At 42.1% G+C, this 72089-nt stretch overlaps 3 protein-coding genes across 8 annotated transcripts in view; all 3 read left to right on the top strand.

The window, feature by feature from the left end:
• LOC138602910 (paralemmin-1-like) overlaps positions 1-14023 on the top strand; it is a 15589-nt gene extending 1566 nt beyond the window's left edge. Inside the window, exons 3-8 of one of the 5 annotated variants that reach the window (XM_069674537.1) lie at positions 4371-4519; positions 5177-5311; positions 7779-7922; positions 8049-8073; positions 9018-9098; positions 12353-14023. In XM_069674537.1, coding sequence (XP_069530638.1) covers positions 9053-9098; positions 12353-13206 — 900 coding nt within the window. In that variant the 5' untranslated portion in view covers positions 4371-4519; positions 5177-5311; positions 7779-7922; positions 8049-8073; positions 9018-9052 and the 3' untranslated portion in view covers positions 13207-14023. Of the gene's footprint in view, positions 1-4006; positions 4520-5176; positions 5312-7559; positions 7923-8048; positions 8074-9017; positions 9099-12352 lie in introns of those variants that run through there. The other 4 variants (XM_069674536.1, XM_069674533.1, XM_069674535.1 and 1 more) reach the window with 4 other exon arrangements.
• A 34601-nt stretch (positions 14024-48624) lies between these two features.
• nfil3-6 (nuclear factor, interleukin 3 regulated, member 6) lies at positions 48625-51982 on the top strand. Its single transcript, XM_069674858.1, has 2 exons — positions 48625-48857; positions 49920-51982. Exon 2 carries the CDS (start codon positions 50001-50003, stop codon positions 51231-51233), a length of 1233 nt encoding a protein of 410 aa, XP_069530959.1. The 5' UTR covers positions 48625-48857; positions 49920-50000; the 3' UTR covers positions 51234-51982.
• A 4961-nt stretch (positions 51983-56943) lies between these two features.
• LOC138602698 (uncharacterized) lies at positions 56944-67477 on the top strand. 2 transcript variants are annotated; one of them, XM_069674232.1, is made up of 2 exons: positions 56944-57283; positions 62979-67477. In XM_069674232.1, exon 2 carries the CDS (start codon positions 63224-63226, stop codon positions 65051-65053), a length of 1830 nt encoding a protein of 609 aa, XP_069530333.1. In that variant the 5' UTR covers positions 56944-57283; positions 62979-63223; the 3' UTR covers positions 65054-67477. The 2 variants fall into 2 exon arrangements, with proteins under 2 accessions (XP_069530333.1, XP_069530334.1); XM_069674233.1 differs by lacking the exon at positions 56944-57283 and adding an exon at positions 57812-58182.
• The last annotated feature ends 4612 nt before the right edge of the window (positions 67478-72089 follow it).

The raw sequence follows: 72089 nt of genomic DNA, 5'->3' as shown, positions 1-72089 counted from the left end.
GCCCCCCTTCAGTCTGTTTCATAACCAGCTTTTTAAACAGCTTAAAAGGAACAGATTGCAGGACAGAAGTGAGCTTTATAGGCTAGCCTTCCCCCAACGTATCCAGTCTTCCAGGCTGCTTGTGGTAGCTTCATATCAAGTACAGAAAGGTATTAATCCTCTCATCTAGGCTTCACAGCAATGCTCAAAGCCTCTGTGAAGAAGTTTGGTTCTCATTTTGTTTTCATTGTTTTTCCTCCTTACCAGCTGCTTTGTTTTAAAAATTCACCATTTGTGTGTCCCACCCTCATGTAACGTCATGTCTTACGGTTGTAGCCAAGCTCAGCTGCGCACAAGTCGATGCCTAGCTCGACTGTTCTGGGAGGGGTCGCTCAGACTTGTTATGGCTCTGATTCACTCCCAGCAACACATGCACCAGTCGTTTTAGATACATGAGCATGTTGCAGTTTATATGCAGAAATCTTGTTGTTTTACAGCTCTGGAACCTTGTTACTCTGTCAGCCTGGCCTACAGGAGGTAAAACATTTAATTAAAACACGCTGTTGTAGTGCTGAAAATAATAAGAGGATGCTAAGTGAGAGAAACAGCGAGGGGAAGGGGTGATGACAGAAGAGGAGAAAGGGGATGTTGAAATGGGTCGGGGATCCTTTATGCATCACATTAACTACTCCACTGTTCCCTGCAGGACCTGCTTTTTAAAAAAGCAACACACAACAACATACATTATCTATGTACCCCAGCTTCATGCATACTGTAACATCCTCCCACACAAACAGTGTGCAACACATTTCTGCTTTCTACAACCACCCATTGCCTCGGGATGGGTGCACTGCTCGCGGCAGGCACACATCATCACCGCTGCAGTTGAATAAGTTTAGCCTGCAGACACAACATGCCTCCTCTTTTCTGTGACAGCTAAATGTGAGGCAGAATTTGTCACTTTCAGCGACTCAAGCCCAAAGGACATGACGGTATTCTCAGCATCGCGGCTCCAGCTGCTATTTGTTTTTTGGTGGTCCCACCTGCCACGGATCTGTGTTGGTTAAATCTAGAGTTTGCAGCTTGAATGAAATAGTGATTGTCAGGTTTCAGGTTGTCACTCCTGCTTGGGACCGACACCTTTTCACTGTCACTCTCAGACAATAGCAGTCTGCTGGCCCACTCATCTTCAGCAAGATCTAAAATGGCAGCACCACAGGCCTCGTGTGGTCCGTGGAGATAACATATTGGCAGACGTTTGCTGCCTGGTGCTGTCTGTGTGTCTTGATCCCCTGAGTGACCTCCGTTCTGTATCAACACAGGCAACAGGCTTGGTTTGCAATATGTTTGTTTTGGGTTTGTATCAGGTCTCTGTTGTAAATATGGTGTAACAGAATTGATGCTAGAGCCAGGACCAATCACAGCTTACCAACCTTAAGTAGGCATAGCCCTGTACTTGGCTGTACTATGGGCCTGTACTCTGTATAAGGCCTGTACTATGAAGCAGAATTGTGAGCTAGCTTGAGGGTTAATTTCAGCTCTATGGGTGCCATACTTCTTACAGTACATCTCTATGGTGCGTTATGCTGCAAACCTTAGCCTGCTCCAGAGGAGGTTATGTTTGAGCTTTATAAAAGTACTGTCCACTAGCCAATCAGTTTTCTTTATCATAAAGCTGTGGTTTGTGAAAGTGAGAAGGGCAAGAGCATTCAGAGACCAACAAACACTTTGGCTTTCCGGATGGTTATTAACATAAGAGATATTCTCGACAAAGGGCCGAGGGCGGGACTTGAAGCCGGGGCCGCCGCATCGAGGACTGCAGCCTCTGTAAATGGCCGCCAATTTAACCGCTGAGCTAAACCAGTGCCCTTATTTTAATTTTTTCCCCGCATCTGATTGACACCATTACGCTTTCAGTAAAGAGAAGAGTAAAACTAACATACACGCACTAAAAATATATCTAAGCGACACAACACTTCACAGTAAAAAACAATATTTTTGTCAGAACTATTAATGCCCTTTTGATTTTGAAATTATAATCTTTAACTTAAACATTTGCACAGCCAATGATCTTTTACCAGATCTCCTTTGTGCTTTTGGCAGCTGCAGCTGTGTTTCTTTAGCCTGGATTATGTGTTTTACATACATTTGTCTTCAATTTAGAAACTTAGGGTTTGTAAAATATAGCCGCTTTCCAACTGGTCAAAAAACCTGCTAACACCTGCTCACACCGGCTTTTTTGCTTAATGGGAAAGGTTCAGTTTCATGAATACAGCAGTGGCAGCTTGCACAACTCCAAAAATAAGTTACAAAATATCGTTTCAGGTGCACGGTAGAAAATGAAATCTGGAAAAACAAAAATCTCCGGCATTCACAGGATCAAGTAAAACTGACTTTAAGGTGGGTCACGGATGACTGGTTTCGGCTCTTATGCTCCTTAGTATGCTGAAGACGGCAAAATAGCTGAAACGCGTTCATCCGTGACCCACAATAAAGTCAGTTTTACTTGATCCTGTGAGTGCCGGAGCTTTTTGTTTTCCAAAGGTTCAGGTTCATTCAGACCCAGGTAAAATGACTCTGCATTAGACCCGGGTAATTATCGCCTCCGCTCGACATGTCCTCTCCAGGTCAGCCTGCCCTGAGAGATCTGATTTCTGGGACATTAAACTCGTGACCTGGGACCTCCAGCAGGCATTGAGGCGGTTTGCAGCCGAAAGTGACACGGTTGGGATGAGAGTCAGCACCTCCAAATCTGAGGCCATGGTTCTTTGCTGGAAACGGTGGATTGCCCACTCCGGGTGGGGAGTGAGTCTTTGCCTCAAGCGAAGGAGTTCCAGTATCTCAGGGTCTTGTTCCCTTGAGTGAGGGTAAAATTTATCGTGAGATTGACAGGCGGATCAGTGCAGCATCAGCAGTAATGCAGGCGTTGTACTGGACCGTGGTGGTGAAGAGGAAGCTGAGCCTGAAGGCAAAGCTTTCGAATTACCAGTCGATCTACGTTCCAACCCTCACCTATGGTCACGAGCTTTGGGTAGTGACCGAAAGAATGAGATCGCGGATACAAGTGGCCGAAATGAGTTTCCTTCAGAGGGTGTCTGGGCTCAGCCTTAGAGATAGGGTAAGGAGCTCGGAGATCCGGGGAGAGCTCTGAGTAGAGCCGCCTCTCCTTCGCGTAGAAAGGAGCCAGTTGAAGTGGTTTGGGCATCTGGTTAGGATGCCTCCTGGGCACCCGCCTTTGGAGGTTTTCTGGGCACATCCAACTGGGAGGAGACCCTATCTTCAGATGCATCAGGTGGTGAATAATCTTTATCTGACTCATCTCCTGATGATTCAGGTGGTGAATAATCACTCAGAATGATCAGATTGCTGTTCTACAGTCACAAGGTCAAAATGTGGAATAACTTCATTCACAGCAGGATCATCCTCTTCGCCATCGGATTAGTCTCCGACCTCAGAGTTGTCTACAATTGCTCTTAGCAGTTGTTCTTCCCTGTAATGGTAAAATGATAAAATGAAGTCCAAATTCAAATCAAAATGTATATAGCGGCTGACATACGATGTAGTTATCTAGCTTGCTAGCTAGCTAGCTATTTAATAAGGTTGAACAAGAACTATTTACACTTGTAAAATGTTCTAAATCTTTCCAAGTTTATTTAACCACATACATAAGCAAATGTGCCACTTGAAAGAACTATTTCTAACTATAAATTCAATTAAATAATCACAAGTTTAGCTAACCACATGGCAAAATCAATACTGTTACATAATCCCAATGTCCTCAAACAAGTACATAACATTTATTGATGTTTTACTCTGCAGCTATTACTAAAATGTGTCATATTTTAATGCCATATCAAGCTAGTGATGTTATTGTACATAAATACAATTTGGATATAATTTTTACCTTTCTCTATTTTCCTTCGGGAGCTGCTGTAGAAGTCTTTTGCAGATATTCTCGCCATTTTATTTTCACTGCAATGGGTGTAATGTTGTGATATCACCACAAGATGGCGTGGGCAGTGTCCCTAAACATGGCTAATAGGTCAAAGTTTTAACCAATGAAGTATCATGGGTCTGAGAGGCAGAAATGTAATGTCCTCATATGAGTATGCAGGGTCTCAGGAGGTTAACCATTCTAACACCAAACACATTGTCAGAATGGACGAAACAGTGTGTTTATCTATGATGTATAAGTTGCTTTAGTTAGCATGTCTGATTAACTAGCTACCGACCTACATTAACAACATAGGATCTGGATGTACGGGCACAGATTATGTTAAAGTATCCCCATTCACATCCACAGTGTAGTATTTCCCACGGGAAGATAGACTGAATCCTATCACCTATTAGGCTAACACTAGCAGCTCTTTCCTGCTGTTCACTGGATTTAGGGGAATTTTCATTCAAGCCACCAGAACCAACATCAATCAAAAGAGGGGGACACAGTAGAGTCACGAGTAACACATCCACACAAGATGAAAGTGTTGAAGACGTACTGGCACAGAAACAGGGGAAGACAAAGACGAAATACACCGGGAAGGTAAGAGAATCAAGGCGGAGGTACAATTAAGCACAGGTTGGGGCACACAATCACACAACCGGGAAGACACACAAGACAGGAAGTACAGCAACATGTATGAGAGGGAAGAGTGAGGGAGCAGTGTCTCAGTAAAACAGCCTCAGCTCCTTTCCTTCCTTCCCTTGACGCCTTCAGATGACATCGACTGTAACAAAAAGAAAACAAGCACACACATGCAGGAGTCACATTTAAAAAGCTTCATTTAGATATAATCCCAATTTACAATGTTAAATGGTCTGATATATTCATGATGGGGTGTGCACTGAAACTTGTGGTTTTAAGGTACACTCTGCTGCTACTGATAAAAAAATATCTAAGGTTCACATGTGCGTTTCGAAAGATAAGAATATTTGCCATGAAGGAGGGAGTACAGTGTTTTTGTCACAGATACACTCTGAAACTGGCCGTGACGAGTTCAGGAAGAAGGCAGCCATGTGACAGTCGATGTGATGGATTGTAGCCAAGGACATGAACACACAGTGTCGCTTTTTCATGGACTACTGCTCTGATTCATTTTTAAGAGCTCGTATGTTCTTCTTCTTGTGTTGACACATATTTGTGTGTGTGTGTGTGTGTGTGTGTGTGGGGGGGGGGGGGGGGGGGGGGGGTGTTTGTCAGGGAACAACCGAAAAGTCAAAAGACGCCCAAGGACTAGACGAGGCGGCAGCTAATGCCAGAAAAAAGGAACAATCCTCCCAAGAAGAAAATTCTGTCAGCTGCACAGAGACACTCTGAAAAGACCACCACTAGCAGGTGAGATAGTTCCTGAGAACCGCAAACACACACACACACACACACACACACACACACACTGGAGTATATAGCCACTTCTAAGAGATTTCACAATATGCAGTTTAAAATTTATATTTTATAGTATTCAGGTTTTCTTGCAAAATGAGGTCTGAATGTTTCGAGACATAAATAAATAGCCCTGAGATATTTTATGATTTGAGATGTGATGAAGGCAGAAGGTGAGTGAACACATGTCACCCTTTAGCTAACCTTCTAAAGGCTGCATTTTGAAAGTCTTTGATAATTTGGTGGTGAATATGAAATAGGGTTCAGATTCAGTTTGGCCTCTTGCCACATCCCAGTGAAAATTAACATTTTACAGCAAACAGAAAATACTGTACTCGCCTGTACAACAGGGATATGAGAGCTTCTGAATTATGTATTATGAGTGAAAAATACAGAACAGTGCTGCCACATGGTGAGTTAGCACTGCATGAGTAAATCCCACCAAAACAGTGCCCTGAATTCACTGAATAATGAAGCAGATGTCCTGCTTGTTTACATGAAAATCAGAAACTTGTATATTTTAGTGTTTAGCAGTGTTCTTTTCACTTAAACCTGTGGCTGGATTTATCATTTAATAACAATTAAAAAGAGAATAAGGTCTTGAGTTTTGGAGTTGTCTGTCCCATTTCAGTGAGAGCAGTATCTCAGGAACACCTTGAGGAAATATCTTGGGCTAAAACATGCACTTGAACTGATTCGACTTTGGTGGTCAAAGGTTAAGGTCATGGTGACCTCTCATAAAACGTTTTGGGCCTAAACTCAAGAATGAATCACCTAAAAGATTAATTTGGTGTGCATACTTACCATCTCAAAATCGAAAATCTAAATCTAAAATCCAACAGGAAGTCATCCATTTTTGTTTGATTTTCAAAATAAGGCCTATTTTTGGCAAATTACAGGGTTATACTTGAATGAACTCCTACAGACTTCATCCAATTCTCTTCAAATTTGGTCAGCGAACTGAAGATTGAACATTAAGGGTGCTTTCACACGTAAAGTCTGTTTGTTTAATCCGAATGAGAGACCAAATTGTTACAATGTTGCATTTTGTTGCAAGTTTGGTTTGTGTTCACAGGGAAGCTTTTACCAGCGAACCAAAAGTTTTGATGCGCGAGGAAACTGCTTTCTGATTGGTCATAATGTCCACGTGGGAAAAGCACACACTCCTCAATCACACTCAACACGATTGCGGACTAGTTTTGTTTTGCTCGATCATTTCTATTCTCCTTAAGTTTTTCACTGAACAGTTTGAATACCTCTGTATTCTTGTGCGTATCGACAAGCATTTGTGAAATTCTTAGGTCGGCCCATATTTCTATTTCTTCATTGCTCCCCCCCATCTGTGCTCTACTCATCTTGTCCTCTACTCATCTTGGTGCCTGGCAGCGTGGCTGTCTCTGCAAGTGTCAACATCCATTAACAACCCACAATGCAGTTTTTTTGGTTTGCTTCCTACATTAGGTCCTACTTTAAGACCGTTTATGTTCTCACCTGAATCGAACCGGACCGTGGTTCATTTGGAAACGGAAGAGTCCCGTCTTTTCTGGCAGACCATGGTTCGGTAGTTTGGTCCGCACCAGAGTTTGAATGTGTTGAACGAAATGGACAGTCTGGACCAAAGCTGTCAAGTGTGAAAGCATCCTAAATGTTATCAAAAGCGTTTTCATATCAAAATACTTTTTGTCAAGGGGCATGGCCTTTGCTGGGGGTCAAAGTTTGAAGTTTTCCTGGCATTTACACAACAGTAATAATTTTTGCCCTAGTGGTCAGAGGTCAACTTCACTGTGACATCATATCACATCACCTTTAGCATTTTTAGGGCCTCAGGAATGCCAGGAGGGAATATCTGGAAATCTTGTTCTGGACCTATGGACGAACTGATTACATTTTTATCTGGTCAAAGATCAAATTCAATGTGACCTCAAGTCCATCACATTCTTATGAATGTGATATATCTTAGCCATACCTGGAGGGAGTTTTAATACGTCAGGTTGAGCCATTCACAATCAATTAGTGGACAATCTCCCCTCGCTCTACCCTTCCAACCTATTCGTTCTGCTGTCGCCAAGACAGTCTCCTGACAGTCACATGCTCTGCAAAGAAATGGAGGAAGAGAGAGAAACAGGCATTCTCTGGTATAACGTCTCATGTAAATGATAATGGTGCAACCTCTACTGTTGAATTTTGTCTTTTTTTTTTTTAGGGTAATGAAGTCTTTTGAATGTTTAAAACACTCAAATATATCCCCCTTCTCGGCCACACTGTCATTCCTGAGGAAACACTGATGGATGTAAACTGCACCAAGACTGGTTGTTGAAGGCATTCAACACAAGGCTGTAAAACTATTTTGTTTTTGCATCAAGCAAATGCATCACAGTATGTGAGCTTTAAATTCCACCAAATGCTTGGCTTTACTGTACAGCCCAGATTTAGCTCACTGGACGCCAACTGCAGGACCGAAATGGCTGTTGGGCAAAATAACCTCCGCGCCTCTTGACATGATGGGACTTAGCCCGGTTCAACACTTCTCTGATGGTGACTGTGAAATATTTATGGCAGGGCACAGGTTGGTGAGGTTTCCTGAAAGAGAGTTGTTGTGTGGAGCTGGTGGGGCGCATGTTATTCAAGTTGGTGTCTGACTTAAGTTTCTGACCATGGAGAGCACTTAAAACTGTCCCTTTCTTTTTGTCAGGCTGGCAGTGACGAGGACGTCCCAGGTAAGAAGTCAGCTGGGCTGTAATCGTCATCAGCTTACCATCAGTTTCTATCTCTTCTTTGTCACTCTGACGACTGTTCCCGCCTGGACTCTATTCTCTCATGACAGCGGATAATTTACCATAACTAAGTCTTTGCATGAAGAACAGTGTTTTAAATCAGGGTGACAGAATGAAGCCACAGCTGAGAAGTAGCTCTGCTTTGACTGTAACGACATCACTGACAATCTGCCTGCATGTGACTCATTCTGCTGTTCAAAAACACCATCATACCCACTCTTCTCCACACTTTTTGTATAGACAAACAGTATATACTATAATCAAAACTGGATGTCTTAATCAATAATCATTGAGTATTATGGATCTGTGTCTAAGCTCAGTGCGTATGGGGAGCGTTTACCATGGTAGTGTTCATGAGATGTTTTCTACCCAGCACTGTGGTTAACGACTGAGCATCATCACAGCCTGTGTTGAATTCGTATTGAACTGTCCACTGTTTGTTACTGAAATGCACATGGTCTTTGGCCCTACAAGTATTAAAACCACATGATTATTTCCCTTATGTCTACATACCCACACAACCTGTTTTGTACCGCTGGTGATTTAGGACATCTGTTCTGTACAACACTCACCACTGCAGAGGACACGCTGTATGCTTATATTTCACTCAGAAAGGGATTTTTATGAACTATTCTTAGTGCCACTTCACACAGGAGAGTTATACAAATCAAATTACAGGGTCAACTTAAGAACTCACGCCCCATCGAGACCACTGCTGTAGAAACAGTTGTTATCTAACACTTAAATTTCGTCCTTCTTGTGTTAACAGTTGTCACCAAATAATTCCAAAAGGCAAATCAAACACTAAGATATAGAGTATATAATGAAATACATTTTTATGATAGCTTGACTTACATATATTACACCATATCCTTTTTCTTTTTCAGTGAATAGCAAGGCTGAGGATCACTTCTCCAGAGTAATGGCACAAAGGATGTTTCATGAGAGCGGGCAAGATGGCCGATCAGGTGAGGCACAGGAGTAGGCTTTGATTTAAAGAGGGGGTATTATGCTGTTTCACATTTTAAGATATAATGTTACAGTGTTGGTGTCAGGCCTGGACTAATATGAGGACTCAGATGCAGAGGATATCACGTACAAGCACACTTTATTGATTTCAGATCCTCTTTGAAGAGTGACAAACAATTGGGCTATGAAAAACTCACTAAATAAACTAAGTCCTGGCAAGATAACTCGCGGAAGATAAACTTCCTAATAAGGAAAATCTCCAATAAAAGGAGAGACAAAAAACACACTAGAAACAGGGAAGATCCTAAAACATAAATCGCTCCCGAAGGAGGAAAACAAAAGCTAGACTAAAAATCAAAACGCTCCCGAAGGAGGAAAACCAAAACTACTGATCAACGGGACAAAAGAAAAGGCTCACCTAAACAGGAGGCTCTACAACTATCTAATACTTATTAAACACAAAATCGCTCCAAAAGGGAGGAAAGAAAACAGTTTACAAAATAACACAAAATCGACGCTAAACTAGAAAACTTTAACAAACGAAAAATCACTCTCAAAGGAGGAAACAGAAAACAACTTACGTGGCGTAGCAAAAAACTCTTGGCAAAATCGACTATGACTGTGGATAAGGGCTTGGGTGCACGGACAAGGACGAAACACTTTGGCAAAAGACAAAGGGGAGACGCAGACTATAAGCACATGAGGGTAATGGGGAACAGGTGGAAACAATCAGGGATCAGGGGAGACAATCAGACCGGTGACACATGAGGAAGGGCAAGTGACCGCGGTGTGACAGTTGGATGTAAAAGTATGTTACCCAGGCTTCTCAGCTCAGTCTGCAGGCTGCTGTGAACACCAGGTTTCATACAGTTTGTTCCTCAGCAGGCTTCAGGGAGCTGACCAATCAGAAGAAAGCTGGCTTGTAGGAGGCGGGGTTTCTTAAAGGGACAGAGCTGGCCGAGTCGTTTCAGGCAGAGGCTGTATGAGGGCCTGCACAGAGCACCAGAGTGAGAAAAATGATGACCTTTTTTTTAAAGCTGTAAATTATGCTAAGCTAATCCACAGGTATCACAGAGTGAAACATTAATCTTGAAATTAGCATAATACCCCCCCTTTAACTTTTCATGAATGAAGATGTTCAATATTTAATATGGTTTAATTAAAAGGCTATAGCTAACATTGAGAATACCAAGGTCATGTATTTATTTGAAATTTGAGTCCCCTGAGAGGCAGAGCCCAAATCATGACACTTAAGTTAAACAACTTAAAAAACAGAATTATAGGCTACAGAATATCATCAGTTATGTGCATCAGTCTCTCTATTCTCCTCTTGCACATGATGACCCCTTTATCTGATGTGGCTCTGCCCCCAGGCTGCGACGTAACGATGGGACTGAGGTGAGCAGCTACAGAACAATGTTATATTCAGCCCACTTCGTTATTTCTGTTTGTTAATTTTACATTGAGCTGAGGGCTGTGTGGAGTGAGTAGCTGCAGTGTTTTGCTTATGTGTCTCTCTACATTGTCCACTGTGCTGCCTCACAGGTTACATAAAGCTGTGACCGGGCGCTAACCGTCAGACCTCTCAGGTTTTATTTACACCAAAGCCTGTGATACGTGTTCGGACAGTGTGAATTAAAGCAGGAAACCGTCCTGGAGTAGAAATTAATGAATTTTAATATTTATCTGTGATTTAGCCTTGAGAGTCATTTTCCTTCTCACATTTTATCTCCCTAACCCTTTCATGCATGGAATATAAAATGGAAAAAATTTAATGGAATATTAAATCACATATTTTGAGGGAGCTGTCCACCTTGGACACCATGCAGTAACAGACAACAACATTATTATAGAATGTAAAAATTGAAATAAATCATCAATCATGAAGACTATTTAAAATTGTTTTAACGAAATTCTTAAGCATACATTATTTTTTATTTAAATAGATTGATAGAAATACACAATACATATACAGGGCAGCTGTGGCTCAGTGGTAGCATCAGTTGTCTCTCAATTGGAAGGTTGGGGGTTCGATCCCTGACTGCTACACTCACATGCCAAAGAGATTGGCACTTAGGCCTTTGCCATCAGTGTGTGAAAGGGTGAATGTGACATGTAGTGTAAAAGCACTTTGCGTGGTCTGATGACTAGCAAGCGCTATGTAAGTAAAGCCCATTTTCTTTTTACCCAAACATTAGAAGATAGAAATATGTACTTTAAAGAAATCATATTACACTTAACTGAATGTACATCTCATGAAACCATAGTATACTTAACAATATCATCAAGATTATACATCAAGAAATAATGCTAAACTATAATAAGATTATATGATAAAAATATACAATATTAACAGCGAGGTAGAGGTGTTGATGTGCAAAACAGTGTTATAAGTAATTGAATGTGCAAAATTAACTGTGCAAAGTGGTTTTGGTAGAGGACAGTGCATTTTAAATGTGACCATCAGTAGAGTGAGATTTAGGCAGGAAAGATGTTCTTGTGACAGCAGAGCTGGACCAGTCTGTTGGAGAAATTGCTCCGCTGTCTGTCCAGCAGGTGGTGGAGAGGGTGGTCACGGTTATCCCGCAATAACAAATTGTGATGTGTTCTCCTCTTCGCCGCTGCTATAAATGAGTCCAGTTTACTTTACATGCAAAGTAAGACAGAAACTTACGCAGGGGGGCACTGGTTTAGCTCAGTTGATAGAGCAGGCGCCCCATGTACAGTGGCAAAGTCTTAAAAGCATTGGCCGCGGGTTCGTCTCAGGCTCTAGGCCCTTTAGTGCATGTCTACCCCACTTTCTCTTCCCCATGTGTCCTGCCAATCTTCAGCTGTCCTATCAATAAAGGCAGAAGGCCAAAATCAAACAATCGAGGGAAAAAAAAGCTTACGCAGGCCTTATAGCCGTATGTCCTTTGGCGCATTCAATGTCCATAGTATAGATAGACATGTTTTCTGTCAGAGAAGTAAATGTATAAGAATAGTGTGATAATAGTGATCTTAATAAAAGTATATGACATCTTATTACATTGAAAAATATTCATTTTGCTTTCACAGAATAAAAACAGTTATTCCTCAGATGCCTGGTGATGTTATTCCTCAAAACAGCAAAGACATACTAATATAATAATCCAATGGAATCGTAGACTCTTTACTGTTGCATTATCAAGTTGTTGCGACAAGGATATTACAACCTAAATGTTTCAAAATAGCTTCAGAGTTAATAGTCCCTTCTGTCCTCTTTTTAATGCAGTCCTGGGAACGCTAGCTGTGCAGGTGGAGAGAGACCCCAAGACGGGTGTTACTGTCGTCAGGTCAGTGACCCCCGTGTCACTATCAACTGATGCTCCAACAGCCACCACTGTCTTTGACGACGGCAGGAAGAGTATCCACGCTGTGGGCGGGGTGGGAGGTCAGCCATCCTCGGAAGAGCTCGGGCAGATCCTGAGCGTCATCGATGGGGTTGGAATGAAAGTGCTGCTGGACGAGGTCGAAGTTACGCCAAACAAGATGGATACAAAGGCAGAGAATGAAGATCCCAGCAGAGCTCCAGAGGCAGAAGTCCTGTCTTTTTCTGCCTGTCATGCCATGTCAGAGGAGGATAATAAGCAGTTTGACAGTTCTGGAAGCTACGATGTGAAAGCTGAGCCTGGGATAGAGAGCTGTGCTGTAAGCATAGAAAACAAGGAGGAAAAACAGGAGGAAATAAGCATCACGGCGGTTAATGACATTGCAGGAGAGGTACAAAATGTGGACGAGCAAACGTTGGTGGAAGGCCCAGTTACTCTCTTGTTCCTGGGATACACTGATGCTACAACTTACCAGGGCGACGACCCAGGCGACGATGGAGGCATGATTACTGTGGAACGAGTGATGATCACTGAGGAAGGAGAAGAACATGTCATAGGACCTGAAACGTCCCCTCAGGAAGAGAAAGAGTCCCAAGACAAAGTGTTTCAGGACATTCCTCTGGAGGGAAACGGGGCAGGAGCTAAAGTCCTAGGGGAGGAAGGTGATAAGGTGGTGCATGATTCACCTTCACCTGCTGTAGCAGAGGGAGAGGTTACTTCCAAGCGCAAGACCTGCCAGTGCTGCTCTGTCATGTGAGGAAATGATGAAGAGAGAGACTCCCTCATTAACCTTAATCTAATCATTTGTAATATTCTATTTGCATTGATGCTTTATTGACTCATATGAGAGATTAGACCACCAACTGGTATTGTCTTACTCTCATCATGCACCACTTCACTCCACTCTGCCAAAGAAAGAGAGACTTAGCATGTTGTAGGACGTACAGAGCATGCTCTGATGGGGACTGACAGCAGCTTCGAGGGACGATTAAAATACACTGCCTCCCTCTGGTGGACAAAGCTGAGAAGTTCAACATGCACTCCTGCAGGAATGTAGATACCTCTTACGTCTGCCTTACAACTTGTCCTGTGCCTTGAATATTCCATATGTTTAGATTTGTTTGCTTTAGGATGATAAAAACCAAAGAAAATAAGACAATTATTTTACATCTTTGCTCCACCAATAACAGCGATCTTTCTAATATTCATTCACAGTGCTAACATTACTTATCTTGCTTGTGATTTTTTTTTAATGTAAATAAAGAGTGGCATTTGTAGCACCCTTTTATAGTTTAAAAAGTGTGCTTTCTAACTCTACTACCGCTCAGGGCTGTAGCTACCACTTAGGACAATAACAATGTTACCATGAGTTTCGTATCCTACATCTTGTACTTTTTACATTTTTTTAACCATGATTTAGATACATTTTGGAACAATAATCCTTGAAATAATGCTAAATTAGACACAAAGGAAGATGCCACTCTGATGCTGCAGCCAGCAGCTGCTTAGCTTTAGCTTAGCGAAAGAAAATGGACTGGTTAACACTGCGACAAGAATGTTTTCTCATGAATTGAATAAACAGGATTAATAAATTAGCCAGGATAGCTGTCTCTCCCTGTGTCTCGTCTTTGTGCTATGCTGACGTAGCAGCACCTTTACATTGTCGATCTATATCTCTAAAAAATGAATATTTTAGGCTATAAACATACAAAATTATTTGTATGACTTTACTACAACTTTATTATAAAACTGAATCACTACAGCGGATGTTAACTGGAAAATGTAATAGCTAAATATCCAATGTCTTTATTATATCCAATTTTCTACATTAGATTTAAATTGTTTCTTACAATGCTACACAACTTGAATGAGGACAATGCTCCCATGGGTCACAGTAACACTACAGTGCACTGGATAGAGTTTGCACACGCGGTGCAGTGGACAGGAGGATACAGGTGCTAAGTAGATCAGCTGGATCATCAGCTGGATGATACATTTTTCCATCGAGGTTGCTGCTACTCCATCACACACTGAGGAGGTCTGCAGCCCTACAGACAGGTGAGCCTCTTTCTTTAAAGTCTTTTTGTCTGCATTTGTGCTTGTTTGCTGTTCTATCACTCGTTTCTCTCCCTGAGTGCGTGCAAGGGGTTATACGTACAGCTTTATCTGGTTATAGCAGGAAATCAAGCCTTAGTACAGTAAAGATCATGTTTGACTTTGTTTTCCTGAAATATTGGTAAGAATTATACACTTTGCACATGTCTACTACTATCAGCAGCAATCATTGGATAATGGAGTCCTGAAGCTGCACAACAGTTTTATTATAGAATAGTAAATGAATTTAATATCTGTGACTATTGTGAAAATACTTTATAAGAACCTTCATCATATTAACAATCTAGAAAATGTTCCTTGAAAGGAGGATGGAATAAGCAGGTTAAGCTCTTTTAAGCACATTAATATGTCCTGCTGCTCGAGCTTTACATACGTTATGTTAATGCTGTTGGTAATCCTGAATGCAGTGTAGCTGGCATTAATCCACTGAAGCAGGCGTAAATATAGACTCAGGGAGCCTGATAATGCAGGACATTATATATACGTTAGGGAGAAAATATTGTGCAAAAAAATAATTGTATAATTATCCATGTTGTGTTTATCAGTATAGATTTTTAGTTACAAGCTGATCACAGAGCACTTGCAGTAAGTCACTGTGGCTCATGGATAACAGGCATTAGCCTGATGAGTAAAGGGCCTGTTATACACAACAGAATCATGGTAATGCATCATTCTCAACAGGCAAACTGGTGAGATGATGAGAGCCTCTGTTGCTGCCAAATACTGTCCATGGTGTGCGTGCCAAAATAGAAAGGGTAAAGCCGATTACGCTTCCCTTTTGTCAGCAGAATTGGCTTTGCGAGGTCAAAGCAGGGGAGAAAGTGACCAACACAAGGCAGAGGCTGTATGCTGTGCTGCTAAAAAAAAAAAAGTGATGTGTAGCTCCTTATTATTTTCTGCTTTTTACACATACATCCTAAATTATAATGTCATGATCACTTTAGGAAAACAACATTTAATATCTATAATAATTTAACATTAAAGCCAAGAGAATGAGCTGCACACTTCATATCCTCATGAAGGTGCTGAGCAAAGCTCAATTACCTACAGGGAGAAGCAGACAACAATAATGTAATAATGATTATTTAACTGAGAAGGAACGCACAACTGACACAGAAAAAAGTAGCAATTTATGGTAAAATATGAAAAAAAGGTTTTATATTCAGTTTTTCTCATCAAAACACTTTGGATCTATCCTCTACACTTTATTTGTTAAATGCATTTTCTTCCTCATAAGTAATTTTTCATACATTTTTGAAGGCATTATTATCATCTATGTTTTCTTCCTTGCTATTTTCATCCTTACTGCCTTTAATATCGCATTGCTGTTTCTTGAGCAGCCTCCTAGTTCGTGCTTCCTATAAATCAGTGGATATTATGAAATCATCACAATATATATATATATATTTTTAATTTAACCTTTATTTAACCAGGAGAAATCCCATTGAGATTAAGAACCTCTTTTTCAAGGGAGTCCAGGCCAAGATAGGCAGCAGAAAATACAAAACACGGTTACAAAATTACAAAGTTAATACACAAACAAAAAGACAAATAAAAAGATTAAATTTTCAAGCAAATTATGAAAAACAAGTTCATGTTGTGGAGTTGGCCTTAAGAACTCTCAGTTTGGATTTAAAAGCGCTAAATGAGATTAACACAGTTAGTTTCCAGTCTTTCTGCAACATATTCCATGCAAAAGGTGCAGAGTGAACAAAAGCCTTTTTTACCCAATTCAGTACGGGCATATGGGACAGAAAGCAACAAATGGTCTTGTGAACAGAAAGAGTAAAGATCAGCATTTCTCTGTGCAATTAAGAGACAAATGTAGGTGGGCAGTAGCCCGAGTATTGCCTTATAAATGAAAGTATACTAATGATGGGTCCTTCGGGTGGCTAGAGCAGGCCATCCCACCCAAGAGTATAACTCACAGTGGTGTGTCGACACTTTACAATTGGTAATAAACCTCACAGAAGCATGGTAAACCGTGTCAACCTTTCGAAGACATGAGCAGAAGCATTCACATACAGAAGATCTCCAAAATCCAACACAGACAAAAAAGTTTAAGCGACAAGACGCTTTTTTGCATTGAAAGAAAAACCCAACTTGTTTCGGAAATAAAAACCTAATTTTAGCCTCAGAGTTTTCACAAGTTTCTCCACATGCGGCTTGAAAGTGAGGGAGTCATCAATCAAGACACCCAAGTATTTATACATGTGAACCACCTCTATTTCATTTCTCTCCAGTGTGGACACTGAGGGAATCATTTGTGGCCACTTCAATAAGCACGCATGTGCACAAGAACAAAATTATCATCATCCCATTGATAAAAACATTGTTCTCTAGCACTACCAGTGGTCAAAAACTCCACAGGGCACCTTTAAGATTGGTCTTGATTAATAACCTGATTTTGAGCCTGTCTTGAAGAAGTTGTCTTGGTAAAAATATATGCTAAAATATTTTCTCACAAATCCCAGTTCTGGCAAGCTAAAAAAGCTGCTCCTGACTTTCTTTCTGTTTCTCTTTCAGGGGAAAAGAGAAGAAATCTTTAAGTGATTCAAAGGCTTGTAACAATGGAAGCAAGAGATCCCAGGCCTAACCCTGAAGGTCTGGTGTCCCAGGATGATGGTGGTCTGTGGATGAAGATGGACTCCAACCCTGATACGGACCACAAAGAGACCCCATCTGTAACCTGTGATGAGATGCCCCAGGATCAAACTACTGTCACTCCTCCTGCCCCTGCAGTGATCACTCAGTGCAACAGTGGGGCGGATGATGCGGGTGCAGATGAGGTCTTCGTCCAACAAGCTCTTCCTCCCCCTCCATCCTACATGGCTCCACTAATGCCAGTAGAGGGCAGCACAGATGGAAGAGTAAATAATTCCAGGTTGACCTTTGCTAATGGGGCAGCTGACGCCACAGAAGCTAAGGCTAATCCCGGTGGCTTAGACTGGCATCATGGTGAGAAGCAGTTAATGACAGCACAGAACAAGCTGGATGAGTTGGTAGCAAGTTCAGGGCAGACTTCTAAGGAGTCTGTGGACACAGTGGCTCTGTCCATGGACAAGGAAGCCACTCTATCAAAAGACCAAACATCCATGGAGGGCAAAGGTCATCTAGTGGGAACATATTATGATCCATCTGGAGGACACCATCAGGATAACACAACAGGAAACGATGTATCACATGAGGAATCTGAGGATATTGAAATTCTGAGTGAAAGACAAGAAAACTGGAGTGAAATTGAAGGAGAGAGCAACAAATATCCAAAACAGGTACCTTCAACCCTTGAGGAAACTCTAGAAAATGAGATACATTTTTACAACGATGGAGAGAGAACAAAATCAGAAGCTGAGACACAGGCAAAAAACGTTGACTGCAGTGGAGTGAAGACAAATGCCCCCACACAGTCTAGTTCCAACATAAGAGATGAGGATTTAAAATCCTGCAGGGCACCAGAGCTCTGCAAAAACAACCAAAACAACACGGACGAAGCAACGAATCAGCCAAAGGTATCAAAGATCACAACTGAGGAGTCCAATGATGACGACGAGCATGTTGACACCAGGTCTTTGAACTATAAGCTCGCAAAGCATGACTGGGTGAGGAGAGAGAGTGGGGTCAGCGAAACACTGTTGCCCAGACTTTCCATCTCTGAAGGCTCTGTAGAGACGGTATCAAAGGGAGAGCAGGAGAAGGGAAGCAGGAGGATATCTACTAATATCCAACAAGGAGAGCAACTGCTTCAACGCCTGCAACTGGTGCAGCAACGACAGGATGTTCAAGCACCAGAGAGCCCTCTTACCTCCCAGCAGGTTGGACCAGAGACAAGAGGTAAGAAAGAGGATGTGGTTGGGACTACAGTAGATTACACTAGAGAAGTTGATCTGGCAGATGTGGATGAGAGGGAAGAGAGCATATTTCACACTGTTGGGGATAGAGGCGCAATGGCGAACCTGATGGATAATACTGAGAGTGAAGGCGGTGAAGCAAAAGCATGGTTGTCTGCTCCCATGTCTGTAAATCCAGAGCATTACATCATTTCCAGAACAGAGTCGGGTGAATCTGATGATGAACAAAGTTCCATCTGGGGACCTGCAGAATGGTCTTCTGTCGACGAAATGCCTTCCACCCAAACCCCCCTTGGATCCTCTCGCCCCCGACTCTCAGTTGCTGAGACCTCCCTGGAAAAGCAGATCCACGAGGCAGCCCAGAAGAAGCAGAACCTTCAGAGAGCTGGTGGTGTCTTCAATCTTGCAGATAATTTAGATGTGATAGAGATCCCCTTTAAGACCAATTTCTCACTTGAGCCACTTCCCACTAAGGTTGACGCAGGTCAGCGCATCGATCGACAGTTCTCTGAGCAGAAGATGCAGAAGGAGATAAGTCAGGAAATCCAGAGAGAACTGGTGATGGTCAACCAGGGGAAGATCCCAGGGGCTTACAGCAAAGGGGAGGTCCGTCAGTTAAAGGAAACAAAACTGCTTTTTGAGGCTTTCCAGCAGGAAAACGTGGAAGGTCCAACAAGGCACCGGAAATCCCCAACCTCACTGACAAAGGATCACGTTTACCCATCAGTGCTCGAGCGCACTCGTAGCCTGGAGATGTTTTCACTGAAAAGTCTCCCCATGTCAAGAACACATTCCCTCAGAGTGCGTGAATCTGCAACCTTTCAAATGAAAAAAAGCCCTGAAGACTTCAGATCAAAGAGCCCAAATGGAGGTTCTAGAGACAAAACTCGCTTATCCCCCTACTCAAAACAGGACAAACATGCACGCCTGTACAGAAGCATGGACCTTATCAGCACTGGAGTCTCTGCTGTGGAGACACAGATTAAAATTATGGAGGGGAACACATCACAAGAATCTCCTATTGTTAAGCACAACCCCTTCTTCAAGTTGCGTCCAGCCCTGGTACTGCAGCCAGAAGTAGAGAAGGACATCCGGGAGGCCAGAGAAAGAGAGGATGAGCTGCGCAGACAGAGATGCACTCTGTACGGAGATAACAAGTGGAAAAGTAAAGACAAAGAAAAGTCTCGATTAACACCAGCACTCCCCACAGGTTAGTCTGGTTATCAAAAAATAAGTAAATCATAACCATTGTTAACCCTTATACCTCTCTTTTTATTTAGGTATCTTTTGAACACATGATTCTTATTTGTAACAAAGTGTTTTTAAATTGTTTTATTGCTCATTTAAAATATTTAAAAGGAATTTCAGGGCTGCACGGTGGTGCAGAGCTTAGTGCTGTCGCCTCACAGCTAGAAGGTTCCTAGTTTGAATCCCAGTTCTTGCGTAGGGGGCCTTTCTGTGTGGAGTGTGCATTTTAAATGGTAAATGGACTGTACTTATATAGCACTTTTCTAGTCTTCGGACCACTCAAAGCTGCATTTACACTACATGTCACATCCACCCATTCACACTCATTCACACACTGATGACAAAGGCCTCAATCTCCAATCAGATCTATGCCCATTCATACCTGATGGCTATGCCACAGGCAGCAACTTGGGGTTCAGTGTCTTGCCCAAGGACACTTCGACATGTGACTGTAGCAGTCAGGGATCGAACCCTCAACCTTACGATTAAGAGACGACCGACTCTACCACACGACCGACTCTACTGTGCATGCCTGGGTGCCCTCCTTCTTCCCACAGTCCAAAGACATGCTCGTTACATTCATTGGTGACTCTAAAATTGCCCGTAGGTGTGAATGCGAGCGTGAAAGGTTGTCTGTCTCTGTGTGTCAGCCCTGTGATTGACTGGCGATCAGTCCAGGGTGTACCCTGCCTCCCGTCCCATGACCCCCCACAAAACATGAACAGGATAAGCGGTATAGATGATGGATGGATGGGTGGATGGAAAAGGAATTTCAACCAAGTTTCATGTGGATGTCCAATCAGTGGTGATGGAAAATGTAGTCAGTTGAAACCAAAAATTCCTCATTGCATGCTGTATTGACCAAGACAGCTGAAGTCTTCCTTCCGCAGTGCCTGGCTGGCAATTGCCTACATGTTCCAGTATGCATTGTGCATGATAAGCCACAGCCTCAGCCTTTGCATTTCTTTGGCTGTATACTCTTTCTGATTAGATCAAGCTTATTATCAGCATCATCCAAAACATCCTCATCCAAGAAATAATCTGCTCACATAGATGCAAATTTCCTGGTTTGTTGAAACTAATTTGCAATTCCAAAAAAGGTGTGGAGACTAACCCCAGATACAAAGATAAGATAATTCTCTATTGATCCCCAGAGGGGAAATTTGAATGTTGCAACAGCACAGCAAAGAGAGCTATGGAAGCAATTGCAGGCGTTGTAATACTAGCGACCTGACTTGGATAGATAGAAATGAGCAAAAGTATTCCACTTGTATCTGTAACATCCGTATGTATGCAAATGGATGCACCATAGAGGTTCATTTGTAGCTACATAAATTGAATTCCTAAACTACAATACTGATTAAGCCTGAATTAATCAATTGGATGAACTATGTTGATGATAATATTAAGAACTGGTATAGGGAAAATATGACAGTAAGATGCATCATATCAATCCCAGTACGGATTGTCTAATAAGAGTCACTTAGATCTTTATTCATTGCACATCTCTTCCTCCTGACACTCAGTCTGAGGACTTTAATGACTGCCTTTCAACATTAGCATCACATAGTGTTATCTAAGAAGTGTTATTGACTCAGTGTCAACCCTGTCAAAGAAGGTTAAGGGCATATCCATCTAAAAGCAGCCTGACCTGAGTCACCGGCTGCCAGCGGGCTGAGTGACAACATGAAGGCTTCTATCTGCACTCTAGCTGGAGCCAGGGGCAGTTCTGGTTTGGTTCTAGTGTTGTGTAAATATAAATGACTTCAGACAGTGGATAGGTCTTGTTGAAAGAAACTCAGCAAGTGTGTGTGTATGTTTGTTGTCACTATGTGTGCCCATTTCTAACGTCTGATGTTGTTGTCTCTGTGCACAGCAGGAGAGGTTAGAATTGCGACACAACAGTGCAGCCAGCCAGGGATTGTAGCACTGGATGAAGCACTGTGTTAGCTACATGTGACAGCAACATAATATGTCCGGGCTACAGTGTAGGAAATGACTCATTCTAAAGGTCACATATGCTGCAGTGTTATCCTAACCATCCATGACACAATAGCCTACTCATGCAGAATATGTCACTCATACATTGTGATGCTTACATACAAGCTTAGGCTTCTCATTTCTACTGTAAACAGCAAGGATTTTGTCAGCTGCTAAGTAAGCTAAGGTTAGCTTTTAAGTCTGTAAGTATGTTTTAAACTTATTTGAAACTATTTTAAAATGAGATACTGACATATAGCGTAAAACTGAATTTTCATGCGTCATGGAAGTTAGCCTTTGTGTTAACCCTGTAAGCACACCAAAAATGTAGCCTAAATTAGCTACCTGTTTGGATAGCCAACGTATTTAACAGTTCACCAAGTACAACCAGATACCAATGACTGTATATATAGATGGACAACGCGTCTCCATCTGCTCCCGTTGTACGAAATTGATGCCAAAATAGCCCCTGTGATAGGCGCTGCCATCTTGCGATTTGTCATATGGAGCCAGAGATTGGCGAGTGAAGCCGCCGTAGCCACTTCTGCTAACCCAAACACACACTTAACTTACCGAAAAAACAGCAAGGATGCCGCACACCAGCGTGTTTAACAGCAGAACAGCATCTCTGTGTTGGTTTGAGGTTAATGTTCACAGGTATGGAAACTTCAATGACTGTAGTGATTGTTTTAGTTATGTTTCCACTCGCGGATCGTCCTCCGCTCTGCTCACCCGGAACTGATTGGCTGCAGGAGCTGAATTTGTCAACAGAGCTGTCAATCATCATTTTGACAGCATCAAATAACTAATTAAAAATAAACATGTCAGAAAAATGAACACTAAATCAGCATGATAATAACTAACTATAATTACAGAAACCATGTTTGAGAAAAATGTATTGGGCGTGTATTTTGATTTTATAGTTTGACCCATGTCCCACCTGTTAACATGGAGGAGGCAGGCTTTATGACCTATACTGCAGCCAGTCAGCATGGGGCGCCCGAAATGTTTTGGCTTCACTTTTAGGGAGCTGTCATGTTGTCCATCTTTTTATACAGTCTATGCCAGATATAAACAGAGGGATTCTTAAATCGCATGAGATCACATAATGCTTTTTGGTTTGTATCCGTATCATGTGTTCTTGAATACTTTATGAGTAGGATTTGGATATCTTTGGTCCAAGAATGGCCTGCATGGTGGTGCAGTGGTAAGTGCTGTTGCCTCATAGCTAGAAGGTTCCTGTTTCAAATCCTAGTTCGGGTGCATGGGGCCTTTCTGTGTGGAGTTTGCATGTTCTCTCCGTGCATGCGTGGGTTCCCTCCAGGTACTCCAACTTCCACTGCCAGTAGGAGTGAATGTGAGAACGAAGGGTTGTTTGTCTCAATGACTGTATATGGACAACGCGTCTCCATCTGCTATCACTGTACAAAATTGAAGTCAAAATAGCCCCTGTGATGGGCGCTGCTGTCTTGCACCTTGTAAGGTGACCTTGAGTGTTTTGAAAGGCGCCTATAAATAAAATGTATTATTATTACACTTTGACGTAAATCAGCATGATAAGAACTAGCTATAATGACAGAAACCATGTTTGAGAAAAATTTACATGGCGTGTATTTTGATTTTATAGTTTGACTCATGTCCCATCTGATAACATGGGCAGGCTTTATGACCTATACTGCATGTCATGTTGTCCATCTTTTTATACAGTCCATCTGTCTGTCTCTATGTGTCAGCCCTGTGACTGAGTGGCAACAATTCCAGGGTGTATCCCACCTCTCACACAATGACTGATGGGATTGACTCCAGCCCCCCGCGATCCTGAACAGTATAAGCAGTATAGATAATGCACTGATGAATATTGGTTTTTATTTATTACCTTGGGGGTCATGTGAGGTCTGATTGATGTTTGTATAGTTTTTTTTCCCTGTGGGAAGTCACTTCACATAAAACACTTAAAGTGACCCAATGCTGACTATTATACCTGTTGTTGTTTACATGGCTAGTAGCCTACATTTTGCCCTTTAGAGCCCTTGTAATCCGGATTTGGTTGATCAAATCCAATGTTTCTCTGAAAACCCAACACCAAAGTAAATTGAATAAGCTGCCCCTGGATAGTAAAAGATTGGATTTTTAAATTCAAATTATCATCATAGAAAAGTAGTTGGTAGAATATGCTAATGGTTGCTGTTAACATAAGAGCAGAAACTCAACTGAATTTATGAAATCTTCAATGGTTTAATGAAAAACTGCCGCCTAAAATTAAATTCCTTTATATAATCCTGCTCATTTTTTCTACCTGTCATTTAGATTCCATGGGACAGCCCAGGGGGAAACTGGAACGCTTTTGGCCCCCGCCCTCCAAAAAAGAGCAGAAACCTGAGCTGACACAGGTGATGACTCACGTCTCATACATGTCTTTATGGTTTCTACATATTTCTGTAAGATAGTATTGGCACAAAGTTTTTTTTCAATTTGTGACTTTAATCGAGGCTTTCTGTGTCATGTAAAAACAAAAATTAGAGCTTCTTTGCATCATTTGGACCACAAGAAGCTCAGGTATTGATCCCTTTTTCAGAGACTTAAGAAAGCGAGCTAATCCCTGAATGCTCTTTTCTCTTTCTTATCTCACAGCAGGAGGCAAAAGTTCGGAGAACAGGAGGTCAGAAGGCATCTCTATGGCAACGCTGGGAGTCCGGCCAGATCAACGGGCAGCCGCCAAAGGAAAAGAACTGATGTAGGGCACCCTGCTGTCTTCAACACTACAAATAGAATATCTGCGATTTACCATTATAGAGCTGATCAAGTCCAAGATTAATGGAAATCCAGTAACCAGAATCCCAAAGGTAGTTCAAGCTTCAGTGTCAAATAAGCTGCTTTGATATCTTTAAACACTAGTTTTATTCAGCAAATTATAAAGCAAAAGTACCACTTTGGTCATTCACTCATAGTCAGTCACTACACAGTCATAGTGTTTCTGGCGTTTTATTGTGATGCCAAATTTCAATATAAAGTTCAACAAACTGGCAGACAATTTTGTCATGTTGTCATTTTTACCTTTTACTGCTGATCTTATGCTTTAATAAATCAAGGAAAAAAGCTCTGCAGCAACACTTCTTGTCCAGTATTAAAACATGTGTACATCAGGTTCTCTGTATATAAAAACATTTTTAATGTTTGTACATTTGTACACAACTATCGTAATAAGAAAACTAACGCTCTATTCTTTGAGATTTTACCGTAGAGATATTAAAGGAGTAATTCATAGTTTTTTTTGTGTGGCAGTTTTCTAAAGTCTAATTAAATCACCGTGCTGTTTTCATGGGCTTGCAGATGATACATGCAGAAAATGTGAAGTTTGATAAATACGTGAATTATTGGAAACGCCACTGTCTTGTTGCATTCTGGGATTTGTAGGATCCATGACCCTTAAGAGGCAATAAAAATGAGGAAATATGTTTGGTTTTTCTGTTTCAATTATGATCTTTTTTTTTTTTTTATCTGTCTCTTCAACTTTATAGAATTGTAATGCCTTTTACATTTTTAAATACATAAATAGATATAGATACATATGTATATATGTATATATCTATATATTGTAATACCTTTTACATTTTTAAATATATATAGATATATATATATCTATATATATCTATATATATACATACATATAATATATACATACAGGGCCAGCTCAAGGCATAGGCGATATAGTCACCTAAGGCGGCACGTTCTGGGCGGCGCTGGCTTGAGCCTCAAACATTTTAATGAAGCCCCGATGTTAAATTCAAGCATACTGCAAGATTGACACCTTCACTCCCAACCTTTCTCTCTGTTCCGCTCGCATTTACCGTCACTCTGCCACTCTCTCTCTCTTACTTTCTCGACCACTCACTCAGTGCGCACTTCCTGACAGAAGTTACAAGAGAGGTGAGATGCTTTCAGGCCCAATTGGAAAACCTCGATCTTTAAATAGAGGGGAGGGTAAGAGGTTGAGGTGCACACTGGCATGCAAAATAAAAAATGATACTGTGTGGCAGAAAAAAATATATTTTACCATTTGCAGTGGGGGGGCGCCAGATTCTAAACTCGCCTAGGGCGGCAAAATGTCCAGAGCCGGCCCTGTATGCATATGCTGTATATTTTATTATAGCACTGCATAACAGTAAGCAGTGAGTGCTGACTACTTAACAAAACAAAATTTCAACAAAACAGGGTAACTTGGCGTGTATTACGTTGGTTTGATGTTGGTGTATGCATGTATGCGTGTGTGTACTTTGGTTGGTTCTCCAGAGGTGAAGTCATTTGTGTGAAAGGATGGGTAGAGGAGAAAAAAAATAAAAAGAGTAGGGGAAAAAAGATTTAAAAGTAAATGTTTTTCTTTTAAAAAGGTGGTGGAATATTATATATATTAATGAAAACTTTAATAATATTATTCATGGAATTGTAATACTTAATCGCACTTGTCACAGAGACTGGGTGCACTGGTGCAGTGTTGCACACTGACTGAAGAGTGGCTACTTTTACAAGTTTATTCTATTTTGAGGCCATCCAGACAGGAATATAGTGGTCATTACTACTTTTCCCTTATATCTACACAAATATTTTGTATATTTTCTAATCGAGCCTTCAAATTCTTTTATAACAAATAAAACAAACTGGAGATTTTTGATTGGTAGGGAGAATTTTAAAACATTACGGTACATTTTCCCCATGCTACCAGCAACATGTGTTTTTGTATCCTCTGTAGGTCCAGTCACTGAACTGCTGGATGTGTCAAATGTCAGTGAAAAGCCTGAGGCCAGATGTTGAAAAACTTAAATCTGGATCTGAATGATCCAAATTGGAAAATCCCTGTTTTGCTGTCCAGGATCAGGAACCTTTGGATTACGTCATCAATCCGATTTCAGAATACATGTTTTCTTTTGAGCAACCGATTTTCCAGTTTTGATCCGATCCGATAGCAGCAATCAGATCAGATTATCTTTGACCTACCGAGCCCTGATGACTAATGAGTCGATTGAGTCGTGCCTTAATTAGAAAAGGAGTCCTTGGCAAATAAAGCCAGCAGAAAACCATCTTAGCTGACCTGTGATCTTATTTACTAGAGAGAGTTCGCTTTCTAATCCCACAGACTGGAGCGCACTGCTCAGCCTGTCTAAGTACCATCTGTCAGTGTCAGGGACTGGGCCAAGAGGGGGGAGGACTTCACTGTGCCCTTCCTGGCTCGGAAAGCCCACACTTCTTCTCACCAAGCCACAAACGACAGGCCTGGCCAAGGCCAAGGTTTCATTTGTAATGACATGTTGAGACGGCTTCCATGGAGATCCTTCACTCGGGCTACAAATGCTGATGTCAGCGATTGCCTTAAGTTGCTCTCTCATGAAATAGACACATAAAGTTATTATTTGAATCCATCCTCAAATGGATGGCTGCTGCTGCTCTTCTCTGTCTGTGGCATCGATCCACAGCACTAAAAAAGTGATGCATCAGTATATAGCCTCATCCCTCCTGCTGACAGCTGATGTAAGGTTAGCGGCACAGTCAGGCTAAAAAAACCCGAATGCTATTTTTAGGTGCTATTAATACTTGATTACAGTCATAGTTTGTCGTAAACCATTGTCGGATGAAACATGTCCACATGAAGTTACTCTGTTACCACCACATTACACATGTAGAAGGCCCTGTGTGGCCCCCAAGTTGTATCCCAACACTGCTATCCTTTCAGTTAGTCACACAATGTATAAATAAATGTACCACATTAAAACAAACCATTTTTTTCATTTTGTAAAATATATATTTATATATACATATACAGTATATATATAAGGAAAGCTGTTTAATAGCCTTATCTGTATTGTTTTCAAGCGTATATCTGGTCACCAAAATCAGGGGCTTGGTGACCCCTGTGGCCAGTGTTTAAAAATATACAGTATGTCTATCCTTAAGAGTACTTGCATTTTATAATACTTTACATGTACTTATACTTCTACAAATCATTTATATATATCTATCGATTTTTCATTCAAAAAACATATAATAAGTTTAAAAAACTACGGAAGCCTTTAGCGGACATGCATCCATACATCTTATTTACTCCGTTTTCCTGTGATGACAAGTAATTTCTGGTCATTTTCTCGAGATCTCGACTTATTTTTCTTTTTATCTCGGCATAACAAAGCTGGTATTTCCATTATTACGGATGAATTTAGCTCATTATCTCGAGATATAAAAGCTTTCTTGTGATGACGGGATAATTTTCCTGCAATCTAGAAAACAAAACAATAGACCGGTAACTGTGATATCACAGACCACCACATGCTGTGCTGCAATTGTCCACACTAATGAGCTGTGTTAATCCTGTTTCTCTGTTTGTTTTGTGCTTTTGCAACTCTGGTGATACGAGTAATGATCACCTGATGTGACAGTGGTGCCGTGTTGTTATCTCGTGATAATGCGATTGATAAATCGAGATCTGAGAAAACGACCAGAAATAACTCGTTATTGTGGAAAAACAGAGTAAATAAAATGTATGGACGCATGTCCACTAAGGGCTTCCGTATAAAACGCAGTGTATTGCTAAAGATTAAACCTATTGCTAATAAACCTTTTAAGCTTAGAACCTCTTTCAAAAAAATCTGTGTGTAGTTGGGTCCCTGGTCATGTTCCAGATATCTTTGAAGACAATTTGAGAATTTTTACGCCAAATAAAAAAAACTTGGTATAAATTTGAAATTTGTGGACCAAAGACATAAAATGATGTAATATTTTACCGAGCAGCAAACTTTATAAGGCCAAAAAATGTATCTGTGTTTGGCAGAACATTGTTTTTTCTCCTTTCCCTCACCATTATCTTCTTTTGATAGTTATTGTGCTTGTAAAACATTTCAATAATTGTACATTTGTAGAAATTTAAATGCAGAATTTTTATCTTGAGTATTTTACATTTTTGCATTTGAACATTTTACCTGAGTAAAGAATTTAAGTAGTTATTCAATCACTGCTGAGGTGGGACACTTTTGAAGTTTAGGATGGGTGGATGAGAGTGAGGTGGTAAAGTGTGATGGTTAGAGGTCGGGGTAGAAGACATATATTTACAGGATATTGTAACACAGTTTGCCTTTATATGTTTATGTGGTATGTTTAAGCATCTACATAAAGTTAAACATTTAATATCTGTTTAAAATGAGCGATAAAAGTAATAAGACATCCGAATAGACATCATAGTACATAATGTCACCGTCGTTCATTATATGTCTGATCTTATCCAACAAGCTTTGGGTGATTCATTGGGAAGATGACAGTAAACATTAACATTTAATTCTTCATATTGGTTTCCATAAAAAGGAAGACGGTGTTTTGTTAAATTTGTTTTTCATGCGTATAATAAACACATTCATTGAAACAATTCATTCATCTAGTGTGGACAAGTAGCTGTTCTATCAATGACCAGAAGAGGGCAGAAGAGCCTGACTAATCACACAGAGACGGTGTTAAGAACAAACACAAGACAGCAAGTCCTCAGACATAAATAGGGTTAGGGTTAGTATTCAAATGTTTCAAACTGTAATGTTTACTGGATATTATTACCATTAAGATATAAAGGAAAATAACATCACTCCATTTAATACCTTACACATCTTAAACCCAGATCATGTAACACATCACTTAATGTACACACATATGTTCAGGTATGTTCCTGCTATGGATTGCTAGTAGTCACCTCATAGGAAGAGCAAACATATCCTGAGAAAGTACAGTAGTTGTGTAATCATTGTAATTTATCCTCTGATGACTCACTTACTTCACAGAGCTGGAGACACCGGTTACATGATTTATCTATTCCCTGTACACTTCTGAGGAGAAAAAAAAAAGTTGCTTAAGAGCAAATTTGCGTCATTTTTCTGCAGCAGAATGTGGGCGGTCATTTCTTCAGATGTTTTGCTAACACTGAGTCATTCATGAGGGCCGTCATGTACAGAGGGCATTAAGGCTGCGTTGTTCTAAAAGGAAACAAACTGCTGAAGTGCGAAGACAAACAACACGACAGAGGTCAGAGGAATCACAGGGACATGTTATCCTGGTGATTCAAGCACAGGGGAAGACGTCACATGATGTACCTGCATTTCTTACAAATCAGGACCTAATGTTCCGGCATCATTCAGCAAAGAACATTCACATTCAAAATTGGCATTTGATAAAAGCAATGTTAATAAAGGGTTTACAATCCAGAGACAGGCGGGTTAAATGAAGACACTGTGCTCATTGCTATTATTGTATCCCGCCCTGCCCTCAGTACAAATACCAAGAGCGTTGTGGGTGGGTGCTGATGAGAGTAGAACAGTGACAGCTCTGACATCACCGCTCCTTCAGCTCACCAGGATAGGGCTCGACTCGGCTCTACACCAGCAGCAGCAGCAGCAACCGAACGCAGTGGACAGATGATGGATGACTCATTCTTTCCACCCACACCACTTCCCATCGTCAGGATCCATCATCAAGGAACTCTCACTGGCTCCAAAATTAAACCCTCACACAGACTTTATACATAGCTCTAGTCTGAGTCAGGGGAGGCTAAACATGAGGTTTGGATGCTACAGAAAAAGATATTACAGGAAAGACTCAGCCTGAGCACCATGTGGTCTGGTTTAGAGTGTTACACGTGATGGTTAAATGGATGCAATTGTTTGGTAAAAGTTATGGATAAGACATGAAAAAGTTTGCTTAAAATAAAGTTGAGTATTAGCCCTGAAAGAGTTTGCTTTAAAACTGAGTTGGGATAGCTTATAGCGTATAGATAAAGGGTTGATAGTTTGAGAAAAGTAACGGATAAAAAGTTGAAATAAAAACACTTTAAAATAGTCGGCGTCCTCTAGTGGCCAGGTGCCAATTAGGGGAGGTGGTTTGGGGTAAGTAAGGTCAAATACAGGATTTCTGTGATTCCAAAAGTCAGCGTTTATTAATGTGGATTCACTGTATAGAGACACTCAATTAAGTTTTTCACTGAACACTTTAAAAACCTCTGTTTTTGTGCGTTTCGACAAGCATGATAAAGTTATTTGGTCAGTCCACATTCCTATTACAGCCCTCACCTCGTTGCTCCCCCACGTTTGTCCTCTACTCATCTTGCTGCCTGGCTGCGTGGCTGTCTCTGCAAGTGTAATCACCCTTTAACAACCCACAATGCACAATGCATGTTTGCTTCCTATATCAGGTCCTACTTTATGTCCGATGTCCTATGTTCTCACCTGAATCGAATTGGGCGGTGGTCAATCTGGAAAACGGACCTAGTCCCGTCTTTTCTGGCGGGCTGATGAATTGGTCCGCACCAGAGTTCGAATGCGTGTTCTCACCTGTCCAACAAACTGGCCTTACGAAGTAAAGTCCGAAAGTCCGGACCGAAGCTGTCAGGTGTGAAAGCACCCTAAATCTCGTTGCAGACATAAGGGGATCAATATTTTGAATATCAAAGAAGTGACTTTGGTGACCCAAATGGCGACGTGTGTGGGGAAATATGATGATTGGTAAAATTTACGGAAAGGTTGCAGGGATTGGCCAAAATTACACAATCCCTGTTATATGGACTTAAATACATAACTTTGTCACTTATTTCACATTTAAAATGTATCCCACAAATTGAATTTAAGAGTTGTAGCTAGCACACATATTCTATTCCAAACTATTTTCTAAACCAGGTAGTTTTGGTGCTTAAACCAAACCAACAGCAACTGTTTCACAACGCCAACCATGTGTTCTAAATGTTTGTCTGGTAGGTGCGTGTAAGTGTGAGGATGTGTTGCTGAGGAACATACGACCTATATAGTCATACAAGTTTGAGGCCTTAATTCGACAAAGGGATACCAGAGTGTATCTGAGGACAAAAAAGCTCGAGTTACAGCATGTATACAATCACAATGCCGTATGTGTGTTTACAGAATGTGTGCACATTTATATCTCCTTACTCCGAGGGGGACACGCTCTGAGTGCTTATCTGGCGTATGCTACTTGTTGAATTACTGAAGTGAAATGAATGAATAAACATTGGTTAGAGAGAGAATGAGGTAAGGACAGAATAAACAGACCTCAGATGGCCCTGCTTACTCAAACCATTGTCCTCAACAAACCCCTCTATTCCCCTCTCCCCTCCTCTGCCTCTCTGACTTCTTGCACAATAACAACTCAATTGTCTAATTCCATGATCCCACATTACAGCAGTCAACAATAATATAAAGAAGTCGTGCATGATAAGATGATGTGTGTTTGTTTTGAGGCTTCAATGCCTCTTTGTATGCTTGTCTTGAGTTTTCTTTTGTGGAAGCCTCGGGGGTTAAACTGCTGTCGTGTCTTTCTCTCTGGAAAGCAGGATGATTTTCTCGTGAAATCACTTTTTGAGGAACTTAAGCAAACGAGCCATTTCCTTCTGAGTCTAAATTGTATATTAGGACACACATTTTGTCGTTTCCACAGAAATGATGCTGGTGTGAAGAGAAGAAGCACTGTTACGTGACTTCCATTTATCTGCCCCGTGCAGATTTTCATACCATGTTTCAAGACTCTAAGCTAAGCTAAGCTAACCAGCTGCTGGCTCTGGTTTCATATCTATCCGACAGATATTAGAGTGGTTTACATCTTATCTTACTCTTGGCAACAAAGAAGACAAGTTCCCTGAAGTTGAACTTTCCCTTAAGGGTAGAATCTGTCAAGTAGAGGTAAGATGACTGTTATTGAAAAGGTGCCCAGTGAATCTCAAGAGAACTCAATCAAAGAGAACTATTTGACATGAATACACAACTAAATAGAGCCTACAGCAGTCAGTCACTTACAAAGAGAGTGATGATAGCTTCTCTTAAAAGAAAGCTAGCATAAGAGGGAGAGAGGTTGGACCGGGCCACAACAGAACAACCACAAGCTACTCTGTAATTCGTGCCTTTCCAAAAGTAGCTCGTAGTCAAACCAAAATCTACCTTAATGACAGTATAATTAATGATTTGATAGAGTACTCAGTTAGAGATGGGGACTGTTTTTTATGAGATAATGGGGGTGGAAGGGTATAAGAAAGATATGGGTCCTGTCATAAATTAAACATGTCTGTCTTATATCTTTAAACTCTGTAAATATGTAAGTGACGGTTGTTTAAGGTCAGATCAGTTGGTGAATGGGGTGGTCTAAGACTGCAGAACTTCCGCAGTCACTCCGGGACAAATCCTTTCACTCAATAAGATTTAGAACATTTAACTTTTTCCTCAATCCCTTGGCTTGTGGCCTTGCCATCAGGGGAGCAGTTCACTCCGGGTTAAGCCCTTTCAGCCAACTCTTTAAAGCCCCTTTTTGCATGGTTTGCCTCTCTGGCTGCTGCTGAACTCCATCCAAATTCTATTTTGGGGTTTAGAGGAATGGCAGTATTCTCGCTCAACTCTCAAGAAAATCCTTTCAATCCAGTGAATGGAACACTGGCGGGATTAGGATGCAGACTGCGTTACATAAAAGTGAAGATCACGTCCTTGGTGAATGCTGAACCAAAAAAGGGAAGCTTCCCCAGAGAACGGCAATAACCACTCTCAGAGCTTTCAGGCCGGTGGGGGCTGCTGGGGAAATAGGTCTATGACAAAAATGCCTGAAATATCAAGAGAAGTCATCAACAGTCAGATGCAAAATGTACAAAACAGCTAATAAAGACCCTGTTTGTCCTTGTTTAAGAGAAAAAAACAAGCAGACCCAATTACTAATGAATTTGCTGTGAAAAGCTGAAATAAATACAAGGATTACTTGTGAATGGGATTTAGGCTTTTGCATCACAGCATATAGAAAGTTACATAATAGTTATAAAATACATCCTGCATGCTTTGCTATGCCAGGATTAAGTTAAGACCTATTAATGAATAAATAAATGCAAGGTCGGGAAAAGTTCACTCCTCAGTACACAATGTTCCCAATTGTGGAAAGCATGTTCCTAAAAGCCTAACCTACATATCCTGAGCACATATAAGGCCCATGTGTTCTTACATGGAGCTGTGACAGGTTGTTGTTGTTAAATATGAACTGAATAGGAAACAGGACCTTTATAGGAGCATTAGACTCAACAAACATCCACATCACATTGTGAAAGGTAAGGCTTGCCCTACATAATAGTGATATGATTATAAAACTGCTTTCTTAATTAGGTTGCAATGTAATGGCAATCAGGGGTGTGAGCTGCCCAGCTTGCATGAGCTGTACGCCCACAATGCCTCAGGAAGTCCCTGGGGGTCATCAAGGACTCATCACACCCACACAACAGGCTGTTCTTCCTGCTGCTCTCAGGTTGGAGGTACAGGCCCCTCAAAGCACACAGCAGCAGACTGAGGAACAGCTTTTTCCATTAGACTCTTAAATAAATAAACACAGTGCAATCAAACCTCGCCTCATATTTTGACCCTTAAATATATATATTTATATTTTGTTACATATTTTATTCTATTTTATGTCTTTTATATTTATTACCATTTTAAATGGAGCATCATGGAGTGACAATAAACATCTTGAATCTTGAAACGTTGCATTTATGTATTGTGCTGGACTCAGATGGAGGTGCACAACAAGGACGGCGTAGAAGGTGCTTTCAAACAGAGTTCTGGATTGGTTTCTGCACTCTGCTCTTCAGATACGTTCAACACTTTGGCTGATGTTAGAGGAAAAATGTTGTTTTGGTTAGATTTTTATAGAAAATTGTTATTTGTATTTGACATAGTCATACAAGATTTGAATAGAAACTGCATTCACTATGAGTGTTTAGTGAGTTGCGATAAATATTTGGAAACCAAGTTAAAAAACAGCTTGTTATGCTATTAAGAACATTTCTCGAGACCGAAAGACTTCTTTCAGTTGGTCACTGAACGGTGGACTACAAAATCCTTTGCTATCACAATAATAATTAGCATTTAGCATTATAAATTAGGGGTGCTGTGCGCATACACAGATTTCGGAGGAGACATTATAAAAAGCAGTCCAATTCTGTGGTTTGGTACAGTAGCTTTTCACACCTGATGCGTAACGAACCCAAGTACACATGAACCGTACTCAAACCACGTGCCCGAGTACGGTACAAAGTGTTCACACTAATCAACGAACTGGACTTTGGGGTCAAGTGTACTCAGATCTGGTCCCGGGTCCCTAATGTGAAAGCACAATTTGTGGGCCCACAAAGCCCCCTCAGGGGCCCCTTAGGGGGCTATCACATTAGAAACCCGCGCCTGGGCCCAGATCCGAGTACATTTAACAGAAAAGTGAAGCCAAAACATCTCTATCGCCCCCTGCTGACTGGCTGCAGTAAAGGTCGTAAAGCCTGCCTCCTCCATGTTATCAGATGGACTAAACTACTATCAAAATACACGCCAATGTTTTTTTCTCAGACATGGTTTCTGTCATTATAGTTAGTTCTTATCATGCTGATTTATGTCCATTTTTTGGACAAGTTTATTTTTAATTAGTTATTTGATGTCGTAAAAAGGATGATTGACACCTTTGTTGTCAAATACAGCTCCTGCAGCCGATCTGTTCCAGATTAGCAGAGTAGAGGAGGAACACTACAGTCATTGAAGTTTCCATATCTGTGAACGTCTGTCCAGGGAAAGTTCATTCATTCGGTTACTGTAATGTGTTTTTCAATGTATGGAAAAATATTTGCTTGGCCAGTGGCAAGTACTTTTGAGACAGTCCCTAACTTGACATCTCCCATCAACAGCCAAGTCATGCAAAACACCAGTCTGTGACACTGAATTATAAAGTAAAATTAGGACCTGTGCAACATCGATCCGACTTTACATTGCACTGCAGAACTAAAGAAAAATAACGAATAAAAGTAACAAATTACTGCAAAAATATCTGTTTGGAGAGCATTATTGGTTCATCAGAAGTGTTGTGTAAAATATGTTTACTTCCTTACAGCCTACCTCTACAACTGTAGTGTAATAGAGCTGCTCATACCGGAACTGCCACAAACCCAAGGATTAAAAAAGGAATAAAAAGTGAAGGGAAACACATCTTGTGTGACTTGTGGTTGGCTCACTGAGGGATTTAACACAAAAAAGAGCTTATAAAGGCTTTTTAAGAAGACGTAACAGTGTTTTTTAATGTTGCATGTCTACTTTGATATCTAATCTGTGTGACATGGCTTAAAAGGGGGTTGTGCTATGCTGTGCATACTGCCTAGCGTCATGGCAAAGGGTTTTCAGAGAGCAGAGATTATCAAACAAATAAGTTATGAGTCACGCCAGAAACAACTTTAACATCTGTTCATATTCACGCAGTAAAAACAAATGCAGCATTATTGCCTTTTCATTGGAAATCACTATCAAGCACTGCTGCGATGGCTGATGTCCAATGATATCAAACTCTGCCAGGTCAGCCCCGTGTGAACCCGCGCGCTCAGGACACTGTGCCACTGTCATGCTGGAATGAACAGGGTGGAAACTGGGCCATCTATATCTGTACTACCCTCTGATTATGAACAGATTACGCAACCACACAGCATGCTTTACATAACCAGCCAGGGCCATGCACCCATTCTCTATAGACCCTTTGTTCCCAAATTGAATAATTCAAATGCCTCACCCCTTTTCTATCCCAGCAGACTGCCCACTTGACTCTTGATCAAATATGTTATGTTCCTCCGACAGCTAAACTCCTCCTCACGCTGGAGTTAATATCTGTGCTTGTTATGAAATGTCGTAAAATATGACAGTGATTTACGTCATTCTTATATGAGAGAAGGAGATGATGTGTTAGAAATGAGCAGCTTCTGGATGAATGCTGTTTATTGAATGTACAAAGACTAAATGAATGATAGTAGCATTTACAGTTACAGTAGCTTTTCAGTAACGTGGACAGTAAAACTTTATGTCTCATGGAGCATGTGACTTCACAAATCTCCTTTTACTTGTCTGCTCAAATTCCACTTTCATAAAGTAGCTTTTTTGGGGGGAGACTTTTCTCATCGTAGATAATTCTTCCCTTGGCCTTTGATATTCAAGAATCATGTCATTACTATGCCAACAGATACACATTTGATTTCATATGTATTTGGCTATAGTTATCAAACACAGAACAATGAAAATGGCTCTTAATTTGTGTGTGTTCTGGAGTGTTGGCAACACAGTGTAAATTATATGTGGAGCAGACCAAATGTGTGCCAGCCGTTGTAAATTTAACAGACACAAAACAGTTAAAACGGCTCTGAATTGTCACAACATCAAGTGTTGACAACACAGGGACAATGCCACTCAAATGAAGGATGCATGAGATACAAGGCTTACTACCTTGTACCAGTAGGTGGCGCACAGACAAACACTGATTTTTAACAAATATAAGTGTTCAGGCAGGGATATATATCACTCATACAAAGTTTAAGGCAGATGAGACACTGTATGATTGAATTAAATCAATTTCCTGTTTCATGGCGAGACATGGAATTTTGACGCGCCGCCATGGCCACGCCATTTGAGTTGCATACATGTGTTTGATAACTTTTAATTGGGAAGTTTGTTTCTACCTCCACACTAAATTTGAGTCGGATCGGATTAATGCCTTAGGAGGAGGTAGTTAAAGTATGATCCCTGGAAATAGCCATAAAATTCTGATTCTGTGACAGAACATACAATCGAGACATTGTGGGAGAGGGTTTTGTGTGTTTATCCAATTCGAGTAGGGCCCAAAAAATAACAGCTAATGCTGGGAAGGCTCTTTTTTTAATGAGATCAACCTTGGGTTTGTGGACTGCTGTTTTAAAGCCTTGACTTTAGAATTATGACACTCGCCTTTTTGGCATTTTGGAGCCAGAAGTGACCATATTTGGATGAGAGGGTGGAGCTAGAGTGCAGGGATAGGCTGGCAAAGTTATACAGTCTACAACCACAAGTCATTCGCTGGCTGATCAGATTGTAAACAAATGTGATTTCCATGAAATCAGATTCTTCTTTTTCTCCGTGGTACCTGACCAGAGTGCAGTAGACTTAAGAAGCTAAGAGAGCTTGTGGTATGTAGTGAGCTTGTGCTTGCTCACCCACATCTCAGGTGGGTGAGCGAGTGACATGTGAACAAAACAAAGCTGGTTACTTAAAATACCAGGTGTTCTTATCACTGTGACGTTTCTGCAGGGAAAAGCGAACAACAATCCTGATTCCCACACCAATAATCCAACCATTTGGGGTGTTGGTTTATGCAGAGGCCACAGTTCTCGACGTAGGGGCAGGTTTGACTCCGACCCTCGGCCCTTTGCTGCATGTCATTCCCAACTCTCTTCTACCCATAATTCCTGTCACTCTTCAACTGTCCTATCTAATGAAGGCAAAATGGCCCAAAAATTTAAAAATCATAAATAAATATAACAACCATGTATAACAAACACTGGGTGAGATTACAAGCCAGGTTTACTTTACCTGATTATTAGTGCTCATATAAAATTAAGTATTTGTACAATTTCACTCACCAAAAAGCTGGAGCACAGACTTCTTAGACTGCAGAGTTCAATAAACCACAGCAAGTTGCATCTGTAGTCATCAATCTTTTCTTTGTTTGTTCAGCCATAGTAGATTACTGTTTACTTGCAACACTTGCAGAGCGGAAAAACAGCCGCTTTACACACAAGTGTGTTTGTTGCATTAGCTCCACCTACCCTCTCTGGCAGACTGCAAATAAAAAGCCTTTCATCAGTGGGCCATACGCTCAATCACCATTGTGTTACCTCATTCAGCGATCGATAGTGCCTTAACAGACATTTATTTTAACAAAAATCTTCAAGATTATTACTTTAAAGTTGGCCATTTTACATACAGCAGTGTGAACTGACTCGCTTTTAAAGCCACCCTCAAGTGGCCACGCAAGAAACAACAGTTCTTGACACTTGCGTTGGCTTCTTTTCAGTCCCAGAGTTAGCCACTTCCAGGAAATGCATGATTCAGTTAGGACCCATCGTTGCATTCATGCTGTTAATGTTTGACATTATTATTCAATAAAGCACTAAACTCTGGTTTTAGATGAATGACTTCCAAATTTAAAGTCATTACGTTGTTTTGTTTGCCCATTAGTACTGACTCTAATAAGCATACAGAGAGAGCAGCAGACTGCAGACAGAGTGTTGTGGCTGCTCTGAATTTTAGGTCAACAGAAAAAAAAAACACATCATCATTATGTCACACGGCTCGTTCTCCTCTGGACCATTCCAGGATACAGCTCGGCCCTGTCCCGGTGTCACTTATTATGAGTGATCTGAAAAGACATTGGTTTACACAAACAAAGCCCCGCAGTCACTTTATATGTGACAACTATTTAAATGTTAATAATTTAAGCATATGAATGTTGTCACACTGTCTACAGTTGTGTTCAGATTTTCCAGTTATTTCGATTAATCCCTCCACATTCCCCAGAGAAACGTCCCCCCCAGTATACGTAATATGTTTTATGAGCATTTCATAAGCCACCCAACCCCCACCCCAAAACGATCAAAAGTGGTTGCTTTGGTAACAGCGTGACGTATTTCAGAGCCCAAGAATAGAAGCAGGAGGAAAGGGGGTCTGAGGCTCTTCTCTTCTGCGTCACAATCAGTCTGAGTGCCTTTTCAGATGTTTTCCTCTTATGTGTGTCAGGGGCCAGCGATGAAACGATGCTGAAATGTGTCTGATTGTGGAGCAGTCAGCAGGGTCACCTGCATGTGGCTGCTCACATTGAGAAAACATGAGCTGGCTGCACACTGAGGTCATGACTGATGCAGAGGAATGGCTGAAACATTTTATAGGGAGCGTATATGAACTACTGCACTGACGACAAGTTATCAATAAACATACACCCGCATGCGCAGACGCACACGCCCGCCTGTTATGAAACAGCCCCCCAAGTCAAAAAATCTGAGTCATAGTCTATTTATAGCTCCAGCAATACATCCCTCATGTGTATGAGATACAAGCTTGACTGTGTCTGTGGTATAGACAAGCTGTTACATAAATGTGTTTCTGCATACATGTCTCAGGGGAGCCGTGATTCATAACATGAGCTCTTTTTAACTGCATTTTTCTTAGTCACCAGCAAAGCAAAAAATAGTCAAGACAGCAAAAATGGTTTAATGTGGAAGGCTTTTACACACTTTCTAAGAGGTTACATAACATGTAAATTAATATCTTGACATTTTAGGAAACACACTTCTTCACTTTCTTGTTGAAAGTTAGACTAGAAGATTAATAGAAGCCTCATCTCTGTACAATAAATATGAAGTTACGGCAAGAAGTGCATTAGCTTAGCTTAGCATAAAGACTGTAAACAGAGGAAACGGCTAGTCTGGTGTTGTCCAAAACTTAGCATCACCTATACAGCTCATTAATCAAGATTTTAAAAGATTTTGTCTGTAGTCTTTAGTTCAAGCCACTAGCTGACTGGCTGCGCCGGCTTAACCTGTGCAAACGACACAAAAACATTAATTCTCGAAGCACACGCTGTGTGAGGCTCGACTCTGACACACCGGCACACTTTGTCAGCATGCGTGGAGACGGTCTGGAGCCGTTACGCATGACAGGGATTATGAGATGGACGAGCTGCTATTGCACGCTCTTTTAACAAAATAAAGCTGTCTAGTGAAACTAGTAAACACCTGTCGAGTCTGGACTCTACAATAAACTGTTAAAAGAGCTGCCCCCTCCTCCTGCCAGTGTGGGCAGCATTGTGCAGCATGGAGCTGCAAACAGCTTCTCTCTACAATCAGACACAAAACAAGAGCAAACTGCACAGATCTGCCAAACTATACGGGCGTGTTTTCGCTTGAATATCATTAGTGCAATGTGCATTGTGAATCGGACCTTGAAACGGAGCAGATAGTGGGGGCAATTTATTCCCCTCAGTATATTTTTCAACTAGCTTTAACCTGGCTCATAGCTGCTAACAAGCTAACTTGCTAACAAGTGAAGAATGATTGTGAAAAGTTTTAATGGTGCATTAAACACAACTCTAAGAGAACATCCTAACATACCAGCCAAAATATGTCACATGCATACATTACCCACAAGGCCATCTTCCTTAAGGGGAGATTTCAGTCTACAGGTAGGTGTAATAGACTTACAGACAACATACGAATGGAGTTAAGTTTGACTAACCGTCCAATGAAAACATGGCCAACTAAGACTTTTCTCATTAACCAATATTTGGACAACTATTCAGTGTCAGCCCTTTTATCAGTAGAAAAGCCAAATTGTTCCAGCCTTAATGCTAAGCTAAGCAAACCAGCCTCTGGTTTTTGCTTCACAGTTAGATGTAGAGTGGTATTGATCTTCTTATTTGTCTTGGCAAGAAAGGGGATTATGTATATTTACCCAAAAAAATATTTTCTAGGGCAATTCTACAGGCCTTTTTTCTGTTGCGCTCAAGAGAAAAAGAGACATAGTTTGTCTTGTCAGAGCAGTGTTGTGTATATAATGCAATGTGTTTTTGTAATTGTAGATGGAGCAGAGCCTAGATGAAAGCGAAGTAGAGGGAGGATAAACAGCTAATCTAAGATCTACATTTGATGTGACAAATACGGCACAGGTTAAGACAAGGTGTATCAATTATAAATCTGTGTTGTTAATTTCTAATATTACTGACAGCTGAGGCAACAGCTCCTCTTATCCAACATAACACCGGCTGACTATCAGCACTGAGTGTTATCACATTAGATAACGTTACACAGCAGGTGAAATCAGGCCGAGCTGGCATGTACTTTGATGATACTGTGTCGGCTCGGCACACTTCCGCTGCATGCTGTGTCACTGAGGAGGGATTTTCCATTGAGGAATAAAACATACATGAACAAAGGATTTTCCTCAAAAACATTAGAATGTAATGAAATTTCAGAGGCAGCAAAGGGTTGGAAGGACACTACAAAAAGGAAGGAGAAAAAGAGCGGGATATTCGAAACGGTGTGTAGGAATGAATGAAAAGACAGGAGCTGGAGAAAGTGATGGTGTTCTGACACGTTCACTTTCTACCTATGTGACCTTCTTCCTGCAGCATCTAACTGTGTCAGCAGAGTGACAGCCTCCTCCTTCCTCCTTCCCTCGGACTTCCCCTGTGGTCTAGTTCAGAGTGTATTTTAAGCTCATCCCCGCCACCTCCTACAGGTCGCTTTCGTAACATGCCTCTGCTGTCAACTTTGGCTAACACCTCCCAGCTCATCTGTCTGACTCCTTGTCACCGTTTTCTTAAAGCCGCGCAGCGGATGTAAACAGTCCTGCTTTGAATCTTATCTGTGCGACTCACTTGGCAGGAAGAGGGCACAGATATTTATATCCACTGGTGCCCACTGCCGCTGTAGATAGAATCCACTCAGGAGAGGATGAATCATGAAAAAAAGGAGGGTGTAAAAACGTATAAGGATGCAGAATACCATTCGATACATTAAATGTTCATGTTGTGGTAATCACTGTTCAGGGGAGGGGTTAGTGAATGGTTAATGTGAGATCCACTTGTATGTAGATGACGTAGCTGTAGACCAGTGGTTCTCAACTGGTCTGGCCTCAGGAGCCACCAGGGCTAATTGCGACCCAAATTTCTGAAATTTTGTATTTAATGAAAAATAGTTGCAGTTTAATACAGCAGTATAAACAGTACAGTAGTATAAACAGCATAATAGTCAAGCAAAATGGCCAGCAGTGCATAAGAGGAACAATATTACCTCTCCGACCTCCTGCACATTGCCACTCCATCCCGCACCCTCTGGTCTTCCTCCTCCATCCACCTCACCGTACCCCCTGCCCGCCTCAGCACCATGGGGGCCAGAGCTTTCAGCCGCTCTGCTCCCCAGCTCTGGAATTCTCTCCCACCTGACCTCCGAAACTGTACCACCCTCCCCATCTTTAAAACTAAACTCAAAACTCATCTGTTCCGCCTTACCTACTCTCCCTAACGCTCAGCACTGTCCCTCACCCACTCTTAATGTATTTTATCTGGTTTGTTATTACTCTTGTTGGTGTTTTTACTCTTGTTTGTGTTTTCTTGTTTGTACAGCGACCTTGAGTGTCCTGAAAGGTGCTTCTAAATAAAATGTATTATTACTATTATTATTATATTTTCTCAAGCACACATCCGTGACCCAGTGAAAACAGCTTTGCAACCCACTTTTGGGTCCCGACCCACCAGTTGAGAACCACTGCTATAGACTATACAACACAGTCAATTAATACACTGCAGTGCTTGTTGGTTCAAAGCTTTACACTTATCAATCATTGATAATCCTGCTTTATGTATGAAAAGTTGCACATGAATGGGCTAGGCTAAACTTTGCATTCTTTAGGATAATTTTTTCATTAATACCATGGTTACCATGGTTATGGTTACTTTTTACTTTTTACCAATAGAATATACTTGTATACCCCGGTGCAGTGGTTAGCGATGTCGCCTCACAGGTAGAACGTTCCTAATTCAAATCCAGGTTTCGACAAAGGGGGCCTTTTGTGTGGAGTTTGCATGGGTTCCCTCCGGGTGCTCCGGCTTACCCCTACAGTCCAAAGACATGCTCATCAGGTTAATTGGTGACTCTAAAATTGTTTGTAGGTGTGAGACTGACAGGTTGTCTCTATGTGTCAGCCCTGTGATTGACTGGCCATCAGTCCTGGGTGAACCCCGCCTGTCGCCCAACGACAGCTGGGATTGGCTCCAGCCCCCTGAACAGGATAAGCGGTACAGATAATGGATGGATGTTTATGCTATTATACAATACTATATTTACTAATCCAGATTCCATTTTTTCATATCCATGATTAGCTCATCAAACAGGCCTTTGTGTCAGTTTCTCTTTTTTAAACATTTTATTGGATAACACTTTTAACGTTTGATATTGACTTTTTGGCTAATTGGGGGATTATTTCACAGGGAGAATCCTTTACTTTACTGTACTGAAAGGCCTGTTAGGCAGACTTACATCTATTTTTATCTGCTTTATTACTGTAACAGTTGAAAAAAATCAATATTTGCAAAAATACATACATGTATCCAGTATGCTACATGATACAAATGTGTTTGTTCGAATGTTTCGTTCCTTAAATCCAACCTGAATCCACCCTTTTGCAAGGATCAGAATAGTAAAGATTTTGTGGATCAAATGTATCCCAATCCGGCTCAAGTGTTTTGAACAACACATCCTGAAGGTTTGATTCAGATGGAAACCAAAAGTGAGTTGTGTGATCTGATTTCAGAAACCTTTTTGCTTTGAATTACTTTGAACAACTGAGACTAAAATGAAATCTACAACTTGATGTGTTATCTTGACAAGGTAAACTGCAAGGTGTTAATGCATCATGATCAGAATGTGATCAGATCTTCCTGACAACATTTGGAGGTAGTTTGGCTGACATTGTGTTCAGATCTATATGCAGGTGTAAATCCATACAACCTGCTGGCTGCTCTGACTTCTGTCAACAGGTTTTTCTCTGAAGACAGAGATCAGATGCCAGGGAAGATAATAGGAACACACTAACAACACAGGTGTAAACGCAAAGTCAGGGTCAGGTTGTTATCTGGAAAGCCAGATTCAGAACACATGTTAATACCAGGTGTAAACAGGGTCTTAGTCTCGAGCTTTGTGCTGAATGTGAATCTTATTTCCCATCCTTCAGCTTTACATTCTAACTCTTCTCTTGTAAATGCTTCTTCTTCTTTGTGCACACTGTTTAGACGTCTCTGGTGGTGAATGAGTGACTTAAAGTCCTGTAAATATTTGTAGGGTCCTCTGACACTTGAGATGTTTTTCAGTTGAGAAAACCTGCTGTGTTTACACAGTAATCTGCCCTCGTTCCCCTGTAGGTCAAAGCTACAAGGTGAGCTGTTCCATAAGAGGCTTCGCTGGAATGTCAAGAATTTAGGTCAAACTTGTTGAACTCATGTGGTTCCTCTTTTCTTTATGTTGTTTTCAGCCTAAGTCAGTTGACTGCAACACAGTCGGGACTGACTTACTAATGCTGATGTTGGGTAATCCACTTTAAGGACGTGTAAGAAAAACACAATTGTCAGTGCATTAATGCTTACATTTTCTCACTTGATGAATCAAAAAGTATCCAGTAACAGCAGAATCTACATTATCTTAATTTATATCTTCAGAGTCTTTTATGAACATAAATTATTAATGCATAGAAGTCATTTTGCAATACTTGCAGTGTGTTGTGCTAAGATCCTCTTTGTCATGAAGTTTTTGTTCCTTTCCAAAGAAACCTGAGGCAAAAACACTTTCAAAAGTAGACCCATTACATATACATATTTCAAAAGCTGCAGCAGATGTATGGCGTAACCCACTTCCTGTTGCATAATCAAACATTTTGATTTTATGGGAAGTCTTGTATGAAATAACTTTCAATGTTTTACAAAGTTTTTACTCTACCTACTTCAATGGCGGTCTGACACATTAAAGGACCCATAGGTGCCAGTCGCTGAGCCTCCCTGAAGGCCTCAGCCCAACAGACAGATTAGCCTCCTCTATTAAACACATCTATCAGCACGCTGTTTGTTTTCTTCTCTTGTCAGCGATCACTTTTATGAAACTGGGATCTTCATAAACTTGAGTGACGCATCGTTACATGTAGTTCAAGCAGATTTTATGCATATGATCGTATTGTGTTTGCAGAGGATGAACAGCACATACACTTACAGGAGAATCTGATGCTGCCCAGAGTTTAATCTCTGTCCTCCTCTGCTCTGTAAGCTGCTCTTGTACGCAGTCTGTTGTTAGCCTACAAACAGGAAGACTTTAGGATCAGATGACATAAGCCGGACACAGAGTGCTGGTAAAATCTCTTTTGTGCTCAAGCACCAAAATATAAATAAATCAGCAAAAATATGAGCGGACTTTCTTTGGATCAACAAATAAGATACAGTATATTATGTTAGTTGGTGAGCTTTAGAGATGCTTCCTGGTGGACTTTATTTCCTTTGGACGGAGCTAGGCTTCATCCCCCCCATTTTAGAGCATTTGTGCAAATCTAAGCTAAGCTACGGCTGCTAGCGGTTCCTTCATACTTATGTGGTTTTAAGAATAGTATTGGTGTTCACATCTACATTTTTTAAAACTATTTATCATCGAGATACTTTTCCTTTTATCTTCATTTATATTTTATAAAATTGCGCTGCCATTAGCATGTGCACTGTATAACAATAATAAAAAGCCAGTTATCTTGTTTTCTATGATGCAAAATACATGTGGAAAAAACCTGCATTAAAAAGGTGTAGCTGCGAGCTGCTACTGTACTATGACTGTACCGGCCAAAGGTGGCCAAGCAGAAAGGGGCTAGAGGCCCAGCGTGTATCTCTCTTGTCAACTTGAGCCCGTTTACTCAGGCAGTTTACATATGTGATATGATACAGTACATGAGGTTCATTGTCTCCTGTGGGCACACAGAAACACAGAGCGGGCAAGTGTTCACTGTAAAAACAGAGGTCAAATGAGGTTTTTGGCTGAGGCCCTCGTGGTTCTTTCACATTAACCACACAAATGCACGTGTTGCTCAACATACAAGTGTTGGAGCTTGCAGCCAATCAGCAAACACACACAGACACACAGTGTGCTCTTATCTTTCTAACTGAAAGGCAGCAGACTGTAGCACCAGCACTCACACAACAGCTATCTGCCCTTGCTGAATCTTTATGTTGACTTTAAAGCCCTATTTATGGATCAAATTTACTGGAAAGGAGCTGATGACTGTAAACTCTGAGCAACTTTCCTGGAAAGCATTCTGTTATATAGCTATAACAAGAGTTCAAATGAGACAGTGGTGAAAAGAGATGCTTTAATACTTATATACCTCTTATGACATACATATGAGTTGGTGGGCCCCTGGGCATAAATGTTTAGCTCTCCTGTCTTCTCCTACAGTACTCTGAGTAATGGCTATGCACTCTGTCACCTCTTAAGTCACAATACGTCTTGTGCAACAACTAATCCTATGCTGGGTATTTTTCATTTTTCATGGTCATTTGATTGAACACAACTTTATTAGGAATGTGCATTCTGTAAAAACAATATAAATACAAATAATTAATCACAGAGGGTCTCTCTAGTTTAGCAGACATGCCACAGTCAGACAAAAGCCCCTTTTATACTGCCAGTTTAAGGCGGGATTATTACGCCTCTGTTATGTTTCATCTTCTATGTAAAACTCACGGAGGCAGAATGGTGGGGCGTTCTGCCGCTGAGCCAGCATCGGAGGTAGTAACAGAGGTGTAACAGAGGCGTAGCAGAGGTCTGTGTTTACCGCGGAGATGGCAGGGCGGAACAGCGCTGTGTGTCATGAGTTTCTAGTTTAGTTCTGGTTTTGTCTTGTATTTCGGTGTTCAGTTATTATTTATTGTTTTACCTTGTCACTTTGTCCCTTGTCATGAGTTTTCATTGTTTAGTTTTGTATATAGTAAACTGTGTTCTTATCTTGATTTAGTCCTGTTTAGTTGTGTATTAATTTGTGTTTCATTGTTTAGAGATTATCTCCTGGAGTTCTGCTGTCACAGTCCTGAGTATGGTTTTTAGTGTTTCCTGTTTTATTTTGTAGTTCTTGCCCCATGTATGTTTTGTCTTGTTTTACTTCCTGCCTTTTTGTGTTTCCAGTGTGTGTGTATTTGAATTGCACGGTTTGTTTACACCCCGCACACGTTTTGCTTCCACAATGCTGGAATGCCATGTAAAAACACACATGGGGTGTTATGTGGTCCAGTGTAAAATGGCAAAGGCTGCATGATGGCGGAGCTTATGCCGCTGAGGTGGAACCACAGTGTAAAAAGGGCTTAAGTTGGCTTATAACAAAAATATATTAGGAAGGAATAACAAGTCAACATTCACTTTTTTCAAAGGTTATTTTGGCCTTCTTTTTTTTTTTTTATCAAACCCACAGACTTAACTTAACTTAAAAATAAAATATTTTTTAACATGTTAGTTTCCTTATAACCTTATTATCATGAAGTGTGTGGTAAAGTATGATATCCACCCCCTCAATGTGTAAAGTTTTATTGGCTATGCAGGCGAGTTATTTTTGTTTGTGAAAAAGACAGATAAGGACATTACTTCTGGCAGCCTGCTAGAGTTGCTCCTTGTCATCTTGAGTCTTTTACCTTTTTCTATTTTCTTTTTTATGTCAGTAGTTTGTTAACTTTTTGGCATCAAACGATCTTATCGAGAGAAAAAAAAAAAGGATGCCAATACTACTGTCGGTTCAACTGCCATCATTACTTCCTGCCTACTTCTCTAAATAACTATTGTAATGTTGTTTTTCTACCAGGCACTGTCTCTTTTGCGTTAACCCATACACTTTATGTTTTCACTAATATTGAGTTGTTTCTTGCATTTCTCTAATTTGTATTTTTGGAGCTATCTGGCACTATAATTTTGGGATTAATAAAGTTCTATCTTATCGTATCTTATCTTATAATTATAGTTTGTTATTCAGCATAATGTTATGTTTAAGGTTCCCAACAGTACCTCTTAATGACAAACTGCCTTCACCTATAGGCAATATGGAAATCATTCATCATTTCAAAAAGGCTAATGGAGTTACCCCAAACATAGTTTGTTTCTACAAAGTTTCTTGTGAAAGACTTATTAGCAAAAACTGTCCTGAACTACCAAGCTGATAGAAGAGTAATAGTGTCTGTAGATGTGATGTTAGGACCCCAAACAGGACATCATACGGAGCTCTATAATCACACCTCACCATACGAAGATTTCAATGCTGAGTTATTGACTCATCCTGCAGGATTAGCTTGCAGTAACTGCCGTTTATGCAAGGAGAGAAAGTAAGGCGCAACATTACCTATTTGTTATGAGAAGATTATCCTGCCACAGGGGGGCGGGGCGAACGAGGTCAGATGATGACGACGACGATGATGATGATGCCTGAACTGCTGTGTTATGTGAGAGCCGATAGGAGCTTTCCTTCGGACGGCGGGGGGAGGAGGGAGGAGGGGGGCTGCTACGGAGAGAGGCGGGCTCAAAAACACACACACAAAAAGGGCCTCGCTGGTTCATGTGAGGATAGCGATCGTCCTAAACTGAACTCAACGTTACAAATAGGAGCTGCGCTTTTCCAAGTGGAGCAGAGTGGATATGCGCCACACCGATGATAATATTAAGTAACAGCAGCGAGTGGATCTGCAGTGTGAACCCGGAGAGGGAGACAGAGAGAAGAGCTGCTTCCTGAAGCGGACAGGCAGACATCAGCAGAGACACCGGCAGAGAAAAACTCATTCTTCAGAGGTAAAGACTTTTTATATTATTATTAGGCTATTTCAGATTTAAGAGGCAAGTTTTCTGTATGTGAGATTTTTATTTTTATTTTTTTTTCAAAAGTTTTTTTTCTCCATTGTACTCACTTAAGTATCATTTCGACAAGAAACAGAAAGGTAATGCATTATAGTAAGCAGAAATTCTCTTTAAAACTTTAAATCCCAAATAGCCTTTTTTAAAATTACACTCAACATTTAGTGGTGACCTATTTAAACCTATAACTCGTACAAGCTCTGTAAACTTCCGTTCAGTTGTAATTTAAAGCTAATGTGGGAATAAGTTTCATTATGTTGTGTTGTTCTTACTCTAGGCGTGCATGTTTATTTTTCGTATAGTAGGCTACATTTCTCTCCACCATACGTTAAAAAAGTGTCAGTGTGTGTGTGTGTGTGTGTGTGTGTGTGTGTGTGTGTGGGTGGGGGGTTGTTGTTGTTTTTTACTTTAATTAAACTAATTACTCAAAACACAAGTTGTAATTTGTTCGGGGGGAAAAAGTCAAAGTTGAAATCGCCTGTTAGTATTATGGAACTCACATTCCGGTGACGCTGCTGAGTGTGAGGAAGAACAGAGTGAGGTCAGCTCATATAACAGACCGGAGATCAGCATGTTCCTGTCAGACATGTGGGTCAGTGCTGATGAAGCAAGCCAAACAGTCTGACCGTAAACCGACCAACGATTCACTGCCCAGAATAATGATGATTATATGGAAATATTGAGAGAATATAGGAAGCTTTAAATGTTCTAAGTGTTTAACAAAAATGTAGGTTATAACACGTACATTTCTTAACTTACTTTTGTCATCTGATATATAAAAAAAACTGCTGTGTGCTTGTAGTGATGCAAAAAGCCTGCAGGCTGACGGGCTTTATATGTGGAACACGCATTGCCCCATATTGAACATATAATGACGCTTACAAGGTTATGGTACAAGTTGCTCCCGTTTTATTGGAGAGATGTAATGGGGTTACATAATATTGTGTTGTAATGGCTCTTGCATAACCACTAAATCCTTGTTCTTGTTCCCTTCCATAGCTTTCACCACTAGTTGGCACTGTTGCTGCGTTTTGAGATACAAGCACAGAGGAAAGAGTCACTCCAGCTCTGACAGGCGAGATGTTTGAGGAGGAGTCCCAGCACATGAGGGGACAGCAGGAAGTGGCAGTGCTGCACACTCTGGAGTCACCTGCAGCAGTGAGCCCAGGTGGAGGAGGAGCAGAAGGAGGATCAGGACCTCTGTCCTTCACAGATGAAGCCGTGTCCATCCTGACCTCCAGCAGCCTGCTGGCCCGCTCCCTGCTGGGTCGCAGCTCGGCTGTCAAGCGAAAAGAGAGTCCTTCTTCCAGCATTCGCCGCAAGCGTGAGTTCATCCCTGTTGACAAAAAGGACGATGGCTACTGGGACAAGAGGAGGAAGAACAACGAGGCGGCTAAGCGCTCGCGGGAGAAGCGCCGTGTGAACGACATAGTCCTGGAGAGCCGCGTCCTGAATTTGCTGGAGGAAAATGCTCGTCTCAGGGCCGAGCTGCTGGCTCTGAAGTTCCGCTTTGGCCTGGTTAAAGACCCCTCAAACTCCCCTATTCTTCCTCTCACTACAGCTCCTCAACACAACGCGCAAACTGCGACTCCTCACTATTACCTCCACAGAGGAGAGGTAGGTCTCCCCAGCTCCTCAGCCTCACATCCCAATAGCCAGACAGGCCAACTGAGCAGCAGGGGCTCCAGGGATGCTGGGAACATGTCAGAGGACTCAGGGTTCTCTACGCCAGGCGGGTCCAGTGTGGGCAGTCCCATCTTCTTTGAAGACCGGCTGAGCGACCATGGGAAGCTATCACCACACAGAGCAGAGGAGGTGAGCTACGACCTCCACCACTCCCCTGCTGATGTCCACCACACATCAGGACTCAGTGCAGAGAGGATGGACCAAGCTGAGGCGATGAAAAACCTTCCTCACAAGCTTCGCTTTAAGATGCCCGGCAGCAGTGACGCAGTCGATGCTTCAGGGGACAACAGCAGCGCCAGGCGCAGCCCAACACTCCCTGCTGCGGGGCGGGAAGGTCAGAGAGAGGTCACTAAAGGACTCACTGGAGGTGAAATGGGAGCAGGGCACTACACTGGCTCCTGGCTCCATCAGCTGGAGGGGGAGGAGGGCAGGAGAGGGAGACAGTCCCCTCAGTACAACGCCTCAGCTCCCAGCTACAGCCTCCAGACTCCTCCTACGCAAGGACCAACAGAGGTCCAGTACAAGCACGAGAACACTCACCTGAAGACGCAGCTCAACTCTCTGAGTGAGGAGGTGGCTCAGCTGAAAAAGCTTTTCACAGAGCAGCTCATGGCCAAAGTCAACTGAGGTCTGAGCAGTGAGTCAGAGTCTGCTAATGTCAGGACTTTTAAGGACAAACTCAGCGAGCACAGAAACAGGAGTGACGAGGACTAACAAAACACGACTTTCAAGTCTAACAAACTTTTAACAATGTGTTGGTTCGGTTCAAATACTGTATGATATTGTATTAAACATTCATCTCATAATCTGCTGTTTCAAAACTACTTAATCTCTGCTCCAATCAGTGTTGCTCAGACAGGGAGTCTTATCTCTATACGTGTCATCTGTTTAGTAGTGTCTCTGTTCCATACACTGTGAGAGCTGCGAACACACAACCAAAACACTGTTTACATCATGTCGTTAAAATGCAGCCCGACATCACTTCACTAGGACACAACAGGTTCAGGTGGTTGTGAAGCCAGCAGGTTGTTAACACAGAGTGATGACCTACTTAACATGTTTTCCATCACTTAGACATGACTGGTCCAAGAGACAGACAGTTAATACACACAAATAACACAACTAGCTATAAAATCCTCTCTGTCTTTAATGCTCAAAGTCACATGTTTTCTGCTTGTTTATCATCACTTTTGTGTTTCAATAGCTCCTCACTGTTACATGTACAATTTAATGTGTTTCTCATCTCACTTCAGTGTGTTCATCCATAGTTTGCATACATTTTATTACTGCCATGTTATCTGTACTGAGTTGATATCAGGAATTCAAAGTCTGCTGTCTTTCTGTGTGTTTTAATATTAAATAAATAACAGATTCAACATCATGGTGCTGAGTTTTTCATTAAAGGGGCGTTCATCAGATTTTCCTTATTAAGTGTGGTTAACTGATTTCAGATGCTCTGGAGGGAGCTCTTTAGAGTTTGAAATAAATAACCCTGATGATGTCATTATGATGTCATCAGGGTTATGTGAGCATTGGTTTGAGAATTCAGTTGGTTGAAAAATTGAGTTGCCGCATTTAAAAGAAGTTATCATTTAGGGGGCAACAGACTCTAATTGAAGCAGCCACTGAGTTGCATTGTCGGAAGTGTAGTGTATTAGAGCCTGGTGTGTCTTGTTAACTTTCTTAAGGTGAAATAATAAGTCACAGAACACCAACACAATAATAGCTACCTGTTATATAACATACATTATTATCAATAGTATAGTGCAATAAAACATAATGTCTTTAATGTACACAGCTTTGAAAGCTGCTTACTTTCGCCAGGATATAACTTACCTAATAACACGTGATGACAGAAGGAGTCAAACAGAACAAGAAGGCTCGCCTGACAAGTGCTGACAAATGCAGGCAGGGAGGAGAGGAATTAAGCACTCGACAGGTTTCTCTCCAACAGACAGACAGACAGAGACAGAGACCAGTGGGTGTGCCAGGTATTACTCAACAGTTTACGCAGATCCCTTCAAAACACAAGAGCTGTTATTACACAACAGATGGGGAATTTCTTTCAAAGAGAAATGTTTAACAGTCAGATACAGGTTGGATAAGCATTCTTGTGGCTCTTTTGCAATGTTTTAGAGTCAATAAAATCTTTGATCAAGTTTACTTCCTTTACGTGCAAGTTGGGGGGAAAAATCATGCTGGTTAGCGGACAGCAGGGGGCAGCAGAGACAACACCTTCCGCATTGCTATGGAGCAACAGAGTCTGTGTTTCACCATGTACCAGAAGATATGAATCATGTTATGGATCGCAGCAATTGTATTAGGGCAGCTGCTTATAAAGTAAGCTGGAATAATGATGAGTGAAAGTTAAGATCAGCAGATGTGCACATGTTTTTCTTATGCAGGTTGAGACGTGCAGATGCTGCTCAGTGCAATAGAGATGTTTTTTTTAAGGCCTTTTTCTGTTTTGATATAAGAAGAATTTATTCAGCTTGGTGTGTGTCATCTTCATTTCCATTAGTACAGACATGATGTTCTTCTCTTAATACGAATATAAGGTACTGACTTTAGCTTTTCACATTATGTATGGGAAGCTTGGGATATAAATGCATAGTGTAATTAGATGACCTGTCTGTGACCCGCCCAGAGCAAAAGAATATAAACAGTAATTTGGCTGCAATTCTTCCCCCAAAAACAGATCATAAAATCAACATTTGGGTGTACAAACAGACTCTGAGTACACCTGAGAATGCGCTGAAATATAAACGTGATATCAGAGACAGATGTTGCAGGTGTGAAGCGCAGAGAAGAGGAGGGTCTGATTTAAATAATCTACTGCAACATGCTGCTGTTACGCTATCATCCTCACCCACATCCATAAAAAAAAACGCCAACCCCCCACAACCACAACCCCCATTCCCCCACCCCCAATTCTGTTCCCCCCTTTTTTTTATCCGGCGAAAGGATAATGCCTGTTGCTAGGCAGGCAGTGCGACAGTTGCCATGGGAACGCTTGCAGACATAGCTGTAAGGGGGAAAAATGTTGGGTAGGGTGGGGATAAGGATGGGGTGCAAAAAAAAAAAAAAAAAGAGGGAGTGTTGCGGAGAGAGTGTATGTGCGTGTTGAATGGGGGGAGGGGGACCCAAGTTCACGGCCAATGCCTCTGCTCCATCGGAGCTGTTTGTCTCCTCCAGCTACAGACGGAAACAAAGAGTGCAGAGGAATGAGGATCTGTGTTTAGCTCAGATTGGAGGCATCACATTTAGGGTTACCCTCTGATGATGCAGAGTCACAGGATGCTAGTGGGAATGAATGAATGAAGACTAAAACATTTGTATTTTTAATTACTAATATACAGGCTTTAACAGTATAATAATAACAGAGAATATAAAATAAGAAGTTGCAAACAAAAGGCCACTAGGCTTTATTGAAACAAACCATCGAGTCTATTTCACAAACTAAAGCACAAGAATAAATAACCACTCTTGTATCAAAGCTGTTAACACCCTCCAAGGACACAAAGCAATCCAATTATACAGAGTAACTGCTGCAATTAATGAAATTGTATGCACAAATACATTACTGTAATGTGCGGAAATGCGACACATCTTCGTTGGAATAATTGTGCGAAACCGAGGGCACAAGTTTTCTAAACACGCACTCACGCTCACACACACCCTTTTCACTCCTGTGCAAAGATAGCACAGCCTTGGAGATAAAAGGAGATAATGAACACATCCGCAGCAGACGTCAGCCTTCAAGGCACTTTTAAAATCAGTCTGTGAATAAGTGCTCTGTGCTGCACGCTCACCGAGACACTGAGCAGACCGTGTGCCTGCAGCAGCGAGGAGGAAGATGCTATCTGACACGTTGAGTTACTTCGGTGACAGTCCTAACAGCACAGGAGCTATTGTCTTTAATCGCTTTACACAAGCACAATGTTGACGCTGTTTTCCTCCTACAACTAAAATGAGCTGGCCAAAATATTTTCAAACCATCACTACGCATATAAGCCTCTTCCAAATACACTCTCTGATGCCGTTCCCAGCATACCAGTGTGACAGAGAGCTATTTAATGGTTTCAGAGGAGGTTTAACAGAATCAATGCTCCATGCCTGCGAGCATGACACACATTCCTGCTTGTGATCGAGTTGTATCAGAACACAATGCTCCTAAATTGCACAATATGGTTGCATTCAGGCCAGAGCAGCTGGTTCAACTCACTGCTTCAACGCTGTGTAGTGGAAGCAGATTGGGCTTGTTTGAACGATACAATGGCAGACACTGAGGCAAGTTTCTGTAACTATAAAAGTCAAAAGTTCCACTTGTGTTCATACTGCAACAGTGACAGCAGAGTGCCATTGCCACAGGCTCTGATGACACACCGCTGAGTCATGACAGGATGTAACTACTACATGACTTTATTTTCTGTTCTATTTTGCAAATCCTGTGGCTGAAAGTACTTTTAGTCATGCGTTGTACTTAAGCACAGTTTTACAGGTTTTTGGCAGTTGTTCAGTTAGTTTTTTTCTTTACATATTTTCTCCTCACATCTGTGTTATATAACCTCATATTTTAAAAGCTTTACTGTATAATCCAAATGCAGAGGACAGACTATCACACCTATATGAGCAGGTTGGGTATCACATTGTAAGTGTATGAGATGATAAGGGGTTGGACCCCCCTTTTTTGGCTCTTAAAGCAGCCCCTTTCCTTGGAAGTGTCACTGGGAGTTTGATCCCATTCAGCCAAAAGAGCATTATATCCCTTTCCCACCAAAGTTAGCGCGTTGACACAGGTTTTTCAGACCCGGGAAGACTGCTGCGTCACTGTCTGACATCACAAAAACCCTGGAAACAGGGTTAGTAAACAGTGAAGATGTTACGGTGGTTAGGTCTTTATTGTATTTAATACTCATTCAGTCTATTTATCAAACTTAGCGCCGACAAATTGGAACGATGTTCAAGGCACTGATGATGACCAAGGAGGTGTTCAGTGAGGTTGAGGTCAGGCCTCTGTGCAGGCCAGTAAAGTTCCTCATCACCAATGTTCTGTAACGCTCTTTGTTCTTTACAACTCTGTTTTTTTAGAATGATCCAAACAAGGCCGTCATATTGCTGCCCTTGTGTTAGATATTACACAGCATGCCAGTGTTACAGGAGCAAAAAGGGCGTGACGTGTAAACAGCACAGGCACATACACATACAACCCTGTCCAACTGGCTCCCACATTTACACAGATGTCAATTCAGCTCTGTTACGACAGCCGCTGCTGACTTAACAGCAGCATGACATCATCCCCTATTACACCTTTGTCTTGGCAGGGCGGAATAACGGCTTAATGGTCCTGCCTTAGGCAGGCTGAGGTAGCTCATGTCTTTGTGAGCAGGGACGGAGTCATGATGGAAAGCTAAAGGGCCTTGTCCAAACTGTTGCAACAAAGTTGGAAACATCCATTTAGCTGAAATGTCTCCATCCTGTCGCAGAGTTTATGTTCCGATGTTGCCTCCAGAGGCAGTTTGGAACCCAGTAGTGAGTGATGCAACAGATGTTAGGCAACTTTTATGCATTACAGCACTCGTTGGACCCACTGGCATGGGTCACTACACTTCATACCCTAAGCTGCTGTTACATCGGTGCTTCCACTTCAAAATAAAAGCACTAACAGTTGACCAGGGGGGATCTAGTAGGTCAGACTTGTGACTTGACTTGAGGCGATGGTGGACACCTGTGACTGTGTCATGTTTAGAGTCACTGAGGTCTTAACCATTCTTTATAAAGTCTAAATGTTTGTCTACCTATGTGCTTGATTTTATGCACCTGTTAGAATTGGGTTAGCCTGTGAGACAATAATGGGATATTTGCTTTCTAGTCGAGTTGAATTATAAGATTGATACTGTATCTCTAATATTACCTCATATTTTCAGCTATTATGTTAACCCAAAGCTGGTCTGCCAACGGAGGAAACAGATACATTAGCACAGAGTTACTCAATGAGCCACATTGGTCTGAAACAGTCTGAGAAACCTGCTCAGACATTGAGAATCTGCTTTTCCCAGAGCAGCTGCTGCGGCGGCTAAATCAGGTTCACGTTTTATATTTCTGAGCTTGTTCCTATTTGTTTTTCCACTGTGCTGCTTTTTGTAATGTCTAGTAACCTTATTATGGGTATCACAGACCTTCATCTGACTGAGCCTGGCTTTGAGCCTAGCCACGCCCCCTCCAGGCCTGGCTCCTCCCCCTGCGCTCCCCCTGCGTCTCCTCTCCTTCAACAGGATTTGAAGGCGCCGAGAGAGGGAGGGGGCAGAGCCGCGAGAGAAACAAAAAACGTGACTAGGCACCCAAAGCGTCCTGTTATGCAACAACTGACCTACTAACATACATTTAGAGACTCAGAGAGAGAGAGAAGCGGAGAGAGGGAGAGAGAGAGAGAAGAGGAAATAGAGAAAGAGAGAGAGATAGAGAGAGAGAGGGGGGAATTGGGGCAAACATTACATGAGGAGCGCATTGAAAACAAGCGGCACTGTGTTCACACTCTCGCATATACCTGCACTAATAGGAGAGCTGGTGTTTGGAAATTGACAGACGGTGTGTTATAGTGTGCGCGTGAGTGGATGAGAGCGGCTGCTGATGCTAAAAGCGGATTGTTCGAACGGGACTGTTTATAGACAAAAAGGGTAAGTTTGTGTTATTATTAATAAATGCATTATATTAATATGTTGGGTATATTTTATGCTACTTTTTAAATATTCCGTTTTTAAGCATTATTTTGTATTTGTGATTTTTTGTTTGGGTGTTTGCTCGCATTTTCTCAATGTCATGGCATGGCATAGGCTACCCCATGTCTAAAGAAGTGAGGGTCTGAGAGTGTGAGGAGGGGGAGTGTGGGAGGGAGGCATCGCCAGAGATTATGATTTGCTTCGGAAAAAGGTGCGGTGTGATGGAGGACACACGGAGGTGAATTATGTATTGGAACAGTGCCACAGATGTAATGAGGCAAGGTCTGCACTCGCTGTTATGTTTATGGTGCATAACGCACTCATATCCATTTGTTGTGGTGCGTTTAGGGGTCTGTTTGTACTTGTTATTTGTTAATTTGCAGTAATTATTATAATTATAATTATTATTACTATTACTATTATTATTATTATTATTATTATTATTATTTCAACTATTCTAAAGAAACTATAATATGTCAGTAAGTGTCAGGTTTAAATGATGCACAGCCTCTCTTAATCACACGCGCCCTGTTTTGGGTTAGTAGGCTAGTCAGACAACTGGAAAAATCCCATGCAGCTCCGAGGACACACTTCTCTCCGTCACGTGTAGCAGCTCTTTGTAAAGGTTAAAGCGGCTGTGCAGCCCTCCGGGTTAACCCTTTAGTAGGCTGAGCAGTCTGAAGGAGCACAACACAATCCAGAGCACAGGGAGCGACAGACACGATCATCCGTCCCTGGACACATGTGGACATTTCGCGTTTACTTTCTTCGGCTGTGTTTACATGCTGTGCAGGCAGATTTAGAAAGGATGAAGAATGGTGAAGTTCACGGGCTCTGCTGAGTGCACGCGCTGCCAGGTGAGATGCGGATCAGGACATCTGGATCAAATGTGGGTCATGTGTGTTTCCGTGTTTTTGAGCAGTTTTGTTGACATCTACTTCAGGTGTATACCTTCTTAATAGCGTGGCGAATAAAATGTGTAGATTTATTTGTTGAGACGCGTCTATTTTGGGTGAATTTTATCGCATAGTTGGATTCATGCAGTCGCCTCGGGTGACTGATGATCCGATTAAATATGCATGAGGACGATTTGTCAGACAGTGCAACAAAGGAGGCATGCGGGGTAACACATTTCTCACATTGTGCTGCTATGTGAGGGATAACTTGCTTGCGCCAAAAATATACGAAGGCGACATTAAACAATACATTATGGCTTTTAATGAGACTTGAGCTGCAATGAACAACTCCGTTTGGCTGCAGTCCATCACTGGCTCAGTTGTGGTGGAACATAATGTCATAACTTGTTGGCACACAGATAAAAAAGACATTTTATGTAAATATGATATTTAACATTTTGCTTTGAAAAAGGAACACCATGTTGACCTAATTTCCAAAACCGGCTTTGTGGTTTATACACTGCACGTGGGCATGGTCACAATGGTCCTCTGCGTTAAGGCATCACATGCAATAACAGCTAGTATTAAAATAAGTCACAGATAATAAAACTGTGCACAAGTGGTTCTCAGATAGGCTATTTTCAGAACTGTTTCAGATTTTTAGAAATGTTCCAGGACAGCGTGTATCTCTCCTGCGTGGAATGAAGCATGCTTTAAAGCATTTTACGCATTGTAAGTTCTGCATCTGCCGCATCCGTAAATTTACAGTGTAGGGAACATTGTTGAGGTTATGCAGGTTGCATAATAAATGAATTAAATAATTAAAGTGGATTAAAGAAGGGGCCGATTATGCAACCGGCGGAAACCCGTAGTCTATGGCTATGCTGTGCTGCGCTTTGCTGCGGAGCCGCCGCTGCCAATTGGTTGGCAAACACTGGGTCTCTATGCCAGCCATGAATGTAGGTCACATTGCGCCTGTGGGAGGGGGGGCGAGACGCTCAACCGCTGCTGACAAGAAAGGCAGAATCAAAACCCCACCAAAATAAATTCCCTCCCCGCCATAACAAAGAACCGAAGCAGGCATGCGGAAATAGAACATTGGCACGCAGACAACAGACGACATAAGACACATATCATTTCACTTGTCAAAACTTGGACAATTTAGAACAAAAAAAAAACATTTACCAAGTTTTTTTTACTTATTACATCACTGATCTGAAGTGCAGAGACAGCTGTGCTTCTTTGAGTTTGATACAGCTTTTACTAAATAAAACAGTGGGAGGGGATTCATGGAGCAGTTTCCTGTCCCACTTTATGGCCTCTTGACTTTCTTGGGGTTTCCTGGCACATGTAAGATGATAAAAGATGAGATCTGTGCTTTGTTATTGCGCTGTGGTTGGAGGCAGCACAGAGGCGAATTACAGCATTTAGTAGGCCACAGGAGCACATGTGACTGGTGCAACACATGGACTGAGTCACTCTGCTTTTTTTTTTCCTTTTCCAGAGAGGGGTTATATGGCCCTGTGTGTTTCTTGGAACAAGGATCCAGCTTGGATCGGACTCTGCCTTCCTGGCATGTTGCCCGATTCCTTAGCCAACCCCCCTCTCTTCGCTTTCCTTCTTTTTCCTTGGGAAGCTAAAGTCAGCCCCCAGACTTGGAATTCAAGCAGACCCCACCCATGACCCCCGACTCTTAGCCACGTGTCACACATTGCATTCTTCCCGGGAGGGGGCAACAGTTTCATCATCTTTTTTTTTTTCCTTTGAAGCATAGTCCCCCCCCCCCCTTTTTTTATTTTAGACCTGCGCCCATTTCCTGAAACGCTCCGCAGAAACACGTGCACAGGGGTTTGAACTAGCGCCGCTGTTTCCAAAGCTCATTGCCACATTTAGCCACTTGCAGGGCCGGCCCTGTGGTTGTCTGAGTGAGTGCGACTTGGATTCTATTCCTGTGCTATCATTCCACAAGTGCCACAGAGACCTAGTGATGACACGTGAAGACTATATGATAAATCGGAAAGCGTAATCTAGGTCAAGGGAATGTGTGCAGAGGATTGGGGTTGCTGTACACTGCAGGTTTGCTCACTTCGTTTGGATGTATTTGCATATTAAAGCTGGAAAATTCTTGCAAATAACATGGCTGCGTTTTAACTCGCTCTTGTAACAGTGACTCATTTCTGCTGTTGTGGCTTTAAGAATCTCTGGAAATAAAATAATTCAGTTGTAATTTGGATGACAAGAGAGGGTGAATGAAATGGATTACAGGCTGAGCTGTGAAAGAGAGCCACAACACCTCAGTATGTTTCAAGCTCATTCACATCACAATTTAAAGACAGACAAACACTGAATAGAAGCCGAGAGCCCCCACTGCGAGTTATTTAAACACCAGAGTTCTCTTATGTGTATTGTAGCTCAATGTAACTGTAGGGGAGATATGCAATATACGCAATCAGTGACGTCAACCAACGTCCTTTTGTTGCAGAACGTTGATTCTTGCCGTTTGCTTTGACCATGTGGAGCCACTGGTTCAGAGGGAGGGAGAGAAAGTCCAATATGATTGGCTGCCCCTTCTGTTTCCCCCTTTTTGTTGCTATGGGTGACACATTCCTTCTATTGATGCAATACCAACATTGTCGCAACTGCCTCTGGTCTCCCCCCCTCTGCCCAGCTACAGCATAATCTCATCACCATGCCTCTCTTTGTTTTTACTCCCTCATTGATCCCTGTCCATTTCTTTGTCTCCACTCCACTTGCTCTCACCTCCGTCTACATTTATACAATGCTCTAATTTTCTTTCCCTCTTTGTTCTTTTCTGTCTTCCCGTCTCTCTTTGTCTGTTTTTCGGATCTCTGGCCGCTTCACCTCTACGCAGCTCAGTTGACCTACATTCGCAGCAAGCTGTACAGTGAGGCTTGTGTTTACAGAGCGCTGCCGGTCCCTAGTTTCTGGGTCAGTGGGACATACTGAGAAAAAGTCGCTCCGCTTATTCTTTTCTCTCTGGTGCCAAACAGCCACATGTTAGATGCTCACGTGGATGACCTGAAACTATTCAGCCAAGCAGAGAGAAAAAAAAAACAGACACATGCAAACAAATATGAATGAAATGTTGCTTCCTGGATTAGATTTGAGCCTCTGGAGAGAGCTGTCTTCCATTTTTCATTGTTTATTGAATCTGGACTAAGATTCATATTCAGGATGAGGGTACTCTTGTAGTTACGTAATGGTGTCAGATCCCATGGAAGAGACGATAAAATCAGTGCAAACACCAGATTATGAGATTAAAGATTCAGACAGTGTAAAAGTGCTTATACAGTTTAACCTGGCAGTGCAGATGTTGGGTAACACATGTTTACTGCCGTGGATGGGATCTATTTAGACTCTATTAGAGATACAGATGACATTTTGCAATCACTTTGCAGAACTGATTCTGTAGGTTCATGGTTGTTTGCGTGCAGAAAGACTCCTTTGTTGTTGTCTGACATTTCTAAGAAGTCAAGTCATGAGGAAACGACATGTGTGACCTAATTATTTCTCCAGGAAGTGTCTAAGTGATATTAATACAGAGAAGCAGGCAAATGCAGCGTTTACTGTAAGTGCATTTACTGCATTCAAAAGAATGCTATTCACTTGAATTTAGTGATGTAACACCCTATAATTTCTACGTCATACTGGTTTAGTCTGGTAGAACACCTGTTTAGCTACTTACAACTCCCCGCTGTGTTCTGGCTCTGACGCACTTATCTGCATAGTTATGACACTTTCCGACCTTCCTCGTGTTTCAAGCAAATGTTAATAGGCTGTGTTATTCCTGCCAGTGTCCCCCCCGTCCCGCCCCTTTCTTCCCATGGGCCCTTGACCTATATTTATCAATGCTCCACCTCCTGGCATCCCCCACACCTCCAAATCTCCCAGTCTCAGCCTCTTTATCCTTGACCTGCACTGGCTGCTGCCTTTGTCTGCCTTATCTGCTCTCTATGCATCATTGATTTGGCGTTGAGTTGTTTTGGCGAGGAATGCTGCCACATTCCTCAGCGGATGAACACATTGGGGTGTAGCGGTGCTCAGGCGATGTTTGTGGATGGTGTTTCTCAGAGGAAAATTGCCGGGCTGTCTCTGGTGGAGGATTTTTTTGATGAAATATTCTAAAATGGATCCAGGAAATGCCACCAACCCTGCATCTGACTCACCCTTTGCTCTGTCTGGCCCAAATACTCATCCGGCAAACAAAATAGAGCTAATCCTTAAACAGTCTAGTTTTGTGCTCTCGGCATGTGAATGATGCAATTTCTGTGCTGATTCAGTATTCGTTTCATGGATGTACCTGCTGAAGTCGCCATGTGTGCCGTCTTTTATTTCAGCTGCCTCAGATATTCTACTACTGGGTGAAAAGATGAGACAGGATCATCAGCCTTGCGATGAACTCAGTGCCCTCATTACATCACAAAAGTCAACATCAACATGTCAGGCTAAGGGTCAGGGGTCATAGGCCGCAGACAGAGTAGATCAATAGCAGGGCCAAAAGGTCAGACAGTGAGGTCTAGTGACCATTTGCTGGTTGCGAGGGGAGACATTGTTAGTTAAAGCCAGATATGCAGAAACAGCAAAGGAAAGCTGGTTAGATGTGGCATTGAACATTCTGCATGCTTAAAAGAATATCAACGTTAAATGTAAATTGAAATAATGTTATGTCTGATTATAGAGCATCTGCAATCCACGTGGATTAACATATTCTCTTCTTCCTGTTTTTGTCTCTTCAGCCTTTAATCTTCAACCGCCGAGAGAACAGAGACAGACAGACGGAGCGAGACTCTACAAGAGATTGACATGCTGAGGTTGTCGGGCCACCCTACATCCTGCCGGTTCTGAGGAGATCTAGGACACTTAAACACCAACCTATCTCAGTGTACTGAAAAGTACTGAAAAAAGCCACTCGCTTGACCTCTGACCGGTTTCTTCCCTAGTCGCTTTGGAAACATTTCAAACTGGCTGGCACTAGACAAGAATGGAAAATCTGACATCAGGTCTCAAGACATTAAACAATAACTCAGGGAATAACCAAGACTCCCTTGAGAGTTTTAGTGGTTATGAGGAGTCTTCTTCTGCCCAAGGAAGTCCATCTCGCTTAGGGCGCCTCATCAAGCCTAAACCCAATATGAGCTGCAGACGAAAGCGCGAATTCATCTCTGATGAAAAGAAGGATGCCTCCTACTGGGAGAAACGGCGTAAAAACAATGAAGCAGCAAAGCGCTCCCGGGAGAAGCGACGTCTCAATGATATGGTTTTGGAGAACCGTGTCATTGCACTGAATGATGAGAATGTGAGGCTCAAGACGGAGCTGCTCCAGCTGAAGCTGCGCTTTGGCCTTATTAGCACTGCCTCCTACATTGAAAAGAGCCAGCAGATTAGTGGAGGCAACAACACGGGAAATGGAGGCTCATCCTCCTCATCTTCTACCCAATACTACTCCAGTGGTTACTCTAGTGGTTCTCAGGTGATGATGAACTCTGATTCCTCAGAAACAGAGCAGTCAGGACATGGCGAGGGCCACAGGCAGCTGGTGAAATACTCTCCAAGAGGCTCCCTCTCTGACATGTCTGACGGATCCTCCAGGGACAGTCCTGAGCCAATGCCTTTCGAGATCAAACAGGAAGGTGACAGGCTGGAGATGGACATCGCAAATGGCACCACCACCCAGATCATGTTCAACATCCATCGTGGTCTTGCCTCTGTGCCCACTCACCACCAGATCCAGCAGCATTCTCAGGAGCTGGAGGCTGCATATCATGGCCAGCATCATCATCTTCACCAACAACAACCCCTTCCGGAGCCTGTTACCACTATCAACACTGTCAGCCAGCCTGCCCCTCACCCACCTGCTGCCCAGAGAAGCGTTATTCTGTATGGCTCCAGCAGTGCCTCCTATCCAGTGGACACCCTGACGAGGCCTCAGGACATCAATCTGCAGGCAGCTCAGAAGCACAGTAATGTCAGCCAACTGCCGCAGTCCATCACTGAGGGCTCCACAGAGACACTGGCTGAGGTGAAAAAACTGCTCGAGAGGAAGTCATTAGATTCCCCTCCATATGAGCTCTCAGACAGTCGTAATGAGGCTGGAGATGGACAGGTGTACAAAGTTTGCCAGCTTCCCCAGCAGCACCAGCAAGAGGGCGATTCATCTGGAGAGCTTCTTCACAAACAAGTTGAGGGAGTCAACCAATCCCACCTGTACCACCATCTCCAGCAGCCTCATCATTCATACCTCAGTGCCCAAGACGAGGAGCCGCCTTTGCTTACCTACGAAGGTGGGCATAGAAGGGAGGCGTACTACCAAGGCCAACCTATCACCTCTAGCAAGGACACCTCTTGCAGTGATGGAGATCCCCACAGCTCAGACAAAGAAGCCTCTACAGATGACGATGAATTCCCCTCTGCGTCCTGCTCAGATATGGGCTACAACAACCGACACCTTTCTGGGCTCCACCGACCAGCCTCTCCTCCACCCTCCTCCCAGGGCTGCTCTGGGGCCCAGCGCAGGGATCCTCAGGGGGAGGTGAAGGGCACAGCGTTGCCTCACAAACTCAGACTCAAACACCGGGCCATGAGTTCCGGAAGTAGCGGAGGCCACTCCTCTGGACAGGAGTCCCCAACAACGCCTCCCTCTGCAACACCGCCTCCCTTGCCCCAGCACCCCTACTTGTCCCTCATGCCACAACAGAACATTAGCCATGAGAGCCAGGGTGGAGCCTGTAATCAGGTGGCCTCAGGGGAGGTGCCCAGGAGGGAGAGCTGGAAAAAGGAGACAGGTGGACGACGAAACAAGAGGCGAGACTAAGTGACATTAAACATGACTTTTCTCGTCTAAGAACTACCCTGCCATCATGCCTTTGCCCTATAATAGAATCCTCTCCTTAAGCCCTTGGGACAGGAAGCTGGGCTTTTTTACTCCCCAAAACCCCCAATATCACCAAAAAGGATGGACAACTTGTAGGGCTGTATCATATTTGTATATATTGTACAGATTCTTTATTTCTTACATCCTCTCCATACTTACAGAAGCACTTTTGTTTATGTGATAAGAGGAGGAATGGAACTGCCTGCTTTTCTACCTTTTTCACCCAATAATATCCAGCAGAATACATCAGCAACCATCAACATTTCGATCGCTTACAAACAAGAATGTAGGAAAAGTTTTGAGCTTTATTAGTACTATAAATTTGGTACATATCTGACTGTAGACAAGCATACACATGTGTGGCTATCTGCCTTAATTTAAATCAAATGCAAACTTACACTGGGGACATTCCCTCGACCAAAGAAGCACCAACACTACAAATATTAAGTTCCATACCTCTTCCCAGACCCTACCTCTACTGACCCATACTTTCCCCAGTCATCTCCATTATCACACAAAAGATCTCCATCACCCTTATTTTTTAAGCACTTAGTTTGTATATTACTGTGATATATGAATATATGTATCTATTATAAATATATATTTTACAAAGAAATTTGAATACAAATTCAACAAAAATTAGACGAACCTGCAACGGTCAAAGAGGGTTTTGAAAGTGACCATCCTATTATAAATCATAATTACTGTACAGCCACATTTTCAGCTGTTGCTGCAGGACGCATTCAAATTAAAACGCCTCACTTTTGATTGTCAAGCTTTAGCATTAATCATTTGTTAATGCCCTGTTTACTCAGAAATGGCCGTCCAGTTTGGAGCGCCAACAGCACTGAATGGAGATGTTGTTTCCTGAGGCAAGGGCCTCAATAAAATGTTTGGATTTCTTAACCTTTAACCAGCCTTTAAATATTTGGTGAAATTCACCAGCTGCAGGCTATGAGCCTTTTGTTTATTTGAGCTTTATCAACCATATCTTGTTGTTGTTACCATTCACTGGCCCAATGTATTTATTTCCCTGTTCTCCACACGTCCCCATCACTGTAGAAAAGCCCACATGAACATAGACGGAGAATGTGTACAGACCTTTTTAGATACATACTGCCTTTGGGTGTGAACTGTAATGTAAGCATGGGATGCTAGGGGCAAAAGCGGGAGTTCACATTCATACTACACAATACAGTGCACTGAGTTTTGAACAAGTTCCTCTTGTGTGAACACCCAAAAATACAGCCCTCTTTACAGCACATTTATTAAAATCAATTGCGGTTATTGGGGTGACCAAGCAGGGCCCTTGTGGCTCATATAAGGTACAAGATGACTGAGTTATAATGAAATTAATCTCAACTGACAGCATATGAATGCTTAATCTGTAGGCGAGGACAAGTTTTTCCTAGTGTCAGAAGCCTTTTTTGGTACTGTATGTAGTCTGAGTAGTATTGACCAATCAAGTTTGGGTGGACTTGGCTGGTAACAATCTGTTCGCCCCAAACTCCATATCTACTCTCACGTCTCAAGTTGCTAGAAAGACTTTGACAATGACCAACAAACAGAAAAGGGAGTCTTGGCCTAGATATCCAATATCAGTTGTCTGTTATCTGCTGGTCGCACCAACGGCCCCAATAAATGGGCCATCAGCCCCAGAGCCTCAATCAACTTCAGATAATCAATGAGTGCCGAGATAAAAGTTGCAGTGAAACCAAATTTCTCCCATGTGCCAACGTTAAATAGTACAAACAACAATTCGAGCTGATGAAATAACAGAACATCCCCTGCTTCCCATGTGCCTCCATTATTCAATTGTAGGGGTTATTTATCCCTTTCTCATGGTAGATCTGCTTCTGGACAGTGATGAATCCCCTGCACTGGATCCTTGTTGGAAAATGTCTATGTACCATGTTTGGCTTTTTGGTGCTTGTGTATAAATGTAAAGCTCCCCCCACCCTTGAACAACACTGTTATGTTTATTACATTGGTTTTTATATCCTTTTTATTTCAAGATGTTGTTCTGTTTTCCTTTAACTGCGTCTTTTCTCCTATTGACAGTGATGACATGTATTTGCCTCATTCCTCCCTCCCCCCCGCCTCTCCCCACTTTTTTCAGTGTGTATTAATCAGTAATGTTTGTGGTTTTTGCTGATGGTTTTATGAAAAAAGACAAGAGGACAAAAAACAGGCAAAGATAGTGTGGTGTTTAGAGATGGGTGGTGGTTGGACTGGTTGGTCATTACCATCGCATCCTTTTGACATGAATATGTATGTAAAGACACTAATGTTCATTGTGGATGATGGGAGCATTTCAAGACCGAAAAACAAAATAAAAAGGATGTTGACATTATCAACATATCATGAAAACAACCTGTTTGTCCCTGTTTTTCCACCAGTGTTTGGTTTACTACAATGACACCTGGACGTTACACGCACATACAGATACAGTTTTTTGATCCCACAAAGCAAGATTAACATTGAACTGAGCAGCAATTTTACTATTATATAAGTTTTCTATACACCATATCAGATAAAGCCATGCCCCTGTTCCCTGTAGATATTTTTTGTGCTTCAGATCTTCTCAAGAACTTGAACCCCAAGTTTGACAGGCACGCCCTGTTTTCAGCGTGCAGAGATGGCCTTTGTATAGAGCTTACCATTCCCCACGGGCAACGCACTCTTTTTGGCATCCAAGGGTAATCTGCAATGAGAGAAGGTTTCGCAGTGACACATTTTGCCCAGTGGAGCCAGAAAACTCCCTGGCAAGTTATCTGATGTAACACTGACCTACTTCTGCAAACAGACATGAGCTGGATGCATCACAATACAGTCAAAAGTTTCACCCAACACATACTCTTCTGATTATAGTCTTTTGCATTTAAACCTCTTTGAGCACACACTCCGCGGGAGCTTGAGTGGACATTAAAAGCTGAGAACGAATAAAATCACTCAGAGCTCCAAAATAATCTCTCAGCAGATAAACAGGTGCGTCCCCCCCCCCCCGAAACAGAGTATTGGAGCGACACAAAGTGATCCGAACTGAAAAACAGGCCATATCTGAAGTGAGAGTCGGCTCTGTGTGATGATGGGGACAAAGCCGGGGCAGAGACAGTCTGAGCCTCTGACTGCTGCTGCCAGCTCAACTGTCCCGCCAACCTCCTGGCTGAGCCCCACCGCATTCTTTGTCCTGACACAGAAAAGGCAGCTGTGTTATCAAAGTCCAGACTCACTGGCTATGTGGTTCCACATTTTACAGCTTGTATATGACCCTCTTATAATCAACTAGTCCTTTATTAGGGTTCACGTTATTCATTTGCATGCAATATATAGGATTTAATTACAGTGCATGAGCATATCAATGCATCTGAAGATAATGTAATGTTTATTACATAAATAGCCCCTTAAATTGGGTTAATTATCCAGTGAGCACGTAAATCATACCTTAAATTTTTCTTTATCTCGTGCCCTCTTTCAAACCAAATCGGGGTCATGTGTATAACATAAAGGGCAAAGGGAGGGGTGACGAACGGAGAAGGAAGAGAAGGGGGGAAGGATATGGCAGGGGAGGGAAGTTAACCCAGTGCACTAACTTGATCTGAGCCTGCAAACAAAGCTCCTCTTTGAGGCTGACGCCTCGATGCCCTTCACAATGCTGCCAGTCACACACATAAGCAAATACATGCATGCACACACACACATGCAAAGAAGAGTATAAATCAGTCTGCAGCCTGCTGTCTCCATGAGATTATAGATTTAAGGGAGTTGTTTATTTAATTCCCTACAATAGCCACCGTACGTAGCACCCATCGGATTGAACCAAGGTGACACTCTCTGCAGCATTTTGCTGCGTCCCCTATTTTCCTGCTCTGAATGGCTGCTGCACCGGAGCTTGCATAAACAGGTCAGGAGGAAAGTAGGTCATTGTGCGCGGGTTGGGAAAAGCAAGGAAAAGTCGAAGTGCAGAGAGGGGAGAGGGAGCACGCTGGTGGATGGATCAATGAAGGTTACGGCTCCATCCGTGTCACTCATGTTTGCCTCTGGCAGGAGAGATGCTCGCGGCTCTCAGAAACAGGGTGCTCGTGTTACCTGGTTCCTCTTAGCGCCCTGGGGAAAGGTAGGTTAGTGGAGCAGGAAAACAGGGAGGAGGGTGATGGAGAGTGAGAGAAGGATGAGAGAGCAGAGGGGGGGATCCCAGGACTGCAGAGAGCTGGTTTGTTTCCAAGATGACACATTAGAAGGTTCTGAGACATTTGTGGGGCAGCTTCCAGGATGCCTACAGAGTCAGGTCAGATTCAGGTAACAAAATGATCCTGCCCGCATTCTTTAAAGTGCATCGACCTTTGGTTTGTATGTCACACCTGTCAAACATACAGTTACGTATTGACAGCGATCTGCACCGTATGCAAATCAGGAGCAAACAGATTTCTTCCCCTGACCCTCTTTCTTAACTGCTCCTGTGAACTTGATCCTATAGCTTCTACGCAAACACACCTGCACATACAAATGTGCATTGCATGTGCACATGCAAACACACAGAGTACATATGTGAAGAGATGATTTGCAGTCTCACCACTCTAGTGTTGACATGACCTACTTGTCTATGATCATAACCTGGAGGGCACATGATTCCCCAACGCTCCCTTTCTGACAACGAAGGTTCTCCTAATCAAACATATGAATGAATTCAGCACTAACTCTACTTCAAACGAACAGAACATAATGGTTTCTTTAACATTCTATCTTTGCAAAGTGTTCCAGTATTTGAACCGAGTCAGAAGAACAAGCAAACGAAAGTGTATAGCAAAAACTCTTCCTGCTTAGATAACATAGTTGTGGCTTGCGGCCCAGAACGCATCTGATCTCTTGTTATAAAGAGGTTACGTGCAGAGGAAGCGCTCTCTGATGAAACAAGAAATACATGTGAGGGAAAAGCGATGAGAAGGAAGAGGGGGAAACATTTAAAGTTTTAAAATAGAAGCAGAAATCTATTTGGATTTTTAAGTGAGCAGTTCCAGCTAAACATAACCCTCTTACAGCAAAAGGGACAGCATCTTTAGTTTAAAGCAAAGGGCGGAAAATGACACATTTTATCCTCCGTGCAGTTGTTCACCTACATTCAAACTGGTCTGAAGCGGCTGGCTGACTGAATAGAGCTGGGGCAGGGAGTGGCCTTGCCCCGATTTAGCTTTGGGCGCACTGTTAGCCCTCCCTCCTTTCACTGTCTTCATCATACTCTCTAGGTCATGCAAGCACACACACACACACTCATAAACCCACAGAGGCCCTTGTTAACTGTGTCTACACTCCAAAGTGTGAGGTGACTTACATAGTGATGTAAGACGTACAGGCAGGTCCATGCATAAAAACTATAAACCCAATAACTCTAAAGATTATCAACAGTGTGTGTTTGTGTGTGTGTGTGTGTGTGTGTGTGTGTGTGTCTGTGTGTGTAACACTACGTGAAATGGGAGCAGCCTGACTCCTGACTCATCTAACAAGTCAGTTAATCCTCTACCACTTGTTGACTTTATCACTTTATTCACATGACCCATATTGTTACTGCATCTGCAGTCCTGATCTCTGGTGGGAAAAAGAACTACAAATGGAGCCTGAATCACCTCAACACCTACACCTGAAGCGCGGTGGGATCCCCCACTACTACAATAGTCCTCCAGCTTAGCAAAGCTGAATGCAGCAGCAGCAGACCTGCTGGTGACCAGCACTCAGCAGCCGACCTGAGCGAGGGCTGCAGCTGCAGCGCCACCTTGGTCAGATTTTCCATGTGGGAAAAGTCCTTGAAGTAGAAAGAGCACACTCCTCATTCACACTCAACACAATCGCAGACTGTAATGTTTTGTTGTCTGAGATTTTTTACCTTCAACCGACATCATTCTACAGTTCGATCGGCTCCATTCTCCTTTAGTTTTTCACTCAACAGTTTGAATACCTCCGTAATTCTTGTGCGTTTCCACAAGCATTTGTGAAGTTGTTTGGTCAGCCCATATTTCTATTAGAGCCCTCACCTGGTCGCTCCCCCACATTTGTCCTCTACTTATCTTTCTGCCTGGCTGCGTGTTGTTCTCTCTGCAAGCGTCAACATCTGCTAACAACCTACAATGCACAGTGTTTTGGTTTGCTTCCTACATAAGGTCCTACTTTAAGTCTGATGATGTTCTCACCTGAACTAAACCGGACGGTGGTTCCTTTGGAAACGGACCAAGTCCCTTTTTTCAGGTGAACCATAGTCAAGTGGTTTGGTCCGCACCGGAGTTTAAATGCTTTACTCACCTGTCCAAATGAGTCCGGACCAAAGCTGTCAGGTCTGAATGCACCCTAAGTGAACAAGGCTCACAAATGTTCTCAGTAGAAGTAAAAAGTCGCCCTCAGAAAGACATTTCTACTATTTCTACCATACGGAGCTAACCAGACCTCACCTCATATATGGGAGATTATAAAAGTACTTAGTTTCATCTCAGGGGCTACTAGTTTTACCAGCCTTTTAGTATGTTGGGAAGGTTGTAGCGTGCAATGATACAACATAAAATAATTTATTGTTCATAAGCCTGAAAATGTAAGAGTGTCGGGTGTAAAAGCTAAAAAATGAATACAAAAACAAAGTATTTGTACTGTGTTACTTCCCTCATCTGATGACAGGTGTATAAGTATAAAACTGCAGTAACCAGAGTAAAACGGACAAAGTAGGAGTCAGCGAGGAGGCCGATAATGAAAGTTGATGGAGGCCTGTAGGGCGCAGAGTGGGAGAGAAAGCATTGAGCGGTGTAAAAACAAAGTGCCGGCTGTGTCATTTGCCCCATGGGCTTCCTTCCTGTAAGGCCACAAGGCAGAAAGAAAACTGAAAGGTCTGCTCAGCATACCACTCCACTGCAGCCCCACCCATAAACAAACAGCAGCTCCACCTACACCTCCCTGCAAAACAGTAGGTTAACTCACAGAAGTGATGGAAGAGGTGGGG

The sequence above is a fragment of the Semicossyphus pulcher genome, unplaced genomic scaffold, assembly GCF_022749685.1.
Source record: "Semicossyphus pulcher isolate SPU_LCO1_2020_fin unplaced genomic scaffold, fSemPul1.0.p SCAF_23, whole genome shotgun sequence".
In the NCBI taxonomy this organism is placed as follows: Eukaryota; Metazoa; Chordata; class Actinopteri; order Labriformes; family Labridae; genus Semicossyphus; species Semicossyphus pulcher.
Note: the sequence above shows the minus strand (reverse complement) of the source record. Positions and strands in the feature narration are given on the sequence as shown.

What these genes read in the sequence shown, in the direction of transcription:
- LOC138602698 (XM_069674232.1), top strand. Translation starts at nt 63,224, where the DNA reads ATGGAAAATCTGACATCAGGTCTCAAGACATTAAACAATAACTCAGGG.
- nfil3-6 (XM_069674858.1), top strand. Translation starts at nt 50,001, where the DNA reads ATGTTTGAGGAGGAGTCCCAGCACATGAGGGGACAGCAGGAAGTGGCA.